Source organism: Erythrolamprus reginae, chromosome 5, assembly GCF_031021105.1.
Source record: "Erythrolamprus reginae isolate rEryReg1 chromosome 5, rEryReg1.hap1, whole genome shotgun sequence".
In the NCBI taxonomy this organism is placed as follows: Eukaryota; Metazoa; Chordata; class Lepidosauria; order Squamata; family Dipsadidae; genus Erythrolamprus; species Erythrolamprus reginae.
In genome coordinates this window covers 114,340,584-114,412,428 of record NC_091954.1, presented here as the reverse complement: position 1 = coordinate 114,412,428, position 71,845 = coordinate 114,340,584, and the positions used below count along the sequence as shown (strand labels likewise).

Sequence of the window (71,845 nt, the reverse complement as noted above, 5' to 3'; positions counted from 1 at the left end):
CTGTGGCTGCCCTTGGTTCTATGGAACCAAGTCCCACTGTACTTCCATTCCCCACCATCTGGTCAGAGGTGAAGCAGCTTTTTGGAAGAGAAGCAAAACGCCTTTAAAGAAAATCCAGAAAAGTCCTGAAAAAAGGAGCTTCGGGACTCCGAGTGACCTCAACAACTCTCTAAAAGGATGCAGAGAATATCAATCCTTCCATCCTCTGCCGCCCAGGCAGAACTGAAAAAGCTTCTTGGATGAGAAGCAAAACGTCTTCAAAAGACAAAAACAAGAAAGTCCAGTTGCCTCCTGAAAAAAAACCCAGCACTTTTGGGACAGGTCAGCCCTGTGCTCAGATTGGCAGCCGTCTCCCGTTAACTCCTGGCGACTCACCTGGAAACGGACAGAGACGACAGCGCCGCATATTTCTTCCCCCACCATGAATTGTTCTCCCAACATGGCCAGAATGAGGTTCTCCCAGCACCGAGACGCGAGGCCCTTTCGCAGGCGGATGATCCACTTGCCCCCGTTCTTGTTGGCATCGTCCTGGGAAGAGGGCAGGGGAGGAAATTAAGGGTCAGCCTAACATATATAGCTACATGGCGTAAGACCAGGTTATTTACGGGACCGTCTTCTCCCTCACATGTCCCAGCGACCAGTTCGGTTGCACAGAGTCGGCTTCTCCGGGTCCCGTTGGCCAAACAATGCTGGTTGGCGGGACCACGGGGAAGAGCCTTCTCTGTTGCGGCCCCGGTCAACTCCCCGCAGAAACTGGTACAGCCCTCACGCTCCTGGCCTTCCGAAAAGCACTGAAAACAAACTTTTGCCAGCAGGCCTGGGGCCATTGAGCGATAGTTCTCCGCTCCAGCCCATAGTATGAATGAATGGTGACTGTATGACATTTATATCAGGTTTTAAATTTTTACTGTTTTATTCTATGTACTGGGGTATTTTAACTTTCTAATTGTTTTTATTGCTGTAAGCCGCCCTGAATCCGCTAGCAGAACAGTGGCCTATAAATTCGAAAATAAAATAAATAAAATAAAATAAAATAAAATAATAAAATAATAAATAAATAAACAAACAAACTTGGGGTTAAGGCTGCAGCGAGGGGTATCTGTGACAAAACAAGACATTTCTTCTGACAGAGGCCAGGAAGACAAGAAAGAATGGATGGAAACTAATCAAAAGAGAGGAAACAACCTGGAATTAAGGAGAAACTTCCTAACAGTTAGGACAACCAACCAGTGGAACAGCTTGCCACTAGAAATTGTGGGTGCTTCATCGCTGGAGGTATTTAAGAAGAGACTGGACCTCCACTTGTCTGGGGTGGTATACGGTCTCTGGACTAGAAGACCTCCAAGGTCCCTTCAAACTCATTCGCTACTGCCCCAAGGACTGTGGATGTGGGGGGAGACATCCACATGCTGCAGGCCTGTTTTGCCCCTGGTGGAATCTGCTGATGAAGGCTCCTCTGACCAAGAAGACATGAGTGACAGGAAGGAGGAGAGTGGGGCAGACAGCTCAGAAGGAGATCAATTCTCTAGCTCCTCCTTGAATTCGGAACAAGAGTTAATGATACAGCCACACATGCAGAGAGCGATGCATAGGCAGCAACAACTGAGAGATTATTATCAAAGAAAAGGAGGCCACCTGTGGTTGGGTGGGGCTGTGGTCATTAGTGAGGCTGCTATAAAGAGCAGCCTGTGGGTTTGGCCATTGTGGAGGATTATCTGATCATTGTGTTTCCTGACTGCTTTACTGACTTTGACCTTTTGTGTGCTGATTTTTCCCCGCTTTGAAACTAAACCAGAGCAAAGTGTGTTTCACTTTGTGAAAGAAGGACTGTGAATTGCCTCACAGCTGCAAGCTAAGTATCACAGAACTGATAAGGGACTTGTACAAATTACCAGTTTGTTTGGAGACCAATGCTCTTTGCTATACCAAAAGAGGGCTTGGTTTAAGTGAATTTTCATTCTAAAGAACATTGTTTTGAATTTTCAAACGTGTGTGTGTCTGAAATTTGTACCTGTGAATTTTTGGGAGGATTCTACCAGAGAGCCCGACAGATCACCCGCCAAAGAAAATGGGTGAAAAAGGGATGAACAGCGGAGGACAGTGTGAGCACCCCGACAGACTACAGAATATTAAAACCTGAGTTTGAGCCCGGCTTACTTCCACAGTAGAAACGTTTGGAATGCCAGGGAGGCCTTTCGAAGCAAACCTGACCCCAGACTCACCTCCCACATGGGCTTAATCCCTTCTTTGAAAAGATGGAAGTCGCTGTGGCCTGTCAGGTCCCCAGGACGGACCATGTGGCTGTAAAACCGCCAGAACTGTTCCACCTGGAAGACATTCATTTATATATTTATTATTTAGCCTACGGAATATCGTACACACAGACTTGCAAGAGATACGGGGAGTCCTCGACATGCGGCCATAATTGAGCACCAGGTTTTTTGCTGCTAAGGGAGACAGCTGTTGAGGGGGTTTTACCCCTTTTTACGACCTTTTCTGACCAGTTGTTAAGTCAATCACTGCAGTTGGTAAGTTAACACCTAGACTTACAACAGTTCATTAAGTGACCATTCAAAGTTACAATGGCACTGAAAAATGGCGACTTACTATCATGATTCACACTTACGACCGTCGCAGCATCCTGAAGCCACTGGTCCAAATTCACATGCTTGGCAAGTGACTCATATTTCTGACCGTTACATTGTCCTGGAGTCCAATGATCTGCTTTTATGACTTTCTGACAAGCGAAGTCCATGGGGAAGCCAAATCCACATAACAACTGAGTTACTAACGGCAACGATTCACTTGACAACGATGGCTGGAAAGGTCGTAAAATGGGGCAAAAGCCACTTCACAAGGGTTTCACTTAGCAACAGAAACATAGAAGACCGACGGCAGAAAAAGACCTCATGATCCATCTAGTCTGCCCTTATACTATTTCCTGTATTTTATCTTAGGATGGATATGTTTATCCAGGGGAGGTTTAAATTCAGTTCTTGTGGATTTATCTACAACGTCTGCTGGAAGTTTGTTCCAAGGATCTACTACTCTTTCAGTAAAATAATATTTTCTCATGTTGCTTTTGATCTTTCCCCCAACTAACTTCAGATTGTGTCCCCTTGTTCTTGTGTTCACTTTCCTATTAAAAACACTTCCCTCCTGAACCTTATTTAACCCTTTGACATATTTAAATGTTTCGAACTGCAAACAGAAATTTGTAGTTCAATTGTGGGTCGTTAAGTCGAGGACTACCTGTATTGGGTTCACTGTAGGGACAAATGATGCTTCTCTTCACTGTTGTCTTCAGCTAATGTGATGATTTAAAATAAATAAATCTAATCAGTTTAGATGGTCAGCAACAGAAAGAGAGAGAGAGAAAGAGAGACTTAGAGATGAAGCCAATGTACACAAGTCATATCATGAATAAAAGTTGCATACAAATCTAATAAGTTATTATTATTATTATTATAGACAAGATAATCAAAGAGGAAGTTTAATTATTATTTTATTTATCTTATTCTCTTCTATTCATTTTCTCTCTTCTCTTCTTTTCTACTTTCTATTCTATTCTATTCTAGTTCTAGTCTAATCTAGTCTATTTTCTATTCTATTCCATTCCACTCCACTCTATTCTATTCTATTCTACTTTGTTCTATTCTATTCTATTTTTCTTTTACTGGGTTTAAAGATTACATCAATTATGAAGGAACAGTGCAATCTCCTCCATAATTTGGGCTAGAAACAGTCCAAGGAAAAGAAACAAATCAACATCATAATTATCATCATTATACAATGCACATAAAACACTGGAAATTAATCAGCTGATAATTGCAGTCCCATTTTACAAGCTATCACAGAAAATCTGGCCGCATTAAACAACAATCTCAGTCAGACCAAAAGATAACAGATGCAGAATTCATCTGGTTTGGTAAGCATCGCCATCAATCTATAGTTAAGAATCTCCATAAAAAAAAAATCACAATATGGCTGAATCACAGAGCAAGTGGCTGAATAGTTTAGCTCCACAAAATTCTGGGTTTTGTAAGCATTTTCACAAGCTTCCTGGATGTGCCCTCTGGAATTGTCCATTGTTAATAAGTCAAAATTAAGGAAGGACTTCATGGACTCAATCTGTATAGTCTGGAGGACAGAAGGGAAAGGGGGAACATAATCGAAACATTTAAATATGTTAAAGGGTTAAATAAGGTTCAGGAGGGAAGTGTTTTTAATAGGAAAGTGAACACAAGAACAAGGGGACACAATCTGAGGTCAGTTGGAGGAAAGATCAGAAGCAACTTGAGAAAATATTATTTGACTGAAAGAGTAGTAGATGCTTAGAACAAACTTCCAGCAGACATGGTTGGTAAATCCACAGCAACTGAATTGGAACATGCCTGGAATAAACATAGATCCATCCTAAGATAAAATACAGGAAATAGTATAGGCAGACTAGATGGACCGTGAGGTCTTTTTTTCCTGTCAATCTTCTATGTTTCTAAAATATGGTACATGTAGTCCTTGACATCCAACCATTCACATAGCCACTTTTCCAAATTACAACTGCAGTGGGGAAAAAAGAGTGACTGATGACCATTCCTCGCACTTACAACAGCTGCAGCACGTATTTATGAAAAGTTCCCAGGATCACATGATCACCACTTGCAAACTTCCGTTGGCTGGCTTCCAACAAGCAAAGTCAATGGGGAGAAGCTGGGTTTGCTTAATGACCAATTCAATTCAATTTACTATTATGACAGTCATAGACCAAAACAAATAAAAACACTTAGTGAATGCACAATCAAAGGGTGTAGGATAAAATGATAAATAACAGATAAAATCCATTAAAAAATCCAGTCTGTCAATTATGCATTGTCAATACTACTAAAATTACAATCCATAAGCTGTGAGGACTATAGTCAGTTTGATACTATTAGGGAAAGGAATAAACAAGGTTGCCACATTTGTTGTATAAATTAGCTAAGGTGTATTAGGCACTTAAAAGCTGGCCACAAATGGACCAAATGATTCACTTAATGACTGCAGTGATTTGTTTAACAGTGGCAAAAAAAGGTTGCATAAATCAGGCACAATGGACTTCCTTGCTTGGTAACACAAATTTGTCTGAAGTGGTACGGAGTTTCCAACTCTGTTATTCCATTGTTTTGAATCCCAAACAATTCCCCAAAGAAGGAAAAATGGGAGAAATCTAAAGAGTCCAGCAGGTATATACACTGAGCTTTCTAAAATGAAGAGAAAAATGAAACGTTACTAGGATAGGGAAGGGACGTCATTCAAAACAAAACAAAACCCTATAAGATAAATCTCCAGAAATTGCAGAAACCCTCGTAAGGAAAGGTAATGCTCTAAAAAAAGGCTGAGGTTTGCAAGGGATCCCAAACCAATATAAAGGATTACTTTGGATACGCTCAGAATAAAAGACAGCATAGATCCACTACAAGGATAAAAAGGACAGAACTGCTTAAATCTTATCTTATGTCTGTCTTCTGTCAGAAAGGAAATGTGGTCCTTGTCCCTAGGGAAGAAGAGGTGAGCAGAAGTTATGGGGGTCTCCAACCTTGGCAACTTTAAAGACTTGTGAACATAGGGCAATGTCTCACATGCCCTCCCATATGACTCTGTGTGCCACCTGTGGCACGTGTGCAATAGGTTCACTATCACAGATATATCCTCTCCTCTCTCCTTTCCTCTCCTCACTAATAGCCTCTCCTCTCCTCTATACTCTCCTCTCCTCTATCCATCCTTTCCTCTCCTACATCCTCTCCTTGACTGTACACTCTCCCCTCCTATCTCCTCTCCTCTCCAATATCCTCTCCTGTACACTCTCTTCTCCTCTATCCATCCTTTCCTCTCCTACATCCTCTCATTGTCTGTATACTCTCCTCTACTGTCTCCTTTCCTCTCCTCTATCCTACCTCCTTTCCTCTCCAATATCCACTCCTGTATACTCTCCTCTCCTCTATCCTTTCCTCTCCTCTATCCTATCTCCTCTCCTCTCCAATATCTGCTCCTGTATACTCTCCTCTATCCTTTCCTCTTCTCTCCAATATCCTCTCCTGTATACTCTCCTCTATCCTTTCCTCTTCTCTCCAATATCCTCTCCTGTATACTCTCCTCTCCTCTATCCTTTCCTCTCCTCTATCCTATCTCCTCTCCTCTCCAATATCTGCTCCTGTATACTCTCCTCTATCCTTTCCTCTTCTCTCCAATATCCTCTCCTGTATACTCTCCTCTATCCTTTCCTCTTCTCTCCAATATCCTCTCCTGTATACTCTCCTCTATCCTTTCCTCTTCTCTCCAATATCCTCTCCTGTATACTCTCCTCTATCCTTTCCTCTTCTCTCCAATATCCTCTCCTGTATACACTCTTCTATCCTTTCCTCTCCTACATCCTCTCATTGCCTGTATACTCTCCTCTCCTGTCTCCTTTCCTCTCCTCTATCCTATCTCCTCTCCTCTCCAATATCTGCTCCTGTATACTCTCCTCTATCCTTTCCTCTTCTCTCCAATATCCTCTCCTGTATACTCTCCTCTATCCTTTCCTCTTCTCTCCAATATCCTCTCCTGTATACTCTCCTCTATCCTTTCCTCTTCTCTCCAATATCCTCTCCTGTATGCTCTCCTCTATCCTTTCCTCTTCTCTCCAATATCCTCTCCTGTATACTCTCCTCTATCCTTTCCTCTTCTCTCCAATATCCTCTCCTGTATACTCTCCTCTATCCTTTCCTCTTCTCTCCAATATCCTCTCCTGTATACTCTCCTCTATCCTTTCCTCTTCTCTCCAATATCCTCTCCTGTATACTCTCCTCTATCCTTTCCTCTTCTCTCCAATATCCTCTCCTGTATGCTCTCCTCTATCCTTTCCTCTTCTCTCCAATATCCTCTCCTGTATACTCTCCTCTATCCTTTCCTCTCCTACATCCTCTCATTGCCTGTATACTCTCCTCTCCTATCTCCTTTCCTCTCCTCTATCCTATCTCCTCTCCCATCCAATATCCGCTCCTGTATACTCTCCTCTCCTCTATCCTCTCCTCTCCAATATCCTCTCTACCTCTCCTCTCCTCTATCATCTCCTCTCTTATATCCTATCTCATATCCTCTCCTATCTCCTCTCCTATATCCTATCCCCGTGATGGCGAACCTATGGTACGCGTGCCACAGGTGGCATGCAAGCCATTGCCCTAGCTCAGCTCCAGCTGATTTTTGCTTGCACCGAGGCTCTGGGAGGTCGTTTTTGGCCTCCGGAGGACCTCCAGGGGGGACAGGGGGGGGGGCGTTTTCACCTTCTCCAGGAGCAAGAAAGCCTCTAGCACCTGGGGAAGGTGAAAAACAGGCCTACTGGGCCCATTGGAAGTTGGGAAATAGGGGAACAGGGGGGTGTCACACATGGGGGAGCAGGGCAATGTGTGGAGGATACGCATGTATGCGTAGGGGGGGAGCAGAAGCATTGGATTATGAGTGTGCCATACTCATACACATGGGCTATTGTATATATTTTCCTTCATTTGTGATTAAAAAGAGTGCTGCCAGGGTCTTCAGCAGATGTTGCAAGCATCTGCCGGCTTTTCCAGAGAGTCCTGCTGCCCTCTAGGGACCAAATCTTATTTCTGATTAAACCTTAGAAGGTTGCCAGAAAAAACTCCCAAACAGTAGTATTTAGGTAACCTTCTACTTATCTACCATCTAATATGACATTTCAGTGAACCAAACTGAGTTGGCAAGATTTGTTTCCCCCTCATCTTGCCTATTCAAACTCTCATCTCGCCTATAATACAAACTACAAACCTTTAATTACACCTCCGTTTAATCCGCAAGGCAAAGGGCTGCCTATAAATTAATTAAAGGAGTGGTACCGACAGGGCATACACGCCCTTGTGTCTCGCTGGAGGAAGGACATAGAACACGACAGAGATTACGTGGAAAAATAGGGAGCATAGAAGAAACATCTTTCTTTCTTGTGTGTAAATTTCATTGTGTTCAATAAACAATTGTTGAAGAAAAAAATGTGGTGCATTACTTTCTGGGCAACCCTCGCATCTATGGCTGGTATAGCATAACAGAGTTGGAGGGGACCTTGGAGGTCTTCTAGTCCAACCCTCTGCCTAGGCAGGAAACCCTGCACCACTTCAGACAAATGATTATCCAACATCTTCTTAAAAACTTCCACGGTTGGAGCATTCGCAACTTCTGGTGGCATGCCGTCCCACTGATCAACCATTCTAACCATCATGAAACTTCTCCTTAGTTCTAAGTTGCTTTGCTCCTTGTTTAGTTTCCACCCATTGCTTCTTGTTCTACCCTCAGGTGCTTTGGAGAATAGGTTTTTTTACTGTTTTTTTGTGGAAACTCCTCAAATACTGGAACACTGCTATCATGTCTCCCCTAGTCCTTCTCTTCATTAAACCAGATACAATGGTCCCTTGACTTTCGCGGGTCCAACTTTCGCGAAAAGACTATACCATGGGTTTTCAAAAAATATGAATAAAAAAATATTTGAACATTTGAAAGTCCAGCCGCCCGATGTACAATACTGTGCGTTTTAACTCTCCTCCCCCGCCCACCCCAGCCGCCCTGCTCCTTTAAATAAAAGCTCCGCTTCCGCCCCAGCCTCCCGATCCCTCCCCTTTAATTCTTGGAGCGTTGGCACACTCCACGTGAAGCCGAGCCTTACTGTTGCCCCCCGCCGCCGCCTCTTCTTCTCACTTGCCACCCGGTTGCGGGTTCTGGGGGTAAGTAGAACCAGGAATGGAGGATGGAGGGGGAGGAAGGAAGGAAGGAATGGAGGAAGGAGGGGGAGGAAGGAAGGAAGGGAGGAAGGAAGGAAGGGAGGGAAAGGAAGGGAGGAAGGAAGGAAGGAAGTAATGGGGGAAGGAAGGAAGGAATGGAGGAAGGAGGGGGAGGAAGGAAGGAAGGGAGGAAGGAAGAGAGGGAAAGGAAGGGAGGAAGGAAGGGAGGAAGGAAGGAATGGAGGAAGGAGGGGGAGGAAGGAAGGAAGGAATGGAGGAAGGAGGGGGAGGAAGGAAGGAATGGAGGAAGGAGGGGGAGGTAGGAAGAAAGGAAGGGAGGAAGGAATGGGGGAAGGAAGGGAGGAAGGAATGGGGGAAGGAAGGAATGGAGGAAGGAGGGGGAGGAAGGAAGGAAGGGAATGGAGGAAGGAAGGAAGGAATGGAGGAAAGAGGGGGAGGAAGGAAGGGAAGGAAGGAAGGGTCTCTACTTCGCGGAAATTTGACTTTTAGGGGCGGTCTTGGAACGTATCCCCCGCGAAAGTCAAGGGACCACTGTATACCCAATTCCACCACCACCCTTCTTCATATCCTCTTTGTTGCTCTTCTTTGCACCCTTTCTAGTGTCTCGACATCTTTTTTTACACTGTGGCAGCCAAAACAATCACAGTATCCCTTAATTTGTTTTTTTCTTAGTACAGCTCTCCCACCCATTCAAAGCTTCGTTGGAACCACGCGACCGAGATGCACTCACAGAGGCAAAGGTGCCGATTTGCTTGATGTTCTGTTCGTAACTCTGAGAGCTGGTGGGTCTCCCCGGTGTCCGCCTGGAGTACCAGAAGGTGTAGTTATACTGCAGAGGGTGCTCAGCCGGTCCTGGAACCGCAGCCTGCGGGTGAAATTCAAACACTCATTATTAATCCTGACGCCTTTCTCTAAAGAGACATTTGCACCATTAGCAACCTGCCTTATTTCCTGCTGGTTTAGCACAGTTTTAGCTTCATTTTCTTCCTGAAATTCCATCTCTCTTAATAGCTCGAAACAGACCATTTAGCCTGCCAGAAATTGACTGTGCTTCAAGCCGGAGATTAGCGACACCCGCTGCTTTGCTAGAGCTTCCCCAAATTGGCAGAGGGCCAGGAGGCTCCTGAGAGGTATTTGCCATTCCTTAAAAGCGGCTGGTTGCACATAGGCCAGTTCACGAACTTTGCTTACACGCCTTTATGTGCCTCTGGTCGCAGGAGAACAGCTCTTTAAATGAAAACAGCCTTGCAAGGCCATGAGGAATTTGTTTCCCCATCTTGGCATAAGGAAGCAGATGGAATTGAGTTAGAAACATAGAAGACTGACGGCAGAAAAGGACCTCATGGTCCATCTCGTTTGCCCTTATACTATTTCCTGTATTTTATCTTAGGATGGATAGATGTTTACGCCAGGCATGTTTAAATTCAGTTCCTGTGGATTTACCAACCATGTCTGCTGATAAAATAATATTTTCTCATGTTGCTTCTGATCTTTCCCCCAACTGACCTCAGATTGTGGCCCCTTGTTCTTGTGTTCACTTTCCTATTGAAAACACTTCCCTCCTGAACCTTATTTAACACTTTCACATATTTAAGAGTTGATCTGACAAATACCACAGAAGGTTTTTAAAGCAAACCACAGTTAGCAACTTGGCTTGGTTGTTTAGATTTCCTGAACGGGCAAAGCCAGAAGTGCAACTAATAAAGGAGGAATCAAAAATAGCAATACAGTGTTCCCTCGATTTTCGCGGGTTCAAACTTCGCGGAAAGTCTATACCACGGTTTTTCAAAAATATTAATTAAAAAAGACTTTGCGGGGGTTTTCCCTATACCACGGTTTTTCCCACCGGATGACGTCATATGTCATCACCAAACTTTCGTCTGCCTTTAATAAATATTTTTTTTAATAAACTTTAATAAATAAACATGGTGAGTAATAATCTGAATGGTTGCTAAGGGAATGGAAAATTACAATTTAGGGGTTTAAAGTGTTAAGGGAAGGCTTGTGATACTGTTCATAGCCAAAAATAGTATATTTACTTCCGCATCGCTACTTTGCGAAAATTCAACTTTCGCGGGCAGTCTCGGAACGCATTCCCCGCGAAAAACGAGGGAACACTGTAATACTAGGACTTAAAATGTATATATTGCTCCATGGTGCATTACAGTCAGTAATGGGTTGCAGCAAAATCTCACAAGGGGACAGTCTTGCGTGCGAGATTTTGGCGATTTTGTGCATGCGTGGAAACAAAGAAATCGCCGAAAACAAGTGAAATCTCATGCACAAGAGCATCCTTGCATGAGATTTCACTTGCTGCGCATGCGCAGAAACTGAATCTTGCGCTGCCGGGTGCACGTCCACAACAGTCCAGAAGAGTGGACTGGCAGCGGCCAGAAGGGGAACCCCTGCCTGTTTACAGCCCTCTCTAAGTGGTTTACAGAACCAGCCCCCAACAATCTGGATCCTCCTTTTACCCACTTTGGAAGGATGGAAGGCTGAGTTAACCTTGAGCTGGTCAGGACTGAACTTAGAAGACAGAGACTAGAAGAACAGAGCAGGAGAGGCCAACCCGCTGTTTAGGCAGGAAACCCTACACCACTTGTGGCAGTGAACAGAGTTAGTTTGCAATAGCAACAGCACTTAGACTTATACAGTGTTCCCTCGATTTTCATGGGTTCGAACTTCGCGAAAAGTCTATACCATGGTTTTTCAAAAGAAATTAATTTAATTTAAAGTTTTCCCCCCTATACCATGGTTTTTCCCGCCCGATGACGTCATATGTCATCGCCAAACTTTTGTCCGCCTTTAATAAATATTTTTTTTAATAAACTTTAATAAATAAACATGGTGAGTAATAATCTAAATGGTTGCATTAGAGCCTCGGTGGTGCAGTGGTTAGAGTGCAGTACTGCAAGTTACTTCTGCTGATCACCGGCTGCCAGCAGTTTGGCAGATCGAATCTCAGCAGGCTCTAGGTTGACTCAGCCTTCCACCCTTCCAAAGTCAGTAAAATGAGGACCCAGATTGTTGGGGTCAATAGGCTTACTCTCTGTAAACCGCTTAGAGAGGGCTGTAAGGCACTGTGAAGCAGTATACAGTAGTACCTCTAGATACGAGCTGCTCCACATGCGAGTATTCCAAGTTACGAGCCACGAGGGGAGAGAAATTTCTTTTCGAGACCCAAGCTCAAATTCGGGATACGAGCCGAGCGTCCACTAGGTGGCGCTAGAATCCTTGCTTCTGGTTATCTCGGAGGGGAAAAACAAAGTCTAAAGCCATTTGTTCCAGATACGAGTTGTTCGACATACGAGCTCCGTTCTGGAACGAATTAAACTCGTATCTAGAGGTACTACTGTATAAGTCTAAATGCTATTGCTATTGCTATCACATGTGTGTCCTTTGGGCACCTGAGCAAAAAAAGAATTCACCATCACTGTGCTAGTCATTCCCAACTCTAGGGGGCGGTGCTCATCTCAGTTTCTAAGCCGAAGAGGCAGCACTATCTAATGACGACTCCGTGGTCATGTGGCTGGCATGACTAAACACCAAAGGCGCATAGAATGCTGTTACTTTCCCACCAAAGGGGATCCTTATTTTTCTACTTGCATTTTCTACATGCTTTCAAGCCGCTAGAAGCTGGCACAAGTCACAGGAGCTCACTCCGTGTCGCAGCACTAGGGATTCGAACAGCTGAACTGTCGACCTTTCTGATCAACAAGCTCAGTCATCTTAGCCACTGACCACCGTGTGTAAGAAGGGACCATCTTCTGAGTATTTCACTCTGAGAACCGCTCGAGCGGGGTACCTTGATCTAGTCTCCAGAGAAAAGACAGGAACGTACCTTCCTCTTAGTGCTGTTTTGGGGTTTGTCTTTATCGTTTTTTTCCTTCTCACCATCTTTCTGTGTGCTGTTCTCTTCATTCTGCTCATGATCGCCACTGTCGTCATCCTTCAAACTAGCAAAAAAGAAAAGAAAGGGAGAAAAAAAAAAGATAGCTTCTCCTTTGAGATTGAAAAAAAAAAAAAAGCCTGCGTGATTGAGTTCAGAGTAGGGATGGTTGGATAAGTTACAGGAAGTATAATACCCAGTGTCACTTGTTTGGCTAAAAAAAATGTGTTCCGCCAAAAAATAATAAATAAATAAAATAAATAAAAAAGACCTGGCTTTTCCAGCAGGCCTGGGGCTGTTGATCTGATGATGATAATAACCATCGAGATCTGGCCATATATGATATGCATGAGTTTTATTGTTCTATTTTAATTGTTTTTAAACTGTTTTTATAGGTTTTCTTAGTATTTTGGATGTTTTTTTAAGTTATGAATCACCCAGAGTCCCTTGGGCGTGGGTGACATAAAAATTGAATGAATGAATGAATGAATGAATGAAGGCAGGAAGGAAGGAAGGAAGGAAGGAAGGAAGGAAGGAAGGAACCAACCAACCAACCAACCAACCAACCAACCAACCAACCAACCAACCAACCAACCAACCAACCAACCAACCAACCAACATACAAACTTTACCTAATGGCCTTACATATTAAAAAAAACCCAACAGGATTCCTGAGTTGCTTTAGAGCAGGGGTCTCCAGCCTGCAACAGGAGATCTCTAACAGTTACTAGGTTGGCATTTTGTTCAAAGCATCTAGTGTTTGCACATTGTTTTTCCGCAAACTAACCAAGTGCTAATCCTTTGGTTGTGACAGGGATTGTCTGACCGGTTTGTCACTCAAGTCTCACCTCACACGCTGAGGAAAAAGGACTGGCCCAAAGCCACCCAGGAGGCTTTCATGCCTAAGGCAAGGTTAGAACTCGCAGCTTTGTGGTTTCTAGTCTGGTGACTTAATCCCTGGGACAAACTGGCTCTCAAATATAAAGCTCTACAAAACCTTATTGTATATGTTCTACCTACTTAGCTTGCCTAATTTATGAAGAAAAAGAAGAAGAAAAGATTATTTTAAGATGGGTCAAAGGGTTAAATAAGGTTCATAGAAACATAGAAGACTGACGGCAGAAAAAGACCTCATGGTCCATCTAGTCTGCCCTTATACTATTTTCTGTATTTTATCTTAGGATGGATATATGTTTATCCCAGGCATGTTTAAATTCAGTTACTGTGGATTTACCAACCACGTCTGCTGGAAGTTTGTTCCAAGGATCTACTACTCTTTCAGTAAAATAATATTTTCTCATGTTGCTTTTGATCTTTTCCCCAACTAACTTCAGATTGTGTCCCCTTGTTCTTGTGTTCACTTTCCTATTAAAAACACTTCCCTCCTGAACCTTATTTAACCCTTTAACATATTTAAATGTTTAGATCATGTCCCCCCTTTTCCTTGTGTCCTCCAGACTAGACAGATTGAGTTTTATTTTATTTTTATTTATTATTAGAGTTGAAAGGGACCTTACAGGTCATCGAGTCCAACCCCCTGCCGGAGCAGGAAATCCTACATCACCCCAGCCAAATGGCAGTCCAATCTCCTCTTTAAAGTGTCCAAAGTTGGGGAGTCCACAGCCTCCGCTGGCAGGCCGTTGCTGAATTGCTTGACTGACCACCTGAAGCAGAGTGTGGTTTCTGTAAAAAGTGTGGCACTGTGGACATGATCTCCGCAGCCCGACAACTCCAAGAGAAGTGTCAAGAGCAGAATCGTGAATTGTACGACACCTTCGCAGATGTCACTAAGGCATTTGACACCGTCAGTCGTGAAGGCCTGTGGCGCATCCTGTCAAAATTTAGGTGCCCTGATAAATTCACCCTGATCAATCTCATGACGGTAGGATGGCCCGTGTGCTGAACAATGGAGAAGCTTCAGAGGGCTTTTCCGTCACAAACGGCGTCAAGCAAGGGTGCATGTTAGCACCGACCTTGTTCAGCATAATGTTTTCAGCCATGCTGTCAGATGCCTTCTGGAACAATTCCTCGGGAGTTAGCCTGAGATACAGGATTTATGAGAAACCGATCAAACTGTGAAGACTCCAGGCTGTCACCAAGATAAAGGAGACTGGGCTACCTGACCTCCTCTTTGCTGACGGCTGTGCCCTGTATGCTGGATCAGAGCAGGAAATGCAAACCAGTGTGGATAATTTTGCAGCAACATGCGACAACTTTGGTCTCCTTATCAACATAAAGAAGACCGAAGTGATGCACCAGCCAGCAATGAAAGCCAAATACCCACCATCATATTAAAGAGTTCATGAAGTCTTTCCTGATACGTTTTACGCTTAAGACCTTCCACCATTCTTGTAGCCCGTCTTTGGACCCCTTCAATTTTGTCAATATCTTTTTGTAGGTGAGGTCTCCAGAACTGAACACAGTACTCCAAATGTGGTCTCACCAGCGCTCTATATAAGGGGATCACAATCTCCCTCTTCCTGCTTGTTATACCTCTAGCTATGCAGCCAAGCATCCTACTTGCTTTTCCTACCGCCCGACCACACTGCTCACCCATTTTGAGACTGTCAGAAATCACCACCCCTAAATCCTTCTCTTCTGAAGTTTTTGCTAACACAGAACTGCCAATGCAATACTGATTGAGGATTCCTTTTCCCCAAGTGCATTATTTTACATTTGGAAACATTAAACTGCAGTTTCCATTGCTTTGACCATTTATCTAGTAAAGCTAAATCATTTACCATATTACAGGCCCCCTCCAGGAATATCAACCCTATTGCACACTTTAGAGTCATCGGCAAATAGGCAAACCTTCCCTACCAAACCTTCCCCTATGTCACTCACACTTCAGGAGGGAAGTGTTTTTAATAAGAGAGTGAACACAAGAACAAGGGGACACAATCTGAAGTTAGTTGGGGGAAAGATCAAAAGCAACATGAGAAAATATTATTTTACTGAAAGAGTAGTAGATACTTGGAACAAACTTCCAGCAGACGTGGTTGGTAAATCCACAGTAACTGAATTTAAAGATGCCTGGGATAAACATATATCCATCCTAAGATAAAATACAAAAAATAGTATAAGGGCAAACTAGATGGATCATGAGGTCTTTTTCTGTCGTCAGTCTTCTATGTTTCTATGAGTTTTACATTCCTTTGTCTGTCTTCTTTGGGGATATTTTATGTTAAAAATGACAGAACTGTCTGTATATTATAAAAACAAAAACTAAAGAGCATCATCAACAGCTCCAAGTCCCCAATATAATCAGCTAAATATGAATCAACAATGTGCAGCGGCAGCCAAAACAGCCAATGCAATCCTAAAATGCATTAATAGAGGGATACAATCTAGGACTAGGGAGGTACTATTACCACCCTATGAAGCCTTAGTTATACCATACCTGGAGTACTGCATCCAGTTTTGGTCACACTACAAAAACGAGAGACTCCAGAGAAAGTGCAGAGGAGAGCAAACAGGATGATTAGGGGACTGGAGACTAAAACATAGGAAGAGCGGTTGCAGGAACTGGGCATGGCTAGTCTAGTGAAGAAAAGGACCAGGGGAGACCTGAGAGCAGTCTTCCAATATTTGAAGGGCTGCCACAGAGAGGAGGGGGCCAGGCTATTTTCCAAGGCATCAGAAAGTCAGAGAAAGAATAATGGCTGGAAAGTGATCAAGGAGAGATTCAACTTGGAAATAAGGAGAAACTTTCTGACGGTGAGAACGATCAACCAGCTTGCCTGCCGAGGTTGTGAGAGCTCCAACACTTGAGACCTTCAAGAGGAAACCGGACTGCCATGTGTCTGAAATGGTGTAGGGACTCCAGCTTGAGCAAAGGGTTGGACTAGATGACCTGCAAGGTCCCTTCCAACTCTATCAATCTGTAATATTTAAGACCATGCTTGATTCCATCTCATTCCCATCAGCAAGTCCGCAGAGACAATAGGCACACTAGTCCAACACAGCCGGAGGAGGTCAAAATGGGAAATTTAACATTAAAGAAATATCTACTTTAAAGCAGAGGTCTCCAACTTTGACCGCTTTAAACCTGGTGGACCTTAACTCCCAGAATTCCACAGCCAAAAAATAGGATACTTTGCCAGGCAGAAAAAAACCTTCCCTCAGTCTTAAGTCAATTATTAGTAATCTAAAGGACTATATAAAGTAGTAGAACAACACCTGCAAAGAATAGTTGGCTTCATTATTAGGTAGAAGTAGTAGTTTCAATAGGCATAGCTATAAAAATCTCTCCTTGATGCACAATAGTTATTAAGAAGAAAAGGTTTCTTGGCCTCTGTTATGCTTTAAGGAAGAAAGGAGCTGTGTTATTACATAAATACAGTAAATTGTCTGACCATTTCTCACTTTAAAGCAGTGGTTCTCAACCTGGGGGTCGGGACCCCTTTGGGGGTCGGACGACCATTTCACAGGGGTCGCCTAAGAAGACCGTGGGGAAAGACAATTTTCCCACAGTGTTAGGAACGAAAGCTTCTATTCTGGCGTCTTTGCAATCGGACCAATCAGGTGTTTAGAGTGGGGGTGTCCCTCTGACCTTCCTGCCAATCAGCTTAAAGCTCTGTTGGGAGAATTGACACTAGACTTATGGTTGGGGGTCACCACGACACGAGGAACTCTATTAAGGGGTCACAGCATTAGAAAGGTTGAGAACCACTGCTTTAAAGCCTTGAGATCTTTTGCATCCCCTGACACAGGTGGTCCTTGACTTACAACTGTTCACTTAGTGACCATGTGAAGTTACAACAGCACCCAAGAAAGTGACTTATGGCCATTTTTTCCCACACTTACGACCATTGTAGCATCCACGGGGTCATGCAATCTACATTTGGATGCTCAACAACTGATTCACATTTATGACAGTTGCAGTCTCCTGGGGTCACGTGATCCCCTTTTACAACCTTCTGACAAGCAAAGTCAATGGGAAGCCAGAATAACCAGGTTACTAATTTAAAAACTACAGTGATTTGTTCAGCAAATGGGGCAAGAGAAGTTGTAAAAGCACTTAAGATGCCCACTTAACAAATTTCTCACTTAGCAACATAAATTTTGGGCTTTATTTATTTATTTATTTATTCATTCATTCATTCATTCATTCTATTTTTTTTATGCTGTCCTTCTCCTTAGACTCAGGGCGGCTTACAACATGTTTGCAATAGCACTTTTTAACAGAGCCAGCCTATTGCCCCCATAATCCGGGTTCTCATTTTACCCACCTCGGAAGGATGGAAGGCTGAGTCAACCTTGAGCCGGTGATGAGATTTGAACCACTGACTTGCAGATCTAGCAGTCAGCTTTAGTGGCCTGCAGTTCTGCACTCTACCCACTGCGCCACCTCGGCTCATTTGTGGTTGTAAGTTGAGGACTACCTGTACTTGGTCCTCAACTGACCTCTAAAAGGCCAGGACTTTTCGTTTGCTTAGAAAGGCGACCACCAGGAAACAGCAGAGCTGTCCCAAAAGTATTTTTTCAAAAGGCAACTGGACTATGTTTTTCCTCCAGGAAGTACAGTAGTAGTAAACTTTTCCAGTGACCAACACTGGATCGTCTGTTAAGCAGAACAGGATATTTGTGGACTTGCTGATGGGAATGAGATGAAATCAAGCAGGGCCTTAAATATTACAAATTACAGATTACTGGACCTGGAAGGGACCTTGTAAGTCATCTATTCCAACCCCCTGGGGGCTCAAGCAGGAGACCCTACACCTTTTCAAACAGATGCCAGTTTCTTCTTGAAGATCTCAAGTGTTGGAGCTCTGCAACATCTGCAGGCAACTTCTGTTCCACTGGTTGATCGCTCTCACCGTCAGAAAGTTCTTCCTTATTTCCAGGTTGAATCTCTCCTTGGTCAGCTTCCACCCGTTATTCCTTGTCTGGCATTCTGGTGCCTTGGAAAATATCCTGACCCCTCCTCTCTGTGATAGCCCCTCAAGTATTGGAAGATTGCTCTCGTGTCTCCCTGGTCCTTCTCTTTGCCAGACTAGCCATGCCCAATTCCTGCAACCACTCTTTGTATGTTATAGTTTCCAGTCTCCTCATCATCCTGGTTGCTCTCTTCTGCACTTTCTCTATAGTTTCAATGTCTTTCTTGTAGTGTGGTGACCAATTTCCTGGTGCTCTCCCTTCTGAGGATTCATTGTCATTGGTTTAGAGAATTCGACGAAACAATGTCGTCTAGCGGGGCCCAGGGGAAGAGCCTTCTCTATGGTGGCCCCAACCCTCTGGAACCAACTCCCTCCGGAGATCAGAACTGCCTCCACCCTCCTTGCCTTTCGCAAACTTCTCAAAACCCATCTCTGCCGTCAGGCATGAGGAAATTGATTCCCCCGGACCGTTTCATTTTATGTATGGTTTGTTTGGGATGCATGGCTGTTTTTATAATAAGGGTTTTAAACTGTCCTTTTTTAACCATTAGATTTGTACTATGTATTGTTGTCATAAGCCGCTCTGAGTCTCCGGAGAGGGGCGGCATACAAATCTAATAAATAATAATAATAATAATAATAATAATAATAATAATAATAATAATAATTATTATTATTATTATTATTATTATTATTATTCACTCCCAGAAGAGGTCGTGACAGCTATCAGCCTGGATAGCTTCAAAGCATGATTAGACAGATTCAGGGATGCCAAGTGTATCGGTGGTTATTGAAACAGATGTCCAAGTGCCACCTCTATGTTGGTTGAGGCAGGCAGGATTCCCTTGGGTACCATTTGTTGGGGGTCAAAGAAAAGGGAGAGTTTTGCATTTCCGCTCAAGATCCCCATGAACAATTGGTGGGCCACTGTATGACACAGAACGGTGGACTTGATGGGTTTTGGCCCGATTCAGCATGGCTCTTCTTATGTTCTTATGGTTCCTGGGGAGGAGGGGCTATGATTTGACCTCAGTACAGATTAAGTCCTCAACTAACATCAGTTTGCCTTATGACCAACATGACCACGACACTGGGGATAAAAAGGTGACTTATGACCATTTCTCTACAGTTATAATCTTTGCAGCATCCCCGTGGTCATGTGATCAGAATCTAGGCACTCAGCGACTGGTTTGTGCTTTTCACCCGTGGTTGTTTATTTATTTATTTATTTATTTTATTTATTTATTCAACTTGTATGCCGGAGTCTGGCTCACAACCAAAAGAAAAAAGAAAAGGAAGAAATATACAGTGTAATATTGTAGTCAGGCGATTGGAAAAGCAAGTAGAATGCTTGGCTGCATAGCTAGAGGTATAACAAGCAGGAAGAGGGCGATTGTGATCCCGCTGGATAGAGCGCTGGTGAGACCACATTTGGAATACTGTGTCCTGTTCTGGAGACCTCCCCCTCAAAAAGATATTGATCAAATTGAACAGGTCCAAAGATGGGCTACAAAAATGGTGGAAGGTCTTAAGCATAAAACTTATCAGGAAAGACTTAATGAACTCAATCTGTCTAGTCTGGAGGACAGAAGGGAAAGGGGGGACATGATCGAAACATTTAAATATGTTAAAGGGTTAAATAAGGTTCAGGAGGGAAGTGTTTTTAATAGTGAACACAAGAACAAGTGAACACAAGAACAAGGGGACACAATCTGAGGCTAGTTGGGGGAAAGATCAGAAGCAACTTGAGAAAATATTATTTGACTGAAAGAGTAGTAGATTCTTGGAACAAACTTCCAGCAGAGGTGGTTGATAAATCCACAGTAACTGAATTTAAACATGCCTGGGATAAACATACTGTATATCCATCCTAAGATAAAATACAGGAAGTAGTACAAGGGCAGACTAGATGGACCAGGAGGTCTTTTTCTGCCGTCAATCTTCTATGTTTCTATGTTTCTAAATTAAAATCTCTATCAGAACAATTTAAAAACGATTTAAAACCAACAGTTAAAAACCATGCATGCCATTTGTGGCCATATTGATGACCCATGTTTCGTGTGACCTGCTGATAAGCCAAGTCAAAGGAGAAGTGAGATCCCCTTCACAACCCGGATTGCTATCTTATCAACTTGCGGTGATTTGCTTAACGACCGTGTCAAGAAAGGAAGGTCGTAACATGAGGCAAGGCTCACTTGGCAAATGACTCCTTTCCCCACAGAAATGTGGGGCTCTGTGGTGGACGTAAGTCGAGTACTACCTGTATCTTCCCCCCCCCCCTCCTTCACACACATACACACACACATTTCGGAAATAGCTACTTTGACATTCCTGCCGGCTTTAGGCAATGAGGACTAGCCTGTCAGGGGCTCCACCGGTGGTGAAGCGAAACCTTCAATTTTCCCTCCCCTCTCACCCGCTTTGGGAACCAACTGCGCACGCGCCGCGGTGGTCGTCCGCCCCCACCCACCGCCCGATCGGGAGGCCGACGCGAAGCTCTCCCCCGCGGCCCTGTCTCGCAACGCCGCGGGGTCCCGACTCACTCACGCGTCAAATTTGTTGTTCATCCTCCTCGCTCCGTCACTCGAAGCCGCTTCGTTTCCCCTCAGCCGCACGATTTCCGTTCAGCGGCCTGAGCTCTCTTCCGTTCGCCAGTCTTTCCCCCGCCTCACTTCCGGCCGCGGCGGAACCTTTGTCCTATAGGCGGCGGGTTCTGGCCGGCCTTGAAGAAGTGGTAGCACACACGGCCGCTGGCAAGAGACTTTCTTGATGGCGGCACTCTATGGTGGTCTCGTCATCCCTGTGGCTGTGAAGTCTCATAGAGCAAGAGAAAGGTGTCGTCTCCGTTGAGCAGATAGGCTGTTTCCGGGGCCGCGTGTTTTTAAAAAGCTGCCGCCCCCGGTAGAAATCATGCGAAAAATGCGCAACTCTCTAATAGCAGTTTTTGCGTTACGTGGGAAGGGCTGCGTGCGAACCTAAAGGCTAAGTATGCCTTGAGAAGTTGCGGATAACGCTGCAGGCTTCCCCCAAAAGAGACTGGACCAGGGGTAGGCAATGTTGGCTCTTCTATGAATTGTGGACTTCAACTCCCAGAATTCCTGAGCCAATCATGCTAGCTCAGGAATTCTGGGAGTTGAAGTCCACATGTCATAGAAGAGCCAACTTTGCCTACCCATGGACTGGATGGTCAAGTTGTCTGAAATGGTACGATAGGATCTCCTGTTCGAGCAGGGGGTTAGACTAGATGACCTCCGAGATCCCATCGAATGCTGTGATTCTTTCTGTGCCAACTCAGGAAGCTCAAACTGCCCAAGGAGCTGCTGATACAGTTCTACAGAGGAATCATTGAGTCCATCATCTGCACCTCCATCACTGTCTGGTTCGGTTCTGAAACCCAACAAGACCAACACAGATTTCAGAGGAGACTCAGAACTGCAGAAGAAAAAACAATTGCTGCCAACCTGCCTTCTATTGAGGACCTGTAGACTGAACCAGTCAAAAAGAGGGCAGGGAAAATATTTACGGACCCCTCGCATCTTGGACATAAACTGTTTCCATTCCGACCCTCAAAACGTCACTAGAGAGCACTGCACACTAAGACAACTAAACACAAGGACAGTTTTTTCCAATCACTCTGCTAAAGAAATTATTCCCTCAACACTGTCAAACTATTTACTCAGTCTGCACTACTATTACTACGTACTAGCTTTTTCCCATCATTCCTATCACCCATTTCCTCCCACTTACGACTGTATGACTGTAACTTGTTGCTTGTATCCTTAAGATTTTTATTAATATTGATTTTTCCTCATTGCTTATTTGACCCCTATGATAATCATTAAGTGTTGTACCTCATGATTCTGTATATTTTCTTTTATGTACACCGAGAGCATCTGCACAAAAGACAAATTCCTTGTGTGTCCAATCACACTTGGCCAATAAAGAATTCTATTCTATTCTATATTCTATTCTATTCTACTCTATTCTAAGTTAGGTTAGGATGCCTGGCCTCTCCTCGCCTCAAAGAGATACAATTTCTCTATCTATTTACTATTACTGAATATCCAACATGCCTGGGATAAACATGTATCCATCCTAAGATAAAATACAGGAAATAGTATAAGACCAGACTAGATGGATCATGAGGTCTTTTTCTGCCGTCAGTCTTCTATGTTTCTATACCCAGAGCCCAGAAGGGGGAAAAAAGAAAAAAAAACCAGTACTGCGCACCTGACCAAAATGTTTCTACCGGTTCTGTATACCTGACCGTACCCATAGGAGTCCATCACTGCTCCTAATACAGTGGTCCCTCTACTTAAGAACTTAATTCGTTCCGTGACCAGGTTCTTAAGTACAAAATTTTGTAAGTAGAAGCAATTTTTCCCCTAGGAATCAATGTAAAAGCAAATAATGGGTGCAAATCCATTAGGAAAGAAATAAAAGATTAGAATTTGGGCAGGAGGAGGAGGAAGAAGAAGAGGAGGACAGTCGCTGCCCAGAGCAAAGGGAGTGTTTCTTTTCTCTGGGTGCTGGCAGAGGTTTATTCCCTCTCCAAGCGCCCAGATAAAATGTTTTGTTCACTCTGCCAAAGCCTCCTTTAGTACCACCAAAGGACTGGGATTTGATCCAGCAGCTTCTGCCTTGTTTTTTTATGTCGGATCACCCTGGTATATTGAAGGAACGTCACAGCTCCTCATCAGCTAGCCCCTCCCTGGTACAGAGCTGAAGGGATCAGGTCTGGTGGCCTAGAGGTTAATTCTCTGCCTTACAAGGCAGAAGCTGCTGGATCAAATCCCAGTAAGGGTGTGGCTAGCTGATGAGGTCAGAACAAGGCCGAAATGGTGCCATCCTAGTCTCCCTTAATTTTAAAATGTCAGCAAAAAACATGTGATACATACAGAATATAGTTGTCAGCTATGAATAAATTAACTGCCTTGAAATGGCCCTGGGTTGGGCCTTGAGGCAAAAAGGAGCTGTGACGTTCCTTCAATATACCAGGGTGATCCGACATAAAAAAACATATAGCCCCTCCCTGGTACAGAGCTGAAGGGATCAGGTCTGGTGGCCTAGAGGTTATTTCTCTGCCTTACAAGGCAGAAGCTGCCGGGTCAAATCCCAGTAAGGATGTAGGTAGCTGATGAGGCCAGAACAAGGCCGAAATGGTGCCATCCTAGTCTGGTGACTCCTAGTGCAGTCAGGCGGTAGGGAAAGCAAGTAGGATGCTTGGCTGCATAGCTAGAGGTATAACAAGCAGGAAGAGGGAGATTATGCTCCCACTATATAGAATGCTGGTGAGACCACATTTGGAATACTGTGTTCAGTTCTGGAGACCTCACCTACAAAAAGATATTGACAAAATTGAACGGGTCCAAAGACGGGCTACAAGAATGGTGGAAGGTCTTAAGCATAAAACGTATCAGGAAAGACTTAATGAACTCAATCTGTATAGTCTGGAGGACAGAAGGAAAAGGGGGGACATGATCTAAACATTTAAATATATTAAAGGTTTAAATAAGGTCCAGGAGGGAAGTGTTTTTAATAGGAAAGTGAACACAAGAACAAGGGGACACAATCTGAAGTTAGTTGGGGGAAAGATCAAAAGCAACATGAGAAAATATTATTTTACTGAAAGAGTAGTAGATCCTTGGAACAAACTTCCAGCAGATGTGGTAGATAAATCCACAGTAACTGAATTTAAACATGCCTGGGATAAACATATATCCATCCTAAGATAAAATACAGAAAATAGTATAAGGGCAGACTAGATGGACCATGAGGTCTTTTTCTGCCGTCAGACTTCTATGTTTCTATGTTTCTATGTTTCCCTTAATTTTAAAATCTCATCAAAAACATGTGGTACATACATATATATGTCTCCTATATATACCCACTAAAACCCTCATTGTGTATTGGACAAAATAAATAAAATAAATAAATAAATAAATAAATAAAAAGAAAAATACAATACAAATCCTAAATCCAATTAATATAAAACCCAGTTATCTAATCTAAAATCCCCATTTATATTAAAATAAATCATTCCCACTCAACAATAGCATACATATCATTTGTCGACCAGGCGGCTAGAGTATAATGGCCCCAAGCCTGGCGGCATAGATGAGTGTTCAGACTCTAACGAAAGGTGAGGAGTGTGGGAGCAGTACGAAACTCTTGGGAGAGCTGATTTCAGAGGGCTGGGGCCCCCACAGAGAAGGCTCTTTCTCTAGGTCCCTCCAAGCGACATTGTCTAGTTGACAGGACCTGGAGAAGGCCGAATCTGTGGGACCTGACCGGTTTCTGAGATTCATATGGTAGAAAGCAGTCCCCCAAGTAATCTAGTCTGATGCCATGTAGGGCTTTATAGGTCATTACCAACACTTTGAATTCAGTCCGGAAACCAATAGGCAGCCAATGCAGATTGCGGAGTGCTGGAGAAATATGGACATACCTGAGAAGGTCCATGACCGCTTGTGTGGCTGCATTTTGCACAATTTATAGTTTCCAAGTACTCTTCAAAGGTATCCCCATGTAGAGAGAACATGTTAGGAAAGCCCTTCATGGCACTGGACCAGAATATCTCAGAGACCGCTTTCTGCCGCACGAATCCCAGCGACTGATTAGGTCCCACAGAGTGGGCCTTCTGCGGGTCCCGTCAACTAAACAATGTCGGTTGGCGGGCCCCAGGGGAAGAGCCTTCTCTGTGGCGGCCCCAACTCTCTGGAACCAACTCCCCCCAGAGATTAGAACTGCCCCTACTCTCCTTGCCTTTCGTAAGCTCCTTAAAACCCACCTTTGTCATCAGGCATGGGGGAACTGAGACATCTCCCCCGGGCTTATACAATTTATGCATGGTATGTTTGTATGTATGTTTGTTTAGTAAATGGGGTTTTTTAAATCAAATCGGTTTTTTTAAAATATCTTAAATTATATTTGGATTTGTTATAAATTGTTTTTATTCTGTTGTGAGCTGCCCCGAGTCTGCGGAGAGGGGCGGCATACAAATCTAAATAATAAATAAATAAATAAATAAATAAATAAAAACATATTTGATAAAACACGTTCCACTTGAACAGACAACGTGCCTGCCATCTACTCATACTTTGCAGAACTGCCAAGACCTGAGGCAACCTTGGCTTTCTAATACGAAGAGAGGGGTACTCAGAATCTGACAACGCTCCAATAGTTTTAGATTAAAATCTACCCGTACGAAGAGGAGGATCTTAAACCGGTTACGCAGCATCAGCAAAATCGCTTATTACTTTATTATTCGACTCTTATAACTCAACTCTTGGCAAGATTGAGCAGAAGAGAAGGAGGTAATCCCTTGCGGGTGAAGTTTGGAAAGGGACGTGGAAGGAGAAAAACCCACCAAGATGTCAGTCTTGCTTGGTCTGCTCATTGCCCTGGCGCTGGTGCTTGCGATTACACAGTACCTGAAAATACTACGGGTGGCCCGAAGGCTTCCTCCTGGACCGACGCCTCTCCCCGTTATTGGAACCTTGTGGCAGATGAGATTTGACTTTTCTAATGAGACTCTTATTACGGTATTTATAAGCTCTGTGCTCAACTTTTTTTGTTTATTTGTTTTGTCAAATGATGATATGATAATATTTATTTGTTTATTTGTTTGTTTATTTGTTTGTTTATTTGTTCATTTGTTCATTTGTTCATTTAATTATTTACTTATTTATTTACTTATTTATTTACTTATTTACTTACTTATTTACTTACTTATTTATTTACTTATTTATTTACTTATTTACTTACTTATTTACTTTCTTATTTACTTACTTATTTACTGATTGATTGATTGATTGATTGATTGATTGATTGATTGATTGATTGGATTTGTATGCCGCCCCTCTCCGTAGACTCGGGGTGGCTAACAACAGTAATAAAAACAGCATGTAACAATCCAATACTAAAACAACTAAAAAACCCTTATTATAAAACCAAACATACATACAGACATACCATGCATAAAATTGTAAAGGCGTAGGGGGAAAGAGTATCTCAGTTCCCCCATGCCTGGCGGCAGAGATGGGTTTTAAGAAGCTTCCGAAAGGCAAGGAGGGTGGGGGCAATTCTAATCTCCGGGGGGAGTTGGTTCCAGAGGGCCGGGGCTGCCACAGAGAAGGCTCTTCCCCTGGGTCTGGCCAAATGACATTGTTTAGTTGACGGGACCCGGAGAAGGGCCACTCTGTGGGACCTAACTGGTCGCTGGGATTCGTGCAGCAGAAGGCGGTCCCTGAGATAATCTGGTCCGGTGCCATGAAGGGCTTTATAGGTCATAACCAACACTTTGAATTGTGACCGGAAACTGATCGGCAGCCAGTGCAGACCACGGAGTTTTTGTTTACCATAGTATTGGCATAAGATTTTCTTTAGTAAATAATAATTGTTTAAAAAATTTATTCACAAATAAAACAATGGTACAATTCAAACAGAACAATGAACATCAATTAAAACATACAAATAGAAAAGAAAAGAAGAAAGAAGGGAGAAAAAAAGAAGAAAACCAAAAGGAAGAAAGAGAGGAAAAAGAAAAGAGAAAAACCGGTTACATAACACACTTATTTTCTTATTTACATCTGTGGTGAATCAAAAAGCAAACTCTATGTGCATCTCATTATTACTTTATCCAGTCCGTATATCAATTATTTATACTGTATTGTCAGTATGTTATTTGAAATTATAGAAACATACAAGAGTGACGGCAGAAAAAGACCTCAGGGTCCATCTAGTCTGCCCTTATACTATTTTCTGTATTTTATCTTAGGATGGATATATGTTTATCCCAGGCATGTTTAAATTCAGTGACTGTGGATTTATCAACCACGTCTGCTGGAAGTTTGTTCCAAGGATCTACTACTCTTTCTGTAAAATAATATTTTCTCATGTTGCTTTTGATCTTTCCCCCAACTGACTTCAGATTGTGTCCCCTTGTTCTTGTGTTCACTTTCCTATTAAAAACACTTCCCTCCTGGACCTTATTTAACCCTTGAACATATTTAAATGTTTCGATCATGTCCCCCATTTTCCTTCTGTCCTCCAGACTCTACAGATTGAGTTCATTAAGTCTTTCCTGATACGTTTTATGCTTAAGACCTTCCACCATTCTTGTAGCCCGTCTTTGGACCCGTTCAATTTTGTCAATATCTTTTTGTAGGTGAGGTCTCCAGAACTACAAAAAAATATTGATTTTATAATTGAAATATATATAAATTATCAATTATGTCAATGTATTTGTATTACTTATTTATATATTACTTATTGATTGATTATTTTTTCTGTTTTCAAGCCATTTGTAAAAGTTTTCATAATATTTCTTGCAGCCCTATTAAAAATAGTTTTGAACTAACCTACGCCATAATTAATGAAATTGTTCTAACCGTTGGCAAGAATCACAAGGAGAGGCTTCAGAGAAGATTGTGTTGTTGTTGTTTCTTTTAAAAAAGTTGACTTAATGAGTAAAGTAGATTTAATCTGTTGCTAAAGCATGTTGAAGGCTTGTTTAGTTGAAAATAATCCAGATACTTTGAGAAATCTTGCACTGACCCTCCTTAGAAATATTGGGAGCAGTATGATAAAAACCATCGTACTGTTTTCAACATAATTTTTTCTCTTGAGAAACTTTTTTTTGTTATTTTTATCATTAAACATCATAACATTTTTTTCCACAAGTCTACCTCCAAATTTCATGCAATTTACAATACAGTGTTCCCTCGATTTTCACGGGTTCGGACTTCGCGAATAGCCTATTCCACGTTTTTTCAAAAAATATTAATTAAAAAATACTTTGCAGTTTTTTCCCTATACCACGGTTTTTCCCATCCGATGACGTCATACTTCATCACAAAACTAATAATTTTTGGAAATAAGTAACAAAAAAAATAATTATTGTTAATAAATAATTATGTTTATAAATATCAGGATCACTAAGTGCCTTATTCAATGGTGAGTACCAGTAATAATGGTGAATAAATGGTTGTTAAGGGAATGGGAAGTGGTAATTTAGGGGTTTAAAGTGTTAAGGGATGGCTTGTGATACTGTCCATAGCCAAAAATGGTGTATTTACTTCCGCATCTCTACTTCGCGGAAATTTGACTTTCGCGGGTGGTCTCGGAACGCATCCCCCACGGAAATCGAGGGAACACTGTATTTCATATCTTTTCATTGTCCCGATTCTTAGTCTTTTCCACACCGTCATGATGTTTTTGTCTTATTTTTTCCATCTACTTGTACCATTTCGCTTAGCGGGAGTTCGACCTCCTCGTCGCCACTGTTAAATCACTGCACCGGAGACTTCTGTTTGTTCAAAAGTATTATTTATTTCCAGAATATAACAATCAACCATTCCTCTCAATAACAACTCCCAACAAGGGCAGCGGCTAATCCGTTGCCTTATTTATACCTTGCTTAAGCGCGGGCTTTTTACTGACAACCGTTTGTTTTTTGGCGGCAACCTAAACTTAGCCACGTCTTAACCAATCAGCGATTTTCTGTATTTCTTTAAATGAACACAACAATTTCATCCAAACTTTATAATAATCTGACTCATTTTGTCCATTTAATTCTATTGTCAAGTTGTCCATTTCTTCACTCCTGCATATTTTATCAATCAATACATTTTCCACTGGAGGATTGTCGTCCTTTCAATATTGGGCATAAGCAATTCTTGCTGCAGTAATAATGTGCAGTGATAAATATTTTATATCCTTTGGTTGTTGCTTTCTTATTACCCCTGTTAAAAAAAATTCCAGAGTGTATTCCATTTGTCTTTCTGTAATCTGTTTTAACAAGTCATGAATCTTTTCCCAGTACTTCTTTGCTTTAGGGCACAACCACCACATATGAAAGAAGGTACCTACAACTCTTTTAGAAACATAGAAACATAGAAGACTGACAGCAGAAAAAGACCTCATGGTCCATCTAGTCTGCCCTTATACTATTTTCTGTATTTTATCTTAGGATGGATATATGTTTATCCCGGGCATGTTTAAATTCAGTTACTGTGGATTTACCAACCACGTCTGCTGGAAGTTTGTTCCAAGGATCTACTACTCTTTCAGTAAAATAATATTTTCTCACATTGCTTTTGATCTTTCCCCCAACTAACTTCAGATTGTGTCCCCTTGTTCTTGTGTTCACTTTCCTATTAAAAACACTTCCCTCCTGGACCTTATTTAACCCTTTAACATATTGAAATGTTTAGATCATGTCCCCCTTTTCCTTCTGTCCTCCAGGCTATACAGATTGAGTTCATTAAGTCTTTCCTGATACGTTTTATGCTTAAGACCTTCCACCATTCTTGAAACCCGTCTTTGGACCCGTTCAATTTTGTCAATATCTTTTTGTAGGTGACTTATACTTCCAACAAGCCGAATTTGTGTTTGGATATATTTTGGGCAATTTTGATGGTGTTAGATGCCACCTATAAAACATTTTATAATAATTTTCTTTAAATGCCACTGATTTTGTTATAAATTTATAGATCATTACCAACATTTTGAACTGTGACCGGAAACCAATCAGCAGCCAATGCAGTCCGCAGAGTGTTGGAGAAACATGGGCATGCCTAGGAAGGCCCATGACCACTCACACCACTGCAATTTTGCATGGTTCGAAGTTTCCAAACACTCGTGAAAGGTAGCTCCATGTAGAGAGCATTGCAGTAATCAAATAATTTACATATTGTTGTGGTTAGCTCTGGCCCAGCTCCTGCCCCAAGGACTGTGGATGTGGGGGAGACATCCACATGCTGCAGGCCTGTTTTGCCCCCGGTGGAATCTGCTGATGATGGCTCCTCTGACCAAGAAGACATGAGTGACAGGGAGGAGGAGAGTGGGGCAGACAGCTCAGAAGGAGATCAATTATCTAGCTCCTCTTTGGATTCAGAACAAGAGTTAATGATACAGCCACGCATGCGTAGAGCGATGCATAGGCAACAACAACTGAGAGATTATTATCAAAGAAAATGAGGCCACCTGTGGTTGGGTGGGGCTGTGGTCATTAGTGAGGCTGCTATAAAGAGCAGCCTGTGGGTTTGGCCATTGTGGAGGATTATCTGACCGTTGTGTTTCGTGACTGCCTTGCTGACTTCGACCTTTGTGTGCTGATTTTTCCCCGCTTTGAAACTAACCCAGAGCAAAGTGTGTTTCACTTTGTGAAAGAAGAAGGACTGTGAATTGCCTCACAGCTGCAAGCTAAGTATCTCAGAACTGATAAGGGACTTGTACAAATTACCAGTTTGTTTGGGGACCAGTGCTCTTTGCCATACCAAAAGAGGGCTCAGGTTAAGTGAATTTTCATTATAAAGAACATTGTTTTGAATTTTCAAACGTGTGTGTGTCTGAAATTTGTACCTGTGAATTTTTGGGAGGAGTCTACCAGAGAGCCCGACAGAACACATATTAGTTTAGTTTAGTTTATTAGATTTGTTTGCCGCCCCTCTCCGAAGACTCGGCACAGCTCACAACATAACAGTGATACAATACATTACAAATCCAATATTAGAAAATTAAATCAAATTAAAAAAACATTAATAATAACATAGTAAAATCCCTAACTATACAGCTATACGCATTCAACTTAATCCATCATACAGTAAGGCCGAAAGCATAATAAAAAAAGAGGGGGAGAAGGTGGTAATTATCCCAACGCCTGGCGACAAAGGTGGGTCTTCAACATTTTATGGAAGGCGAGGAGGGTGGGGGCTGTTTGAATCTCTGGAGGGAGTTGATTCCAGAGGGCCGGGGCCGCCATAGAAAAGGCTCTTCCCCTGGGTCCTGCCAGACGATATTGTTTGGTCGACAGGACCCGGAGAAGGCCAACTCTGTGGGACCTAATCGGCCACTGGGATTTGTGCGGCAGAAGGCGGTCTCGGAGATATTCTGGTCCGATGCCATGAAGGGCTTTATAGGTCATAACCAACACTTTGAATTGTGACCGGAAACTGATCGGTAACCAATGCAAACTGCGGAGTGTTGGTGTAACATGGGCATTTTTAGGGAAGCCCATGATTGCTCTCGCAGCTGCATTCTGCACGATCTGAAGTTTCCGAATACTTTTCAAAGGTAGCCCCATGTTGAGAGCGATATTAGCAATGGCTTCAACTGAGCTGGGCTTAAGGTTGATTTTTTTTACTCTTTCATGTACCTGCAGCTAGCAAAGCGTCATGGGAACGTCTTCACCTTGTGGTTGGGTCAGATACCAATAATTATACTCAACGGATTTGAGGCCGTGAAGGAAGGTCTGACCGCCCATCCAGAAAATATGAGTGGGCGACCCACAAGTCCTTTTTTTGAAAAACTCGGCAAGAGAAAAGGTGAGTTTAATGCACTTATGCTGGAATCAGGCCACCAGAGGAGCGTGTGAAGAAGGCTTTTGCAGTAGAACTGTAAGAAAGCAAAATGTTGTATTTACAAAGAAGCAAAGAGAACAGGACAGTCAGAAAGATGAAATCTTAAGAATCTGAACAACAATTTTTCCATGGCATTTAGCTCTGTGTTGAGACCTCAGTAGCCGGTCAGGTGCCAATAGGCAACAGGCTTACACCAGAATGGAATACCCAATAGGATATGATTGAATAGATTTTAGGGAATTCATAGAATGATATAGAAATCTATCTGCTTTTGTTGTCTAAGAATTTATTTGTTTGTTTGTTTGTTTGTTTGTTTGTTTGTTTACTTACTTACTTACTTACTTACTTACTTACTTACTTACTTACTTACTTACTTACTTACTTATCAGATTTGTATGCCGCCCCTCTCCATAGACCCGGGGCAGCTAACAGCAATAATAATACAATGTAAACAAATCTAATATTTAAGTTAATTTAAAAAAACCCAATTTAAGAAACCAATCATACATACTGACATACCATGCATGGTGCCAAACAGAAGCCTTAAAGCCTACACCCCAGTTTTGTCCTTCTCTGTCATAGCCACAGTGAGATGGGAAGCATTTAGCTTTAATAATAAATAAATAAAAATAGCCCATGGACGTGCTTTTTTTCAATCAAATCTCAAAACCAGTACATCTTGAAATTGCAAACTACAGTCATGCTCTGGTTGAGTATGGAATCCCTAGTTCACATCAGTTCATAGATGCCTCAGGCAGATGCTTAATGTACATAACTATTCAGAAGATGATTTCATTACAAGCCAATTTCCTCACTTGCCCGATCAAGATCAGACTTGATCTCGACTTCAGATCAAACTGTGACTTCAGATCAGAACTGTGACTTCAGATCAGAACTGTGACTTCAGGTCAGAACTGTGACTTCAGGTCAGAACTGTGACTTCAGGTCAAACATTGAGCTCTGTTGACGAAGAAACATGAAACATTAAGATATTCATGAACTGGGAGAGCCATGTTAATAAGGTCAGCCAATGAATAGGCATAGCAACTATGTCAGCCAATGAGAGCTAAAACACGTCTGTGCAGAGAATCGAAACTGGAAACTTAAGCTTAAGGCTGGGCGTGGCTCAGTCCACTCTGTCTGCTCTGTACTCTCAGCCCACTCTATGCTTGTCTGCTCTGCTGAAATGAAACTAATTCTCCTCCTTTTGTTTACTTGAAGAAATAATCTGTGGTACTTTGTATGTGTATGATATGTCTAGCCGACAAGGCCATAATAAGGTTGAAATAGATCTATACTAGGCTCCCTTCCATATATATATAAATATATATATATGAAACTTACAAAATCTACAAACACACACACACATATACATATACATACATACATACGTACGTATGTACATACATTTGTGTGTGTGTGTTTGCGAGTCAAAAAGGAAGCTGTGATGATCCTTCAATATACCAGGGTGATTTGACGCAAAAAACATGTAACCCTTCCCTGGTACAGAGCTGAAGGGATTGGATACTGTAGCCTAGAGGTTAATTCTCTGCCTTACAAGGCAGAGGCTGCAAGTTCAAGTCCCAGTTTGGCTAGCTGATAAGGCCAGAACAAGGCCGAAATAGATCTATCCTAGTCTCTCTTAATTTTCAAATTTAGCAAAAACATGTGACACATACAGAATATAGTTTGTCGGCTATGGAAATGGCCCTGGGTTGGGCCGAGAGGCAAAAAGGAAGCTGTGATGCTCCTTCAATATACCAGGGTGATTCGACACAAAAACCACGTAACCCTTCCCTGGTACAGAGCTGAAGGGATTGGTACTGTAGCCTAGAGGTTAATTCTCTGCCTTACAAGGCAAAGTCTGCAAGTTCAAGTCTCAGTGAGGGTATGGCTAGTTGATGAAACCAGAACAAGTTCGAAATAGATCTATCCTAGTCTAACTTCTAGGTAACAGGCTCTACTCCCTTTTGTCAGTTGAGCCCAAGGAAATTTAAATGTTTTTCTGTCAAGTCACCCAGCAGATCCAATCAGTTCATCTGTGTGTGCTTCTGGAAATTAATTATCTTCAACAAACTCTGATAAAACCTGAATGGAAAATAATCACCCAGTGGGTTTTTTTCAGGCATCATTTTTGCCAGTGGAAATGTATGGAAGCAACATCGGAGAATTGGGATGCTGGGTCTCAGGTTTCTGAGCCAAGGAAAGTCACATCTGGAGCATCAGATCCAAGAAGAAGCTCTGCATTTGATCGAGATCTTTGACAGTACTAAAGGTACGACTGATAAGCCATTTTAAAAATAGGAATAATGGAAGAACTTGGAGAAGGCAAGACTGCTCCTTTTCCCACTGAATCGTGTTCTCCTAATTTTAGGAGTAGAGTTTCTTTAATTTGATACTGCATATAAACCAAGCAAAACAATTACGTATACTTCTATTGCACATGAACATACAGTCGTACCTCTACCTAAGAACGCCTCTACTTACGAACTTTTCTAGATAAGAATCAGGTGTTCAAGATTGTTTTGCCTCTTCTCGAGAACCATTTTCCATTTACAAACCCGAGCCTCTGAAACTGTAACCGGAAAAGGCAGGGAGAAGCCTCCGTGGGGCCTCTCTAGGAATCTCCTGGGAGGAAACAGGGCCGGAAAGGGTGGGGAGAAGCCTCCGTGGGGCCTCTCTAGGAATCTCCTGGGAGAAAACAGGGCTTTCACCCTCCCTGTGGTTTCCTCAATTGCACACATTATTTGCTTTTACATTGATTCCTATGGGGAAAATTGCTTATTCTTACAAACTTTTCTATTTAAGAACCTGGTCACAGAACGAATTAAGTTTGTAAGTAGAGGTACCACAGTACTATATTTTAATGGGTTGAACGCAAAGCAAAATATGTGAATTGGAATTACAGTGATACCTCATCTTACAAACCCCTCGTCATACAAACTTTTCAAGATACAAACCTGGGGTTTAAGATTTTTTTGCCTCTTCTTCCAAACTATTTTCACCTTTCAAACCCAAGCCGCCACCACTGGGATGCCCTGCCTCTGGACTTCTGTTGCCAGCAAAGTGCCTGTTTTTGCGCTGCTGGGATTCCCCTGAGGCTCCCCTCCATGGGAAACACCACCTTCGGACTTCCATGTTTTTGCAATGCTGCAGGGGAATCCCAGCAGTGCAAAAACGGGCACTTCGCTTGCAATGGAAGTCCGGAGGTGGGGTTTCCCAGCGAGGGGAGCCTCAGCGAAATCGCAGCATCACAAAAACACGGAAGTCCCGAGGTGGGTTTTCGAGGACTTCCGTGTTTTTGCGATGCTGCAATTTCGCTGAGGCTCCCCTCACTGGGAAACCCCACCTCCGGACTTCCATTGCCAGCGAAGTGCCCATTTTTGCACTGCTTGGATTCCCATGCTGGGATTCCCCTGCAACATCACAAAAACATGGAAGTCCGGAGGTGGGGTTTCCCATGGAGGGGAGCCTCTGGGGAATCCCAGCAGTGCAAAAACGGGCGCTTCAGCTGGCAAAAGGGGTGAGTTTTGGGCTTGCACGCATTAATCGCTTTTCCATTGATTCCTATGGGAAACATTGTTTCGTCTTACAAACTTTTCACCTTACAAACCTCGTCCCGGAACCAATTAATTTCGTAAGACGAGGTATCACTGTATAAGGAAATAGTTTTTTATTTTGTTTTTTAAAAAGTGTCTCGTAATATTTATGGCTGATGAACGAAATTTCCATGAACAATACAGGGCAGCCCATGGAACCTTCTTTCCACATCGTTTGTGCTGTTTCCAATGTGATCTGTGCTCTCCTGTTTGGCTATCGATTCTCCAAAGAGAACGAAACTTTCCGCCAGCTGATCAAATGTGCTGAATTTATACTTCAAATTGGAGGAAGCATCTGGCAGATTGTAAGTACGGTCAACTCTTTTTTTAAAAAAATATTTATTTATTTTTGTCAATCAAGTGTACGATAGTAGTTTATATAAACATAACATAGAAAGTAATGATAAAAAAAGACAAAAGGACAGTGCGCTTATGCACGCCCCTTACAGACCTCTTAGAAATGGGAAGAGGTCAACTGTAGACAGTCTACCAGACTCTGTAGTGTCATCTCCAAAACTTTACCCTTAGATTGTCCACTGTTTTTGTTGTTGTTGTTATTATTATTATTATTATTATTATTATTATTATTATTATTATTATTATTATTATTTATTAGATTTGTATGCAGCCCCTCTCTGTAGACTCGGGGCGGCTTACAGCAATGATAAAAACAATATATACAGTAATGACAAATCTAATAGTTAGAATCTAAAATAACAATAATACATTTAAAAAGTCTAAAAAACAAGAAACCCCAATATATAAAAATATACATACAGTCATATCATACACAAAAAACTACATAGGCAGGGGGAGATGTTTCAGTTCCCCCACGCCTGACGGCAGAGGTGGGTTTTAAGGAGTTTACGAAAGGCAAGGAGGGTGGGGGCAGTTCTAATCTCTGGAGGGAGCTGATTCCAGAGGGTCAGAGCCGCCACAGAGAAGGCTCTTCCTCTGGGTCCCGCCAAACGACATTGTTTAGTTGACGGGACCTGGAGGAGACCAACTCTGTGGGACCTAACCGGTCGCTGGGATTTGTGTTGACTTTTCCAGATTCCTAAGAGCTCAGTAAGGGGTGTGCATAAGTGCACCAACTTGCCTCCCGTTCCCTGTCCTAATGTCTCTTTATGTCTTACTATCATCATACATATGAATATTATTATCTCTAATGTTCTTCTAATCTTTTATTCAGGTATATCAATATGTTTATTTCTTCACATTCCTGCATTATGTACTTGACAAAACAAACAAACAAACAAATAAATAAAATTAAATCTAAGGTTGAAGATTTTGGGGTTGGGGAGGAAACTACAGTCAGGTAGTGCATTCAGATGTTGATCATGTGTGTGTTCATTTCGTGTTTACTTCTAACGGAAATACGAAATTATTTCTTTCCCAGTGAATATTATAGCTGCATAATCGTACTTACCGTAAAATTCCATATGAAGGGTATTTCTTGCTCCAAAATTTCCAACATATTGTTAGAAAATGATATATTGACAAAAAATATTCATTCAATGGAAAAATACTCATTTAATTAAATAATTAAAAGGGATGTAATATAATTAGTGTATTTTGGTTTGAATTAATAAATTGTTGCATTTATTTACGTTGTACTTTTTTCTTAATTTTTTTCGTCCTCCTTTTCATTGTAAAAAAATTGCTCACCATACATAACACTTTCTCTCTTTCTAATCTCCTCCGATAAGGAAAAGAAAGAAATGGGCACAGAATTTGTGTGTTTGTTTGTTTAATCATTTAATCATTTAATCATTTAATCATTTAATCATTTAATCATTTAATCATTTAATCATTTAATCATTTAATCATTTAATCATTTAATCATTTAATCATTTAATCATTTAATCATTTAATCATTTAACCATTTCATCATTTAACCATTTAACCATTTAACCATTTAACCATTTAACCATTTAACCATTTAACCATTTAACCATTTAACCATTTAACCATTTAACCATTTAACCATTTAACCATTTAACCATTTAACCATTTAACCATTTAACCATTTAACCATTTAACCATTTAACCATTTAACCATTTAACCATTTAATCATTTAATCATTTAATCATTTAATCTACGGAAAGGAGCGGCATACAAATCTAATAAATAAATAAATAAATTTAATCATTCGATTTCTATGCCGCCCTTCTCCTGAGACTCAGGGCGGCTCACAGCAAAATTTAATGCAAAAAACATGTAAGAAATCTAGATTAAAATACAATCTTAAAATCTTAAAATCCCAATACTTAAAATTAATCAATCATCTTCATCCGATCAGGCACCATACATTCAATCGCTGAATGCTGAGACGGCAACATAACCCTTTTGGTTTGGAAGATTAGCAAATGTAGTGATAATGTATGTTGAGGACAGGAAGATAAATCTAACTCAGCATCTATTGTTGTCCTATTGTGTGCTGAATTTTTTACAAAAGAATCCAGACAAGATGTTTGGGCAAAGAGAACAGAAAAGTTTTATTCTCTTTGTGTATTCAAACAAATGTTGGTTAATATACCCTAATTACAAAAATACCCTCCCATTCCTTCATCAGCTATTCTGACAAGGTGGGTTACAAACTACAAAAACATTCCTTTCTATAGTGTTTACATTTTTATCTAAAACTATGATTTTCTACTGAGTTTTTAAAAAAACCAGGAGTTATCTTCAAAAGGAGATAGCATTCAAACATTGTTCAGCTATATTTCTACTTGTAACTGGCTTATGCCAGAGTTGTTGCAGCTCGATTTTTAGATCTTTGTATTTCACTAATTTCTCTAGCTGCCTCTCCTCAATTCTGCTGTCTCCTGGGATTGTGATGTCGATGATCCATACTTTCTTTTTCTCCATGATCACAATGTCTGGTGTGTTATGCTTCAGAATTCATTCAGACATCCTGATTGTGGAAAAAAAGAAAGTATGGACCATCGACATCGCAATCCCAGGGGACAGCAGATTATTATTATTATTATTATTATTATTATTATTATTATTATTATTATTATTATTATTTATATTTCCATGCCGCCCAACTCACAACAAAAACAAACATGAATCAGTATAAAAACATTTCAACTTGAAATAAATTTCTTACAGTAAGTCTATGTTTTCTTACTGCCAAACATGGTGTTTTCAATTGGTTTTCTCCCTTATGCAGGTCTATGATACCTTCCCATGGATAATGAGCCATCTCCCAGGCCGCCACCAAAGGGCCTTTGCTTGTTACGACTTTTCTATTTCTTTTGCAATGAAGGAGATCAGAAGTCGCGAGAAGAGACGGACGCTGGACGATCCACAGAATTTCATTGATTTCTACTTGGGGCACATGGCAAAAGTAGGAAATGAATCAAGTCTGATTAACGGTGGAATTAAAGGAAGTGGCAATCACTCACAGCCCCCAGGACAGACGGCAAAGTCAGGTTTTCAAATGTTTCCGGAAAGCCAGTAGGGTGGCAGTAGTATGGACTTCGGGGGGCAGTTGATTCCAGAGAGCTGGGGCCACCACAGAGAAGGCCTTCCCCCGTGGCCCCGCCAGTCGGCCCTGCTTAGTATTCTATTCTATTCTATTCTATTCTATTCTATTCTACTCTACTCTACTCTACTCTACTCTACTCTATTCTACACTACACTACTAGACCAAATTGGTTCTCATCATGCCAAGCTCTTTTGCATTACAGTAGTCCCTCGCTATACCGCGCTTCACCTACTGCGGCTTCACTTCATCGCGGGTTTCTGAGGAAGTCGATCGGCAGATTTAAACAGCCCGCCGAACTCGATCGGCAGGTTTTTAAAAATATATATATATCTAAAATTGTAAATACTGTATTTAAATACTGTATCTAAAATAAATACTGTGTGGGAAGGGTTTATAAACACTTAAAACAATGAAAACTTACCAAACAATTACAATATAAATACTTAAATAAGTACTATCAGTCGATAAATTCCGCATCGCGGATTTCACCTATCGCGGCCAGGTCTGGAACGTAACACCAGCGATAGGTGAGGGACTACTGTATTCCTCTCCTTTCACCTGAGCTTTAATATTCTGCATTAACAGAATAAAGATGACACGAGACTTTTTAATTAATAGCAAAAGCATGTAGACTTATATACTGCTTCATAGTGCTTTTACAGCCCTCTCTAAGCAATTTACAGAGTCGGCCTATTGCCCCCAACAATCTGGGTCCTCATTTTACCCACCTTGGAAGGATGGAAGGCTGAGTCCACCTTGAGCCGGTGGTGAGATTTCAATGCTGAACGACAGCGAGCAGCTAATTAAGCTAATTAAGAAATCCAGAATTCCTCTTGTCTATTAACTAATCAATGTTCTATTGAAAAGACTTGATTGTTAAGCATGTTCCTTATTAAGTAAATTTTCATGTCTCTCAAGACCTCTTCTACTTTTCCTCTCTTCTTACCTAAGTTTCCCGATTTGCATCCGCAGAGTAAAGATGACCCCACATCTACTCTGGATGAAAGCAATCTGGCCTACAGTATCTTCGATTTTTTCATAGCAGGGTCAGAGACCACAAGCACTACATTGCATTGGGCATTCCTCTACATGGTGGCCTATCCAGATATCCAAGGTGAGAGAGGGAGGGAGGTAGAAAGGCAGGGGTCAATCACTGTTCTGTCGGGCTCCCTGGTAGACTCCTCCCAAAAATTCACAGGTACAAATTTTGTTTATTCAGTTTATATATGAGGTTCAGATTCTTTTTCCCGATGTACAGTGATCCCTCGAGTTGCGCGATCTCGATCTTCGCGAAACGCTATATCGCGATTTTAAAAAAAATATTAATTAAGAAAAAAACCACTTCCACGTTTGGCTTCAGGACTCAGCTGGGAAGCGGCGCGGCTGTTTTAAAGGGTCGCAGCCGGCCTGGGGGGCTTCCCAGCACCCCCCGAACCCCCAACCTGGGTCTTCCCGGCCGCCCACGCAAAGGGGAAACCCCGGCTCCTCGCTGATGCCCGCCGCTTGCCCGCCCGCCAGCAAGAGGGGGAAGACCCAGGAAAGGTTCCTTCAGCCGCCCAGCAGCTGATCTGCTCGGTAGCGCAGCAGCAGCGAGGAGCCGAATGGGGTTTCCCCTTTGCGTGGGCGGCGGGGAACGCAAACTCCACCATCTACGCATGCGCGTCCATAGAAAAAAAGGACGCGCATGCGCAGATGGTGTTTTTACTTCCACAACCCTACATCCCGAAAAATCGATTATCGCGAGGGGTCTTGGAACGGAACCCTCGCGATAATAGAGGGATCACTGTACTGTATATTCTCTGAAACCGATCTATTTTTTCCAGCCAAAGTCCAAAAAGAACTTGATGATATCCTGGGTTCTTCCTCCCGGCTGATCTCCTGCAGCGATCGGAGGAACCTGCCTTACACCAACGCTGTTATTCATGAGATCCAGCGTTATGCCAACATTGTTTTGATTGGTGGCCCCAGGCAATGTATGAAAGACACAACAGTCCTTGGTTTTCCTATTCAAAAGGTAGGCATTCCTCATTGCCTTATATATTTCACTGTAATGGAGGTTCATCAAAATTCACCAATTCATCAAAATATGCCAACTGCATTTGATAATAATGATAACCATTATGACAACAATTATGAGTGATTTCAAGTGTTTATAAGCATGATGGATGATCTCTGGTGGGCCCGGGACAGGGGTTTATCCTCTGTCCTGGTGCTTCTTGACCTCTCTGCGGCTTTCGATACCATCGACCATGGTATCCTTCTGCACCAGCTGTAAGAGCTGGGAGTGGGAGGCACTGTTCTCCAGTGGTTCTCCTCCTACCTCTCCGGTCGGTCACAGTCGGTGTTAGTGGGGGGTCAGAGGTCGACCTCTAGTCTCTCCCTTGTGGGATGCCTTAGGGGTCGGTCCTCTCCCCCCTACTATTTAATATCTACATGAAATCGCTGGGTGAGATCATCTAGGGGCATGGGGGGAGGTATCATCAGTATGCTGATGATACCCAGCTGTACATCTCCACCCCATGTCCAGTCAACGAAGCAGTGGAAGTGATGTGCTGGTGCCTGGAGGCTGTTAGGGTCTGGATGGGTGTCAACAGACTCAAACTCAACTCGGATAAGATGGAGTGGCTGTGGGTTGTGCCTCCCAGGGACAATTCCATCTATCCGTCTATAACCCTGGGGGGGGGATTATTGACCCCCTCTGAGAAGGTCCCCAACTTGGGCGTCCTCCTCGATCCACAGCTCACATTAGAGAATCATCTTTCAGCTGTGGTGAGGGGGGCATTTGCCCAGGTTTGCCTGGTGCACCAGTTGCGGCCCTATCTGGACCGGGACTCACTGCTCACAGTCACTCATGCCCTCATCACCTCAAGGTTTGACTACTGTAATGCTCTCTACATGGGGCTACCTTTGAAAAGTGTTCGGAAACTTCAGATCGTGCAGAATGCAGCTGCGAGAGCTATCATGGGCTTCTCTAAGTATGCCCATATTACTCCAACACTCCGCAGTCTGCATTGGTTGCCGATCAGTTTCCGGTCACAATTCGGAAAAAGGTACTTCTTGTTTGCTGTTGTGCTGTTTTTTGCACTCCGGAGAGTTCATGGAAGCTTCCTGAAACCCCAGAGTACAAAAAACCCCTCTGTCAACACAAACGTGGCCCTCGTGAGCTCCGTATTCGCTGGCAGAGGATTGCAGGAGGCCGTCACAGCTGGAAATGGAGCTTAGGAGCCTGTTTTCACTGGTAGAGCACTTGGGCTGCCACAAGCGCCTCTGACATGAGTGACACCAAGGAGGCCACGCCCCTTCTGGCCACACCCCGCCACCCTGAGGTCAAAAACAACCCTGATCCAGCCCTCAATGAAATTGAGTTTGGGTGAATTTTTTTTAAAAAAATTCTTCTCCAATCACGTGTACAGAAAAAAAAGATACCATTAATTTCAAATTAATTAAGCATATATGAAAATTGAAATGGAGGAGATTTTGGAGAAAATTGAAACATTTTGATCGAATTAATTTGATGTGATTAAGAATAGTAACAGCCTAAAATGTATACAGTTTTTTTAAAAAAACAACCCCTTTTTTTTAATCATATAAGGAATTGGAATAATTATTTTTTTGGTCCAGATGTTAAATCGTAAGGAGGTTGCATTGGTTAATCTGTGTATACCGAAATTGTAAAAATGATATATTGTAAATTAATGAAATTGAGTTTGACACCCCTGCCATAGATCATAAATTATACTTCCAATCATTAAGCATAAGATACAAACAACAAATGATAAATGATAAATAGAAGACAGTAGGAAAGATGAGAAGATGATAAGGACAATAGCAATACAATGTTCCCTCGATTTTCGCGGGTTCGAACTTCGCGAAAAGTCTATACCACGGTTTTTCAAAAATATTAATTAAAAATGCTTTGCGGGTTTTTGCGGGTTTTTTCCCTATACTACGATTTTTCCTGCCCAATGACGTCATATGTCATCGCCAAACTTTCATCTGCCTTTAATAAATATTTTTTTTTAATAAACTTTAATAAATAAACATGGTGAGTAATGATCTAAATGGTTGCTAAGGGAATGGGAAATTGCACTTTAGGGGTTTAAAGTGTTAAGGGAAGGCTTGTGATACTGTTCATAGCCAAAAATAGTGTATTTACTTCCGCATCTCTACTTCGCGGAAATTCAACTTTCACGGGCGGTCTCGAAACGCATCCCCCAAGAAAATCGAGGGAACACTGTACTACATCTTTATGCTATTTCTGTAGGCTTCCTGGTGTCCCACTATATTTTAAAAAAGTTGTCTGGCTATTAATGTTTGTCTTGAGAGCGTGGTGATTTGATTTGACTTGATTTAATTTAATTACCTTACTGTAGAATTATCCTGCTTGTATAGTTTATTGTGGCATATGGATAGGCAGAAATTTTGTATGGAGCAAACATTTTTTGGAATCTGATGTTTTCTAAAACTGGTCTTGAGGTTGATGCAACTGAACAGTTTAAACTTTTATGCCTTTTCTAGGGGATTATAGTTATACCAAATATATCCTCGGCCCTCTTGGATCCTAAGGAATGGGAGACGCCTGAATGTTACAATCCTGGTCATTTTTTGGATCAAAAAGGAAATTTTATCAACAGAGAAGCCTTCATACCATTTTCCATGGGTAGGTTCTGTTCTGCTTTGGGCCTACTGGATCGGAATAAAGAAGCTCCCACAAACAAAGGATTCAATTCAAACACTTTTTATATAGTTAAAGATGCTTTGTACAGACAGGAGCAGATTTATCAGTTCATGTTGGCAGGGCCCCCACTCAAATTGGCCAAGAGATAACAAAATGATAAATGTAAAAAGCCAATTAGCATTCTTCCTTAAGGTCCGTAAATCACAACCATACCCTCACAGATCTCCAGGTTTCTTTTCTTTCTCATTCATCGGCATCTCTGCATGACTCTTAAAGGAGCCACAGCAGTTTCTCAGCACAGCATTTCTGGAACTCCAGATCTGATTCCTCCACCATGACAAACGTTGAAACTCCACACCTCTTTACCCAGAAACCCTCCCTTATATACAGACTGTCAATTGTTTCCTAGAGCTATACTGAGAAGACTTTCTTTCATAGACTCGCTTTCTGAACTTTTTCCCATAAAGATATCCCTGTCTGCTTCTTGACCTTCGGACAGGGACATCTAATAGGGGTTCCTGGTCTCCCAGGGTTGGGCCAAGAGGCAAATAAAGGAGCTGTGATGTTCCTTCAATACACCAGGGTGATTTGACACAAAAATATGTAACCCTTCCCTGGTGCAGAGCTGAAAGGATTGGATACTGTAGCCTAGAGGATAATTCTCTGCCTTACAAGGCAAAGGTTGCAGGTTCAAGTCCCAGTGAGGGTATGGCTTACTGATGAGGCCAAAATAAGGCTGAAATAGATTTATCCTAGTCTCCCTTAATTTTCAAATTCAGCAAAAAAAACATGTGACATATATATATATAAAGAGAGAGAGAGTTCTCCAGTGTTCAGATTTCTCATGCACAAGGAAATAGCATTTAGACTTATATACCACTTCATAGTGCTTTGACAGCCCTCTCTAAGCAGTTTACAGAATCAGCCTGTTGCCCCCAACAATCTGGCTCCTCATTTGACCCACCTCGGAAGGATGGAAGGCTGAGTCAACCTTGAGCGGGTGGAGAGATTTGAACTGCTGAACTACAAGTAGCAGTTAGCTGAAGTAGCCTGCAATGCTGCACTCTAACCACTGCGCCACCCCGGTTCTTTCCAAGGTTCCTTCCAACTCTATAGTAGTAGTAGTAGTAGTAGTAGTAGTAGTAGTAGTTGATGATGTTGTTGTTGTTGTTGTTATTATTATTATTATTTCAGAATGTCTGAATTCTAACATCGTTTTTTTTCATTGTCGACTTGCACTAAAAATGGCATTTGGAAACTAAACAAATATTAATATCTGGCCACTAAAATCCTTTAAGAAACCACCGAGAGGCCTATCCTTATTATATGACAACAACTTTCCCAACCAAGTTGTGTTTAGATACCTTGGGCTTCAACTCCCTGGGAATGGGAGTTGAAGTTTATTTTATTTTTTTAAATATTTATTTATTTATTTATTTATTTATTTATTCCGATACACAATGAGGGTTTTAGTGGGTATATATCTATATACACATAGTAAAATACATGATGAAAGTTGTAGAGGAGATACTCATAGTAAAATATATCTAAGAATGAATAGAAAAGAAGATATAGTAATAGAACATATCAATGAAAGAATAGAAGAAGAGATATAGGAATAGAAGAAAGATATAGGAGATATAGGAGAGCAATAGGACAGAGGACGGAAGGCACTCTAGTGCACTTGTCCTCGCCCCTTACTGACCTCTTACTGACCTCTTACTGACCTCCAACACTTGAGACTTTCAAAGGGAGATTGTACTGCCATTTGTCTGAAATGGTGTAGGAACTCCTGCTAGACCAGGGAGGTTAGACTAGATGACCTCCAAGATCTCTTCCAAGTTAATAATCTGAAAGTCCTCTCCATCTCAAGGACTCCGGATGGAGAAGACTTATTTGCGTTCAGAGACAAAGCAAATTGGAGATGAAACCATCCTTAAATGCTCTTCCTGTTGCCTTTCTCCCTGCCACTTTGGTGTAGGTCAGCGAGCCTGTTTGGGAGAAAACTTGGCCAGAATGGAACTTTTTCTCCTCTTCGCCAACCTGGTGAGAAGGTTCCGCTTCCAGCTGCCCGAAGGAGTGTCCGAAGTGAACACAAAATACGTTAAAGGCTTGACATTGCAACCACCCCCACAACTGCTCTGCGCTCTTCCTCGCTAGCTGGACTTTGCCTTGGGAGTGACTGAAAAACCCACTGCGGTCATCACTTATATCCGGTGGTGGGCAGCAGGCAGGACAGGGTGGAATGCAGTTCCACCAGTGGAAATTTATTTATTTATTGGATCTGTATGCCGCCCTCCTGCAAGGACTCAGGATGGCTCACAACATAAAAGAAGCTGTGTGCCCAACTCCAGCTGACCATCGGCTCGGCAATGCGTAATAGTCCAAGGAAAAGAAATCAAACACACACGTGCTCTGCTAATCAGCAAACTTGTATTAGATAAACAAAAATAGCTTATTCAAAAAACAGTTCTTAGTGTCCGAAAACAATGCAAGGCTTACTTCAGCCGCATACAAAAAACACAGGGAAAAACAAACAGAGACAACCTGGAGTGAGCAAAGGCGTTTCAGGAGTCCTTTTGAATCTTTGAAGCAAACAGCAAGTCCCAGAGTTTTCACCTCCCACTTGCCTGAAAAAGCTGGGTTGAAAACTCCAACGCCACAGAAACTTCGAAGCAGGAACCACAAAACAACACAGATAAACAGCCACAGTTTGCCTTGGCCTTTGTTCCCTTTTATCCCTTTAGCCCTCATTAAGGGAACCACACCCAGCCCAGGTGCTCCTATAATGATTTGTAATACTCCTTAAAGTGATCCCTTCTTTGCACAGCTCTTCGGCTACATAGATCAATATATTGATCTGCAGAAGAACTCAGGGAGGAAAGACTGTCTGAGGGACTGCAGGCCAAATCCCCTGGGCTGTCTGCTGAATCCTGTGTCCCAGTGTCCTCGTCCTCCTGGCTGTCTGCCACATCTTCCTGGCTGTCAGCAAGGCTTTCACATTCACTTTGTGCCGCGTCTCTCGCATCTGTGGGAGCAACGGCTGGCCCGGGCCCAAACACAACAGAAAGCGGCAGAGGAACCAGTACCACCAGGAGTTGCAGGGGCCCTTTACCTCCCCCCTCTTTTCTCAACAGCTGATTGGCACCCATTCGCCTAGCTATCCAGCCTGAGGGAGGGAGGGACCCAGGAAGGAGAGCGCGGGAAACACGAAGCTAATTGTCACACCAGAGAGCAACACTAGTAAGGTTGTAAGTTGAGGACTTAACAGTTCACTTGAACGATGATGATTAACTCACAGTTAAATACAACCCAAGGAAAGAAGTACAAAGAGACAAAAACAAAGTAATTTAAAAAGATTAGATTATCCCTGGATAATTTTAGTGGTATTATAATCCCTGGAGAGGATTATATACCCCATGGAAGAGCAAGAAAGCTACTTAACTTCCATATAAAGATATATAAACAGTGGAGCATAGAATACGTAGTAAAGAAGCAGAAAAATATTTTTTTTTAATTTAACAACTTCTAGATTAGGTTTGTATTGTTAAACCTTAAAAAGAAGCAACACCAAGTCTAGCAATGTTATGCACACAAAGTTACTAGAGCTGTAGATGTATCATGTGAATATAGTGAATATAGAATGTTCTTTCTGCGCCAGCTCAGGAAGCTCAAACTGTCCAAGGAGCTGCTGATCCAGTTCTACAGAGGAATCATTGAGTCTGACATCTGCACCTCTATAAATGTCTGGTTTGGTTCTGCAACCCAACAGGACCGACACAGACTTCAGAGGAGGATAGAACTGCAGAAAAAACAATTGCTGCCAACCTGCCTTCCATTGAGGACCTGTAGACTGCACGAGTCAAAAAGAGGGCGGGGAAAATATTTACTGACCCCTCACATCCTGGACATATACTGTTTCAACTGCTACCCTCAAAACGTCGCTACAGAGCACTGCACACCAAGACAACTAGACACAAGAACAGTTTTTTTCCGAACGCCATCACTCTACTAAACAAATAATTCCCTCAACACTGTCAGACTTTCTACTAAATCTGCACTTCTATTCTACTAGTTTTTCTCATCATTCCTATCACCCATTTCCTCCCATGTTGACTGTATGACTGTAACTTGTTGCTTATATCCTAAGGTTTTTATTAATATTGCTTCTTCATTGCTTATTTGACCCCTATGACAATCATTAAGTGTCGTATCACATGATTCTTGACAAATGTATATTTTATTTTATGTATGTTGAGAGCATATGCACCAAGACAAATTCCTTGGGTGTCCAATTACACTTGGCCAATAAATAAAAAAATCTATTCTAGTCAACAATAGCCATTTATCATTTATCCAAGAAACAATTAAAAAGGCTAGGAAAGAAACAAAAAAGGTTAAAACACATCTCCAGCAGCTGTTATTATTATTATTAATTAGATTTGTATGCCATCCCTCTCCGTAGACTCGTATTTGGCTAGTATTTGGATAAACCGGAATCAGCACCAGACAAACAATTAGATGGAAAATAATGCACCAATCAAGGAAAGAAACCACACCCCTGCCCAAATTGCCAGGGGAAGCAGTGATAGGCTGCCAAAATTTCTAGTGCCACACTGTGGGCTTGGCTTACTATGTGGGTGTGGCTTGCCAGCCATGTGACCTGTTGGGAGTAGTTTGACCATCATGTGGCCAGGGGTGGCTTAAAGGTTATGTGACTGGGTGGGAATGGCTTACCGACCAAGATAGTTTGAAGTTTTCAAATAAGTCCCAGTTTTGGGATTTAGTGAGTTAGAGGTCGAGAGGGAATAAGAGGAAGAGGATCCCCTGTTAGATGCAAGGGTCAGGAGAAGGTGGCCGAGACATGAATATCTAAAAAGAAAGGGCTCTTGGTGTTAATAGATCTATGGTACACTTGGCCACACCTTGCCAGTATATAAGAGGTAGCTTTAGGGAAAGGCGATGTGGCAAACAACGTTCGTGATCAAGAATGGGTGAGATCTGGAGAAAAGTGAGTACTTCTGCTTTACTTAAGGGACTGTCTTCTGCCTCAGCGGCCAGTCAGGTCCCACAGAGTTGGCCTTCTCCAGGTCCCGTCAGCTAGAAAATGTCGTCTGGCAGAACCTAGGGGAAGAGCCTTCTCTGTGGTGGCCCCAGCCCCCTGGAATAAACTCCCTTCAGAGATTCGCATTGCCCCTCCCTTCCTTCTTTGCGCAAGACCTATCTCTGCCAGCAGGCTTGGGGCCATTAATTCCATCATCTTGCCCCAGCTGGTGAATGAATATATAGATTGATTGATTGATTGATTTAATGTGACCAATTGTTTTTTAAGAAATTGGGGTTTTAGTACGTTTTAATTTTAGATTTCTATTTGATATGTATTCACTTTTGTTGTGAGCAGCCCTGAGTCTGAGGAATAGAGAGGCATAGAAATCGAATGAATGAATGAGTAAATATGTAAATAAATACATAATTTACTTATTAAATAAAATCAGCTTTGAACCAATGTAATCAGCATCTCAGCAAAGTAAATGTTGTTTGAATACCAGAAAACACTTAGAAACATAGAAACATAGAAGTCTGACGGCAGAAAAAGACCTCATGGTCCATCTAGTCTGCCCTTATACTATTTTCTGTATTTTATCTTAGGATGGATCTATGTTTATCCCAAGCATGTTTAAATTCAGTTACTGTGGATTTATCTACCACGTCTGCTGGAAGTTTGTTCCAAGGATCTACTACTTCAAAGGGAAATTAAATGAGGTTGTGGAATGCAGCTATGCTCAACCTTATCTGCCAGAATGGACTCAAAAATGCATATAGCTTTTTATAATGGGACTTTTTGTACATAATATAGATCTTAGAGTTTGTACATAATAGAGATCTACTACTTTGTTGTGTGTGGCTTTTTATTCACCACTCCCAAGCCCAGACAAGACAGAGACCAGATTGCATACATTGTTCTCCCAAAATAAGGAGGGCTGGAGACTTGTTTTAAATTCAGACAAAAATTGGAGGAGGCAAACCCAGCTGCTTGGAGTCCCAGTATCCACAGCTGCCATTAAGACCTGACATAGGGGTCTATCGAGGAATTGCGCAGATGTTGAAGGAATGAGGCTTCAGAGTGCCTCCCCAGACCGGGTCAAGTTTTATATCTTTTGATCCATCGGCCAAGAGGAAATTGAACCTTTGCAGAAGGTTGCTAAGGAACAGGAAGATCTCGGTCTTGGCCAAATTTTCTCCCAAACATGCTCGATGACCTAGGAATGGAGAGGAAAACAACAAATCAGTGCTGGCAGTGATTGATTAGAGAAGAAGTGAGGACCAAGGCCCCCTTATGACTTGTGGGCTTCAACTCCCAGAATTCCTTAGTCCCCCAAGGCTATCTCATGAATTCTGGGAGTTGAAGTCCCTCAGGTCTACGTTAGGAATTCTGGAGCTACGTCACTCACATCTGCCTTAGGAATTCTGGGAGCTGAAGTCCCTCAGAAATTCTGGGAGTTGAAGTTTTATTTATTTATTTATTTATTCTTTGTCCAATATACAATACATATGGAAGAGAATAGACATTAAGTAATATATATAACGATAGAAAGTAAAAAGAAGAGAGGTAGATGGGAGGGAGAGAATATATATGATATAAGAGATAAGGAGAGAATATATATGATATATATATATAGATAAGGAGAGAATATATATGATATATGAGATAAGGAAAGACAATTGGACAGGGGACGATAGGCACATCAGTGCACTTATGTACGCCCCTTACTGGCCTCTTAGGAACCTGGAGAGGTCAATCGTGGATAGTCTAAGGGAGAAGTGTTGGGGGTTGGGAGTTGACACTATTGAGTTCGGTAATGAGTTCCACGCTTCGACAACTCGATTGTTAAAGTCATATTTTTTACAGTCAGGTTTGGAGCGGTTAATATTAAGTTTGAATCTGTTGTGTGCTCTTGTGTTGTTGCGGTTGAAGCTGAAGTAGTCATTGACCGGAAGGATGTTGCAGCATATGATCTTGTGGGCAATACCTAAATCGTGTTTTAGGCGCCGCAGTAATGAGCTTTCAAGACCCAGGATAGTCTATTTTTGTAGGGTATTCTGTTTCGAGTGGAGGAGTGAAGGGCTCCCTATCTTTCGTAAACTACTCAAGACTCATTTATACCGCCAGGCATGGGGGAGTTGAGATATTCCTTCCCCCTAGGCCATTACAAGTCATGCATGGTATGTTTGGTTTTATAATAGGGGTTTTAGTTGTTTTATTATTGGATTGTCACATGCTGCTTTTATCATTGTTGTTAGCCGCCCCGAGTCTACGGAGAGGGGCGGCATACAAATCTAATAAATAAATAAATAAATAAAATAAAACTCGCAGAATTCCACAGCCAGCATATGCTGGCTGGGGAATTCTGGGAGTTGAAGTCCAAATATCTTCAAGTTGCCAAGGTTGGGAAACACTGCTCTAGAGGGCCTCCGGGCAGTTTTCACCCTCCCCGTGCATTGAATTATGGGTGTGGGCACTCGTGCAATCGAGGTCTTTCGGCAAACAAGGAAAAAAAGGTTCGACATCACTGCTCTAGTGCATCTCATTAAAGAATCAATGAAAATGTTGACAAGTTGAACGAGTACCCATAGAAAATGGGATGAAAGCTTCTCGGCAGGTGAAATTCCCATCCTTGTCAAGGAAATGGTTTGGGTTGAAGGTGAGGGGTGTCTCCCATTCGTTGGGATCATACAAGGCCGACGCCATGTTCGGTAAAAAGATGGAGTCCTGCCAAAAAAGAGAAGGAGGATTTAACTTTTGCCTTTCACCCTGAGGGAAGGGGGAAAAAATGATTATATCTGCTGGCAATGGAGGCCGAAGTGAGAAATCCCTAGGATATTTCCTCATCAATACATGACTTTAAAGAACGCTCTTCTAAAAAAAAAATACAAATAAGTTAAACAAGAGTCATATCAATAAGATAATTGATCCGTCAGACAGCACAGTAGTTAGAATCAGTGGAATGACTACTCGTGATTCATGTGTTTGGCAAATGGCGAGACATTTCCAAACTTTACAGCTGGGTTCTGACAAGCAAAGTCAGTAGGAAAGTTGACAGGAAATCCCAAATGTCAATCATGTTATATTGCACCTAATGACTGCATGGAATTCACCTACTGAGCGTAACAGAAATTTCGAGAACCGCCACTGTAAGAGTCCTCAGTCCAATTACCATCATTAATGTCCGGATATACAGTGATCCCCCGATTATCGCGAGGGTTCCGTTCCAAGACCCCTCGCGATAATCGATTTTTCGGGATGTAGTGGTGCGGAAGTAAAAACACCATCTGCGCATGTGCGCCCTTTTTTCCATGGCCGCACATGCGCAGATGGTGGAGTTTGCGTGTGGGCAGCGGGGAAGACCCAGGGAAGGTTCCTTCGGCCGCCCAACAGCTGATCTGCTCCGCAGCGCGGCAGCAGCGAAGAGCCGAAGATGGGGTTTCCCCGTTGCCCAGGCAAGGGGGAAACCCCATCTTCGGCTCCTCACTGCTGCCGCGCTGCGGAGCAGATCAGCTGTTGGGCGGCCGAAGGAACCTTCCCTGGGTCTTCCCGCCGCCCAGGCAAAGGGGAAACCCGAAGATCGCTTGCCGCTTGCCCGTTCACCTGCCCGCCCGGCTGCTCGCTTGCCCGTTCACCCGCCCGCCCGGCCGCTCCACTTGCCCGTTCACCCGCCCGCCCGGCCGCTTCGCTTGCCCGTTCGCCCGCCCGCCCGGCCGCTCCGCTTGCCTGTTCGCCCGCCCGCCCGGCCGCTCGCCCATTCGCCCGCCTGCCCGGCCGCTCCGCTTGCCCGTTCACCCGCCCGCCGGCTGCTCGCTTGCCGCTCGAGAGCAAGAGGGGAAGAGATAGAGAAAGAGAGAGAAGGAAAGAAAGAGATGAGAGAGGGAGGAAGAGAGTTTGAGAGAGGAAGAAGCAAGATAGAGAAAGAGAGAGAGAAAGAAAGATGAGAAAGGAAGGGAGTGACGTCATCGGGTGGAAAAATCGCGATATAGCGTTTCGTAAAGATCAAGATCGCGAAACTCGGGAGATCACTGTATATATATACAGAGTAACAGAGGACTTGATAAGATATCATAATATATTGTGACAATTTAATGAACCAGATAAATGATGATGTTTATATAAAATCCCAGGGACCGATTAGGTCCCACAGAGTTGGCCTTCTCCGGGTCCCGTCGACTAAACAATGTCGTCTGGCGGGTCCCAGGGGAAGAGCCTTCTCTGTGGTGGCCCCGACTCTCTGGAACCAGCTCCCCCCGGAGACTAGAACTGCCCCCACCCTCCTTGCCTTCCGTAAACTCCTTAAAACTCACATCTGCCATCAGGCATGGGGGAATTGAGGCATTACCCCCCCCCTTCCACTGGGCCTATACAATTTATGTATGGTATGTCTGTGTGTATGTCTGGTTTAATAATGGGGTTTTTAAATGTTTTTTAAATTTATTAGATTTGTTGTGAATTGTTCTATTGTATGTTGTGAGACGCCCCGAGTCTACGGAGAGGGGCGGCATACAAATCTAATAAAAAATAAAAAATAAAAAACATTATTTAAATGTTTATATAAAACAGTTGTTTACTCTTCAGTGAAAAATACCTTCAGTCTTCTACATACAGGAACTTTACATCAGCTACATTCAGTTTACTTACAAGTATATATTCAACCAATCCAGGTTACAAGGAGATGCTAAACCAATCTAGGTTTTAGTAGATACTAAACCAATTCAGGTTTCTTCGTATCCCTATCTCAGTTCTACTTAATATCTAACTCACCCTCAAACTGCTCCAGCCAGCCAACTAACAACCACCATCAACAGCAAATGACCACAACGACCACAAGGGAACGGTGAAGTTGATTTGCATCTTATAGTACCTTGGCCCAATCAGGTTGCAGTTCAAACACAGCATTAGCATCCTTACATTCTACCTTTTACCTTATATGGTAATACATTCTACTTTTCGCCTTATATGGTACTAAAATGAAATATGACTCAGGATTGTTAAGCCTGACAGTTAACTGATGACTCCCTGTATTGCATGTGCTTCCTTCTAGAATTAAGGGGAGGAGAAGAAAAGAATGCTCTAGATCAGAGGTATGTATGTATGTATGTATGTATGTATGTATGTATGTATTTATTTATTTATTTATTTATTTATTTATAGAAACATAGAAGTCTGACGGCAGAAAAAGACCTCATGGTCCATCTAGTCTGCCCTTATACTATTTTCTGTATTTTATCTTAGGGTGGATATATGTTTATCCCAGGCATGTTTAAATTCAGTTACTGTGGATTTATCTACCACGTCTGCTGGAAGTTTGTTCCAAGGATCTACTACTCTTGTTTTGTTTTGTTTTGTTTTGTTTTATTATTTTATTTTATTTTATTTTATTTTTATTTTTATTTTATTTTATTTTATTTTATTTTATTTTATTTTATTTTATTTTATTTTATTTTATTTTATTTTATTTTATTTTATTTTATTTTATTTTATTTTATTTTATTATTTTATTTTATTTTATTTTATTTTATTTTATTTTATTTTATTTTATTTTATTTTATTTTATTTTATTTTATTTTATTTTATTTTATTTTATTTTATTTTATTTTATTTTATTTTATTTTATTTTATTTTATTTTATTTTATTTTATTTTATTTTATTTTATTTTATTTTATTTTATTTTATTTTATTTTATTTTATTTTATTTTATTTTATTTTATTTGTTTGTATGCCACCCCTCTCCGTAGACCAATTCATAACAAATCTAATAATTTAAAAATATTTTAAAACCCCCATTATTAATCAGACATACATACAAACAAGCCATACATAAATTGTATAGGCCTGGGGAAGATATCTCAATTCCCCCATGCCTGGCGGCAAAGGTGGGTTTTAAGGAGTTTACGAAAGGCAAGGAGGGTGGGGGGCAGTTCTAAACTCCGGGGGGAGCTGGTTCCAGAGAGTCGGGGCCGCCACAGAGAAGGCTCTTCCCCTGGGACCCACCAAACGACATTGTTTAGTCAATGGGACCCAGAGAAGGCCAACTCTGTGGGACCTAACCGGTCGCTGGGATTCGTGCGGCAGAAGGCAGTCCCGGAGATATTCTGGTCCGATGCCATGAAGGGCTTTATAGGTCATAACCAACACTTTGAATTGTGACCGGAAACTGATCAGCAACCAATGCAGACTGCGGAGTATTGGTGTGATATGGGTAGATCAAGGGAAGCCCATGATTGCTCTTGCAGCTGTATTCTACACGATCTGAAGATTCCGAACATTTTTCAAAGGTCGCCCCATGTAATTTACCTTTCTAATGTGAAAGTTCTGGATCTTTGTGTCTCTGATGCAGTATCTGGGCATCCCAATCGAAATGATGTTGCTAAAGCGCTGGATTTCATGCACCACGGCATTTGTGTACGGAAGATCCTTGCGATCCTCATAGCAGATCGACTGGCTCAGTGGTAGAAGTGTGTCTATTTCCTTTTGAACTTTGGCTGGGGAGAAACAAAGATTTTGCACATTAACTAAAGCTAGAGATGAATAAGCATCCAAGTGTGGTCCCAGCTGCCCATGGTATATTAATGGCAGAAAGCTCAGCCCAGCAGGAGGAGGTTATGTAACTATACCAGGGGTGACCAACTTTAAGTGATGGGACTTCAACTCCCAGAATTCTCCCATCTGCCATGCTGGCTGAGGAATTCTGGGAATTGAAGTCCACCAGTCTTAAAGTTGCCAAGGCTGTACTCCCCTAGTCTGGATGACATACCTGAGGGAGTGCATTTCTACCTATCCTACTCAGGATGGCTTATACCCACCCTGAGCCTAGGGCACTGAAAGCGCCAAGGGTCTCATTTCCTGGTTTTATTGCTATAATTACTATAAGAATGTTCTTTCTGCACCAACTCAGGAAGCTCAAACTGCCCAAGAGCTGTTGATACAACTCTACAGAAGAATTATTGAGTCTGTCATCTGCACCTCTATAACTGTCTGGTTTGGTTCTGCAACCCAACAAGACCGACACAGACTTCAACGGATAATCAGAATTGCAGAAGAAACAATTGCTGCCAACCTGCCTTCCATTGAGGATCTATAATACTGCACAAGTCAAAAAGAGGGCAGGGAAAATATTTACTGACCCCTCCCATCCTGGACATAAACTGTTTCAACTCTTACCCTCAAAACCTCGCTACAGAGCACTGCACACTAAATTAATTAGACACAAGAACAGTTTTTCCCCAAATGCCATCACTCTGCTAAACAAATAATTCCCTCAATACTGTCAAACTATTTACTAAGTCTGCACTACTATTACTACTAATTTTTTCTCATCATTCCTCCCACTTATGATTGTATGACTGTAACTTGTATCCTTAAGATTATTAATATTATTTCCTCATTGCTTATTTGACCCATATGATAATCATTAAGTGTTGTACCTCATGATTGTTGACAAATGTATCTTTTTCTTTTATGTACACTGAGAGTATATGCACCAAAGACAAATTCCTTGTGTGTGCAATCGCACTTGCCCCCCCCCAAAATCTATTTTATTCTATTCTACTCTACTCTACTCTACTCTACTCTACTCTATTCTATAAGCTACCATGTCCACTCCGAGTCTCGGCGGCATACAAATCAAATCAAATCAATCAGTAAATAAGTAAATAAGTAGATAGATAAGTAAGTAAGTAAGTAAGTAAGTAAGTAAGTAAGTAAGTAAGTAAGTAAGTAAATAAATAAATAAATAAATAAATAAATAAATGTCCCCCATCAGGGCTGGGCGGCATAGAAGTTAAATCAGTCACTCAATCAATCACCAAATATCTTGCTCTTGAGTCTCTGGAGATTCTCAATAATTCAGATCATGGTTGTCCCAAAGAACCCTGCTCCAAAACACGACAAAAGACTCTTTCTCTTTGACCGCAGGCTAACAAGTCTGTCTGTCAGAGTGACCAATAGTTGCCTGCCACACCTCATCGCTTCTATCTCATCCATCCTACGATGCTTCTCTCACCTTGAATGTCAGGATAAAACACCATATATAACAATCCCCAGCAGAGGGTGGTGCCTGATGTATCGGTTCCTCCCAGGAAGAGATCAAATATGCTCTGAACCATGTTCTTTTCATCATAGAGTGATTTGGGTTGGTTTTTCGTCTGCGGAAGGAAAATAGAGAAACAAATACCCAAGAAACCTTGAAGGCCACCTCTTCTGTTCAGTCCTTTCCTGTTAGGAAATATTTTGTATGGAGATAATTACAGAATCAGACAGCTAGGAGATGGCAGGCAACTATTGGCCACCTGTGGTTGGGTGGGGCTGTGGTCATTAGTGAGGCTGCTATAAATAGCAGCCTGTGGGTTTGGCCATTGTGGAGGATTATCTGATCGTTGTGTTTCGTGACTGCTTTGCTGACTTTGACCTTTTGTGTGCTGATTTTTCCCCGCTTTGAAACTAAACCAGAGCAAGGTGTGTTTCACTTTGTGAAAGAAGAAGGACTGTGAATTGCCTCACAGCTGCAAGCTAAGTATCACAGAACTGATAAGGGACTTGTACAAATTACCAGTTTGTTTGGAGACGAGTGCTCTTTGCTATACCAAAAGAGGGCTTAGTTTAGGTGAATTTTCTTTATAAAGAACATTGTTTTGAATTTTCAAACGTGTGTGTGTCTGAAATTTGTACCTGTGAATTTTTGGGAGGAGTCTACCAGAGAGCCCGACAGAACACTCTTACTGTAGTATTTTTCTGAATTTTCCTAAGAGGAAGAGTTCTGGTGATTTCCTGCATCCATTTGCGTATCTTAATCCAAAATCTTTTTGTTTCAGGCCCCCAAAATATTATAAGCTATTTAACAGTCACACAAAAGAGTATCTGCTTACTTCCTCTATTTTATCCAGGTAAGAATGAATGAAGTCTTGGTCATTTTCTTGATGGCCTGCTTCTTGGTGCTTCTTGATCTCCTCTCTTATGAATGACTGAACTAAGTCGCATGAGGAAAATGCCTTATGGTGAGGTCCTGGGATAAGCTGCATAATCCCGGGAAAAATATTGTACAGCTGGTGGAAGAGAAGAAACATCATCTGAGTTAGGCAGCCATATTGATAAAATAAAGAGGTAAGGATTAAACAGAAGTAAAAGGAATTAAGAGTCACAGTAGCGCAGTGGTTAGGATGCAGTAATGCAGGCTACTTCTGCTGCCCGCCGGCCAGCGTTCCCTGTAAGCTGCCCGCGTGCACGCCCCAAAATACCCCCCGTGCACCCTTTTTCATGGGCGCATGCTCCCCATCCCCCTGCCATCCTGTGGGGGGCGGGGACGGGGAGGCACCGGCAGTAGAAGGGGAGCCGCGACTGCCCCTGCCTCCCCACGGTGCCTCCAGCCCCCTCGGTCTTTCGGCGCTGCTCCCTACCCACCCGATCTGCCCCCTCTGCTACTCCGCCGCCTCCTGCCTTGGGGTGCGGCTCCTCCTGCACCAGGAATGCATGCCCTACCCGTCTCACAGTCCCTTTGCCGAGAGCACTTTCCTCCCGGGCTCTCAGCAAGGGGGTTGCAGGAGAGGCAGGGCAGGCGTTCTCACAGCAGAGGCCGGCGAAGGTGATATTGCGCGCGCTCCCTATCCCCTGCCAGCCCACCCGGAACATTCAAAATAAGAAAAACCTTCGCCAGCGAAGGCTTTTCTTATTTTGAATGTTCCGGGTGGGCTGGCAGGGGGATGGGGAGCGCGCACAACCGCCCGCGCGCCCCCGACATTGAATATCACCTTCGCCAGCTTCCGCTGTGAGAACAACGGAGAGAGAACGAGAGAGAGTGAGAGCAACAGACAGCAAGATAGAGAGAAAGTGAGAAAGAGAGAGAGAAAGGGGGGAGAGAAAGAGATAGCAAGAGAGAGAGAACAAGAGAGAGAAAGAGTGTGAGAAAGAAAACAAGAAAGATTGAGAGAGAGAGAAAGCAAGAGAGAGAGAAAGAAAACAAGAGAGAGAAAGTGAGAAAAAGAGAGAGAGAACAAGAGGGGGAGAGAGAGAGAGAGAAAGAGAGAGATGAGAGAGGAAGGAAGAGAGTGAGAGAGAGGAAGAAAGCAAGAGAGAGAGAGAGAGAGAAAGCAAGAGAGAGAGAGGAGTGGAAGGAACAGATAGAGAGAAATGATAGAAAAAAGGGGAGAAAAGAGAAATGAGAAAATGATTGAGGCAGAGAATAACAGGAAAGAGAGAGAAACAGAGAGAGAAGTGACTCTTGATTTAAAGCAAATGGTAAAAGCACTTAAATAATAACAGAGAAAAAAAACCCAGCCCTCACCTGTTTTTATTAATAGTTATGTTTTTGGTTTTGCTTGTTGATTTAGTTTTAATAGTAATTGATTTTGGGGTTTTTTTTTTATTAATTTCTTTTAATTAAAAAATAAGGGATTTTTATTTATTTATTTATTTATTTATTTATTTATTTATTTATTTATTTATTTATTTATTTATTTATTTATTTATTTATTTATTTATTTATTTATTTATTTATTTATTTATTTATTTATTTATTTATTTATTTATTTATTTATTTATTTATATGCCACCCAGTCCCAAGGGGACTGCCACTCAGACACTATACTTTTCCGCCCACACTGAAAAAAAATTACAGGGAACATTGCCACCGGCTCCCTGCAGTTCGGTAGTTCAAACCCCAGCAGGGTCAAGGTTGACTCGGCCTCCATTCTTCTGAGGTTGGTAAAATTGTTAGGGGCTGTTGTGGTTGGCTCTGGGCCAGCTCCTGCTCCAAGGGAGAATCCTCACATTATCAGAGGCCAGTTTTACTGCCAACAGCTTCAGACAGTGAAGATTCTGTGTCAGGGGAGGATTCTGGGAGTGAAGCAGGATCGGATGAGGAGGTAATTACAGGCAGCCCGTTAGCTAATTGCCCCATTAATGAGCCATCATCATCATCCTCGTTAGATTCAGAAGAGGAGGGAATCATAAATGCTCGCAGACGCAGGTTTATGACAAGGAAGGAACAACTGTGCAAGTATTATAGGAAATAAGGTAGAACACCTGTGGCTGGGGCAATTAGTATAATCAGGCTGCTGATAAATTGCCAGCATGGGAGATTATCTGTTTTGTGAGAGAGAGACTTGTGGCTTGCTTCAGAATTTACAAAGGCATTTGTGAACTGCTTCAGGATTTTTCAAGGACTTTGTGGAACAATTCACAGTTAAGTACAGCGTGAGGACTCTTGAAGGGGGGGGTGGCTGTGACATCTTCACAACTGCCTTTTATCTGCTTTGCTTTTGTTCTATGTTTTTCACAGCATTCAAGGCTTGTGGGTTGCGGGAGAGCACTTTGACTGATTAAAAGTGCAATATTTTTGCACTTTGCACTGTGATTAAAAGACAATATTTTCCTTTTGATAAACCAACTTTGTTTACTTTACAACCAGTCCTTGTTCTAGGGTGAACACAGTGAGACCTGAGCTGCCTTCCCTCTATAAATACTGCTGGGTGGGTGTGGTTTGATGACTCAGCATGCAGCTGCTGAGCCATCAAACCACACCTACCCTAGTGTTCACCCTAGAACAGGGGTCCCCAAACTTTTTACACAGGGAGCCAGTTCATTCTCCCTCAGACTGTTGGAGGGCTGGACTATTAAAAAACCCTTGTTGTCGCAGTGGCTGCCCTGTGCCGGCCAGCAAAGCTGCTTTCCCCGGAAGCCGCCGCAACAACAACAACAACAACAACAACGGCCCTCTCCAGCTTCAACGCCAGGCTTCGGGTGAGCAGAGCGCGCCGGCGGCAGGAGCTGTTGGGAAGGGCTATCAAAGAGGCCCTGAAGGGGGGCAGGGCTGTCCCCACCGTCTGTGTCAGCAGCGAGTTGGCCGCGCCGGCCGGGGCGGGAGAAGGCTGGAGTTGCGTGGAAAGCGGCACTCGCTGGTGGGCCCTGGTCCAAGAGGAGCCGCCGCTGTCGCTGCACCAATGGCAGCTGCTGTGAGGGCAGAGCGAAGGGGAGGGTGTGGAGGCGGTGTTCACCGGAGAAGCGGAAAGAAAGAGAAGTGGAGGTGTGCTTGCCTTGTGCTGCGGGGGGAAGGCAGTGGAGGTCAGGGGTTTGCAAGCAGCCACCTCCCTCCACGCACACACTTAGCCATGCCGCACTTAGCTGTGACTTTCAGTGGAGTTTTTGAATCGCCAATTTCCTGAATCTCCCATCCACACACCACGGAGGAGGAGGTGGAGAGGTAAGAGGTGGGGAGGAAAGTGGGCCTGCAATTGGCCCCTTTCTTTCTCGCCTTTAGGGAGAGGAACTGTTGCTGCTCTGCCATAGGGCAGCAGCAGTTTCTCTCCCTAAAAGCGGCAAAGAAAGGGGCCAATTACAGGCCCACTTTCCTCCCCGCCTCTTGCCTCTCCACCTCCTCCTTGCTCAGCAGCCGAAGCGCGGTGAGTGGACAGGAGATTCGGGAGCTTATTATATCGATCGGTAAAATCTCGTGTGCTGCCGCGGGCCGGTTAAAAGACCTCAGCGGGCCGCATCCGGCCCACGGGCCGTAGTTTAGGGACGCTGCCCTAGAACAAGGACAAAAGCGTCAGCCTGAAGATGACGATTGGGACCTCGTCGAAATGTCACCAGAAATCTCTGAATCCTACACGGGAAGAAACACGAATATGCCAAGACCACCATACATTCAATCACAATTGAGCCACCACAATTCAATCAAACATCTTTTCAGTTCTGTGCCATCTGTGTGACTCCTGGAGTAGGTTTTCAATTGCGCCATCACGGTCATCTTCCTGGCTAAGCCTCTAGTCCCCATTGCAAATGATTTGGCCCACATCCTCTGGGCCTGTTAATTTTCGTTTTATTTAGAAAAGGGAAAGAAGGGATCAGCTCACATTACTGGCGACACTGTCAGAAACACTGAAAATGTTCTCCATAGCTTCCAGCAGGTGATGAAAAGTCTCGTCTTCTATGGAGAAACGGTGACCAAAGACCAGCGCACAAGTCACGTTGGAAACGGCGAGGTTCAGGGCGTAACAAGGATTCATTGGTTTTCCTGCAAAGAGAAAGAGGGACTCGGTGACTGGCAAAGATTGCATGGGGCAGTGATAGCAAACAGTGAAGGGCTGCAAAATTTGTTACTACCACACTGTGGGCGAGGCTTATTTTGTGGGTGTGGCTTGCTGGCTATGTAATCAGATAGGAGTGGCTTGACGACCATGTGACTGGTGGCTTAAAGGTCATGTGACTGGCTTAAAGGTGGCCAACTTGACATCACTCACATCAAGGGTTTGGGTTAGGGTGCCTGGCCTCTCCTCTCCTCAAAGAGATACAATTTCCCTATCTATTTACTATTACTGAATGTCCAAAATATACTCTTTAATTCTATGTATATATGCCATATGTGTAACCTAGAACTCAGGACAAAATTTCTTGATGATGAAAATAATTAGCCAGTGGAACAACCTGCCTCCAGAAGAGGTTGTGAGTGTTCCATTACTGGAGGTTTTTAAGAAGATATCTATCTATCTACAGTATCTATCTATCTATCTATCTATCTATCTATCTATCTATCTATCTATCTATCTATCTATTTCTCTCTCTCTCTCTCTCTTTCTCTCTCTCTATCTATCTATCTATAGGTATCTATCTATCTCTTTCTATCTATCTATCTATCTATCTATCTATCTATTTCTCTCTCTCTCTCTCTCTTTCTCTCTCTCTATCTATCTATCTATCTATAGGTATCTATCTATCTATCTCTTTCTATCTATCTATCTATCTATCTATCTATCTATCTATCTATCTATCTATCTATCTATCTATCTATCTATCTACCGGTATCTATCTACCGGTATCTATCTACCGGTATCTATCTACCGGTATCTATCTATCTATCTATCTATCTATCTATCTATCTATCTATCTATCTATCTATCTATCATCTATCAGTCATCTAATCTATTTATTATCTATTCATTTATAAAATGTATTGGCTCATCTTACATTTTCCCTCCCCCCTAGGCTTATAGAATTTATACATGGTATTTTTGTATGTATGATTGGTTCTTTAAATTGGGGTTTTTTAGATTATTTTTAATATTAGATTTGTTTACATTGTCTTTTTATTGTTGTTAGCCGCCCCAAGTCTATGGAAAGGGGAGGCATACAAATCTGATTAATAAAATAAATAAATAAATAAATTTCTTTGCACAAAACATGAAAAAAAAGACCAATGCTTTGTTTGGGTGAGTCTCCATCTTGATCTCTCTCTATTTTTGACACTTTGGCTTCCCTTACAGAGATCAAATAAATCTTTTTTTCTTAGCTTGTACATTTGGAAAATTAAAACAAATAAGAAAATATAGATTTCCAGCCAAAAGATAAAGGCATTCGCATTGTAGTACCTTCGCTTTTCCTGAACACTTCCACCAAGCTCTCTGCTTCCTCTTGGATCTGATACTGCAGAGTGGTCTTCCCTAAGCCCAAGTTCTTCAGAGACGCCATTGTAAATCGTCTTTGATGCTTCCAGGTTCGGCCCGTGGCAAGCATAATGCCTGATGACACAGAACCGCCGAAAAAACAGATTATTGGCCTTATTTATTCAGATATTCATAGAACAGGAAGAGCCATTGGTAACCTGGTCAGTCAATGAACCTCCACAGTGTTGTGGTTGGCTCTGGCCCAGCTCCTGCCCCAGGGAATGGGGAGGTGGATGCAGGGGAAACTTCAACATGTCACAGGCCTGTGTTATTGCCGACAGAGTCAGTTCAGAGTTTAGTTTCCCTGGATGAAGAAGAAGGTGGGAGTGACTCAGCAGAGGAGGGCTTGGCACACAGCCAAGGCAGTCAATCTTCCTTATCTTCTATTGCTTCAGATGATGACAATTTGGATCCACATAAGCGCAGAATTATGCGTAGAAGAGACCAAGTAAGAACATATTACAGGAGATAAGGGAGGCCACCTGTGTTTGGATGGGGCTCCAGTAATTAGGGCTGCTGCTATAAATAGTAGCATGTGGGTTTGGCCATTGTGGAAGAATATCTGTTCGCAGCTTCGTCAGGAATCTTGTGTGCTGGACTTTGTTGCTTTTTCACGCCTTTGAAACCAAAGCAGAGCAGCATGTGTGTCTCACTTAGTTGGAAGAAGAAGGGGTGTGAAGTTTCTCCACAGTTGCTGGCTAAGTACTTAATGGCTGCTTAAGGGAAACTGTACAGACTACCCGGTTGTTTTGGGACGAGTGCTCTTTGCAATACAAAAAGAGTGCTTAGTTTATTTTGACTTTTGTGATAAAGAACATTGTTTTGAATTTTCAAACGTGTGTGTCTGAAATTTGTATCCTTGAATTTTCGGGATGCTCCTATCAGAGAGCCCGGCAGAACACACAGTAACTCAGCCAGTCAATAGGAGTTAAGCGCTGGCTGAGCATGTGCAAAGAATTAAGGAAGAAGAAGGGTGTGGTTCCCTCTCTCTGTTTTTATCCTCCATTAAGTGTGCTTGTATCCACGAGGTCTGTGGATACAGACCTGTCCTATTGTCTCTCCTATATCTCCTATATCTTCTCTTCTATACCTATATCTTTTTCTGCTATTCTCTCAAAGTTATATTTTACTCCTTTATTTTGTCCTCTATTCCCCCTTTAATACATTCTACCTGATTATATCCTCTATAACCCTCATTGTGTATTACAGTGATCCCTCGATTTTCGCGATCTCAATCTTCGCGAAACGCTATATCGCGATTTTTCCACCCGATGACGTCACTCCTTTCCTTTCTCATCTTTCTTTCTCTCTCTTTCTCTATCTTGCTTCTTCCTCTCTCACACTCTCTTCCTCCCTCTCTCATCTCTTTCTTTCCTTCTCTCTCTTTCTCTATCTCTCCCCCTCTTGCTCTCGAGCAGCAAGCGAGCAGCCGGGTGGGCGGGTGAACGGGCAAGTGGCAAGCGAGCGGCTGGGTGGGCGGGTGACGGGCAAGCGGCAAGCGGCAAGCGAGCAGCCGGGCGGGCGGGTGAACCGGCAAGCGGCAAGCGGCAAGCGAGCAGCCGGGCGGGCGGGTGAACGGGCAAGCGGCAAGCGAGCGAGCGGCCGGCCGGCCGGGTGACAGGCAAGCGGCAAGCGGCAAGCGATCTTGGGGTTTCCCCTTTGCCTGGGCGGTGGGAAGACCCAGGGAAGGTTCCTTCGGCCGCCCAGCAGCTGATCTGCTCCGCAGCGTGGCAGCAGCGAGGAACCGAAGATGGGGTTTCCCCTTTGCCTGGGCAACAGGAAAACCCCATCTTCGGCTCCTCGCTGCTGCCGCGCTGCGGAGCAGATCAGCTGCTGGGCGGCCGAAGGAACCTTCCCTGGGTGCCGCCCACCGCCCACGCAAACTCCACCATCTGCGCATGTGCGGCCATGAAAAAAAGGGTGCGCATGCGCAGATGGTGTTTTTACTTCCGCAACCCTACATCGCGAAAAATCGATTATCGCGAGGGGTCTTGGAACGGAACCCTCGCGATACTCGAGGGATCACTGTATTGTGTATTGGACAAAACAAACAAACAAACAAACAAACAAATAAATAAATATTTCTTATATATACTGTTTTGCCGGGCTCTCTGGTAGGAGCCTCCCGAAAATTCAAGGGTACAGATTTCAAACACACACACGTTTGAAAATTCAAAACAATGTTCTTTATCACAAAAGTCAAAATAAACTAAGCACTCTTTTTGTATTGCAAAGACCTGTCGTCCAAAACAACCGGGTAGTCTGTATAATTTCCCTTAAGCAGTCATTAATTACTTAGCTAGCAGCTGTGAAGAAACTTCACACCCCTTCTTCTTCCAATGAAGTGAGACACACACACACACACACACGTTGCTCTGCTTTGGTTTCAAAGGCGTGAAAAATCAACAAAGTCCAGAAAACAGAAACACAGGATTCCTGAAGAACTGCGATCAGATACTCTTTCACAACGGCCAAACCCACGCGCTACTATTTATAGCAGCAGCCCTAATTACTGGAGCCCCACCCAACCACAGGTGGCCTCATTTTCTCTTGTAATAATCCTTCAGTTGTTGTCTCCTATGCATCACTCTACGCATGCGTGGATGTGTCATTAATTCTTGTTCAGAATCCAAGGATGATACAGATGATTGATCTCCTCCTGGGCTGTCTGCCAAACTCCCCTCTTACCTGTCACTCATGCTTCATTGGTCAGAGGAGGCTTCATCGGCAGATTCCATCGGGAGCAAAACAGGCCTGCGGCATGTGGATGTCTCCCCTATGTCCACCTGCACATTCCTTGGGGCAGGAGCTGGGCCAGAGCTAACCACAACATATACCATTTTAACTCAAGAGCAATATATCTATTTACATATTATAAAGTGATTCCAATTTATTCGTTGTAGCTTGGTCTCGGATTCTACTAACCATATATCATCTTACCTTGTCCCATCGTCCCATCAGTTGTTGCAAATCAGTGTCATTAACTGAGTTCATCCTTTTGTCTAAATGTGATTGTAAGTAGAGGACTGGCTGAACCACGACAAAGGTGACACCGAAGAAATTGACATTGTCTTGCCTTCTGTGCCCACATCTGAAGAAAGTTGTTTGTTCTTACCTTTGTTATTTGCCAATGCTTTGAAAAAGGGGAACTGAGGCCGGCCAGAAACATCTTCAGGGTGGATGGTGAGACCGTCCTTCACAGCTTGGAAGCCATGTAACATGATCAAAGGGTAGGGCCCGAACCACAACGTGAAGATATTGCCGTAGATCTTGGACATCTGTCAGAGAAACGATCCCACACATGGTCTTTAAGATTCCTGGGCATGATTTTGGTGACTATATTACTGTTCTGTCGGGCTCTCTGGTAGACTCCTCCCAAAAATTCACAGGTACAAATTTCAGACACACACACGTTTGAAAATTCAAAACAATGTTCTTTATAATGAAAATTCACTTAAGCCCTCTTTTGGTATAGCAAAGAGCACTCGTCTCCAAACAACCTGGTAATTTATTATTTATTTATTTTATTTATTATTTAGATTTGTATGCCGCCCCTCTCCACAGACTCGGGGCGGCTCACAACAAGACACAACAATTCATAACAAATCCAAATAACTTTAAAATATTTTAAAAAGAACCCCATTTTTCTAACAAACACACACGCAAACATACCATGCATAAATTGTACATGCCCGGGGGAGGTGTTTCAGTTCTCCCATGCCTGACGACAAAGGTGGGTTTTAAGGAGTTTACGGAAGGCAGGGAGAGTAGGGGCAGTTCTAATCTCTGGGAGGAGTTGGTTCCAGAGAGTCGGGGCCGCCACAGAGAAGGCTCTTCCCCTGGGGCCTGCCAACCGATATTGTTTAGTTGACGGGACCCGGAGAAGGCCCACTCTGTGGGACCTAATCGGTCGCTGGGATTCGTGCGGCAGAAGGCGGTCTCGGAGATATCCTGGTCCAGTGCCATGAAGGGCTTTAAAGGTCATAACCAACACTTTGAATTATGACCGGAAATTGATCGGCAGCCAATGCAGACTGCGGAGTGATGGTGAAACATGGGCATACCTAGGTAAGCCCATGACTGCTCTCGCAGCTACATTCTGCACGATCTGAAGTTTCCGAACACTTTTCAAAGGTAGCCCCATGTAGAGAGCATTACAGTAATTTGTACAAGTCCCTTATCAGTTCTGTGATACTTAGCTTGCAGCTGTGAGGTAATTCACAGTCCTTCTTCTTTCACAAAGTGAAACACCCTTTGCTCTGGTTTAGTTTCAAAGTGGGGGAAAATCAGCACACAAAAGGTCAAAGTCAGCAAAGCAGTCACGAAACACAATGACCAGATAATCCTCCACAATGGTCAAACCCACAGGCTGCTATTTATAGCAGCCTCACTAATGACCACAGCCCCACCCAACCACAGGTGGCCTCATTTTCTTTGATAATAATCTCTCAGTTGTTGTTGCCTATGCATCGCTCTCCGCATGCGTGGCTGTATCATTAACTCTTGTTCCGAATCCAAGGAGGAGCTAGATAATTGATCTCCTTCTGAGCTGTCTGCCACACTCTCCTCCTCCCTGTCACTCATGTCTTCTTGGTCAGAGGAGCCTCCATCAGCAGATTCCACTGGGGGCAAAACAGGCCTGCAGCATGTGGATGTCTCCCCCACATCCACAGTCCTTGGGGCAGGAGCAGGGCCAGAGCTAACCACAAAAAATAGAAGCTTAAATTCATTAGATTTCATTACAGATGAATCTAAAAAACAAAGAGGATTAGGGGACTGGAGTCTAGTTTAATGAAAAGAAGGGCCAGGGGAGATATGATAGCAGTCTTCCAGTATCTCAGGGGTTGCCACAAAGAAGAAGGAGTCAGGCTATTCTTCAAAGCACCTGAGGGTAGAACAAGAAGCAAGGGGTGGAAACTAAACAAGGAGAGAAGCAACTTAGAACTAAGGAGAAATTTCCTGATAATCGGAACAATTAATCCGTGGAACAGCTTGCCTCCAGAAGTTGTGAATGCTCCAACACTGGATGTTTTTAAGAAGATGTTGGATAACCATCTGTCTGAAGTAGTGTAGGATTTCCTGCCTAAGCAGGGGGTTGGACTAGAAGACCTCCAAGGTCCCTTCCAATTCTGTTGTTATTATTGTTGTTGTTAGTGACATAGGGGAAGGTTTGGTAGGGAAGGTTTGCCTATTTGCCGATGACTCTAAAGTGTGCAATAGGGTTGATATTCCTGGAGGCGTCTGTAATATGGTAAATGATTTAGCTTTACTAGATAAATGGTCAAAGCAATGGAAACTGCAGTTTAATGTTTCCAAATGTAAAATAATGCACTTGGGGAAAAGGAATCCTCAATCTGAGTATTGTATTGGCAGTTCTGTGTTAGCAAATACTTCAAAAGAAAAGGATTTAGGGGTGAACACTGCAGTCAGGCGGTAGGGAAAGCAATTAGGATGCTTGGCTGCATAGCTAGAGGTATAACAAGCAGGAAGAGGGAGATTATGTTCCCGCTATATAGAGTGATGGTGAGACCACATTTGGAATACTGTGTTCAGTTCTGGAGACCTCACCTACAAAAACATATTGACAAAATTGAACGGGTCCAAAGACGGGCTACAAGAATGGTGGAAGGTCTTAAGCATAAAACGTATCAGGAAAGACTTCATGAACTCAATCTGTATAGTCTGGAGGACAGAAGGGAAAGGGGGGACATGATCGAAACATTTAAATATATTAAAGGGTTAAATAAGGTCCAGGAGGGAAGTGTTTTTAATAGGAAAGTGAACACAAGAACAAGGGGACACAATCTGAAGTGAGTTGGGGGAAAGATCAAAAGCAACATGAGAAAATATTATTTTACTGAAAGAGTAGTAGATCCTTGGAACAAACTTCCAGCAGACGTGGTAGATAAATCCACAGTAACTGAATTTAAACATGCCTGGGATAAACATATATCCATCCTAAGATAAAATACAGAAAATAGTACAAGGGCAGACTAGATGGACCATGGGGTCTTTTTCTGCCGTCAGACTTCTATGTTTCTATGTTTCTATGTTTCTAGATAGGAAAGGGTACATTTTCCTTTCTCTGGCCTAAGCAGGGGGTTGGATTTGATGACCTGCAGGATCACTTTCAACACAAACAAACAAACAAACAAAGTATTCATCTGGCTATTGTCCTTAGTCTGGTCAGCTTCATCACATCATTTGATCACTGGTTAGGGCTGAAAAAAACTTTTTGGGGAGGGAGTAGCAATGAAAACAAGCCTGCAAAGACTTAGAGCTGGAAAAAAACCTTCTTCGGAGGGAGTAGCAATGAAAAAATCCTGCAAGCCAGGAAGATTGTTAGCACCTTGTTAACTACCGGTGTCTACCTCTGGAGGGGCACCTTCCATGCCTTCATTTCTTCCCTTATATTTCATTTCATTTCATTTTATTGGATTCGTATGCCGCCCCTCTCCGTAGACTCAGGGCGGCTAACAACAGTAATAAAAACAACGTGCGACAATCCAATACTAAAGAAGCTAAAACCCCTTATTTTAAAACCAATCATACATACAAACGTACCATACATAAATTGTGGAAGCCTAGAGGGAAATAATATCTTAATTCCCCCATGCCTGACGACAGAGGTGGGTTTTAAGAAGCTTGCAAAAGGCAAGAAGGGTGGGGGCTATTCTAATCTCTGGGGGGAGTTGGTTCCAGAGGGCCGGGGCCGCCACAGAGAAGGCTCTTCCCCTGGGTCCCGCCATAAATATCTACCAGCGCCTCTTTCCCCTAACAACAACTTTTTAAAATCCATGTTAATCCGCTGGTGACAAGCGATAGAAAATTCTTACCTCCGTCAAGAGTTCCCGTCTTAACTGAAAAAATTTGGGGTTCCATAAGCAGCCAAGGAAAGGCAGAGGGGTCGGCCCAGGTGGGTAGAGTCTTCTCTGGAATTGGAGCTTCACCAGTTGGACAACCAGAAGGCATAGGACAAGAGGGAGGAAAATCGCGCTTAGAGCCAGCATTTTCGTGCAGCTTCTCCAAGGAGTCTGCTCTTTGGTCAGACTTAGTCTGCAAAATTGCTTTGCTCTTCTACTTTGGTTCCCACGGGCGGGATCCTACCCAGAGGGTTTAAATTTGCCCTCCCTCTTTGGCACGCCTGCTTCCCAGTCCACATCTCTGATCTGGAGGCATTTTCCACTCAGGATCCGGCTCAGAAAATTATGTTGGAAGGTTAAACGGGAGAAAGAACGGGTCTACCCTGCGTAACGTCTCTTACCGGAGTGTGGTTTATGTGGAAAATTAAGATGGCAGGAGATTAAACTGTCAGAAAATTTATCCTTATTTCTTATCTTGATTACTTTCCATCCATTGTTCTTTGTCTTGCCTTCAAGTTATTATTATTATTATTATTATTATTATTATTATTATTATTATTATTGATTAGATTTGTATGCCGCCCCCTCTCCGAAGACTCGGGGCGGCTAACAACAATAAAAAAGACAATGTAACAAATCTAAATATTAAAAGAATTAAAAATACAAGGATAAGAGAGATGAGAAGAAAAATTTTACATAAATGGTATTATACACCAGTACAACTAGCACGCTTTCAAATGACGATGAAAGGAAATTGTTGGCATGGATGTAAGGAAAAAGGAGTATTTATGCATATGTTTTGGGAATGCAGTAAAGTCCAAAAATTTTGGAAGCAAATACAAACGGAAGTGAAGAAAATTACGAACAGTGACTGGAAATTAACCAAGGAAGCAGCACTATTGATAAAAAATAGTGAGGTGAAAGAATATGAAGAAATTAAAATTACAGCAATAGAAAGTGCCCAAGCAACTATAGTGCTTGGGTGGAAAGATGCTAATAAATGGACGATAAAAAATTGATGCAGGTACATGGTGGATCACATTCACTACAAAATTATGGAAATTAGATGATTACATAATTATAATGAAGAAAAATTAGTAGCAACAATGAGGCGGTGGGAAAGGTTAAAAATCATATATTAATATTAGTAAGCAACGCAAATGTAAAAAATAAAATTCAATCACTCTATAAAGAATGAGCAATGAAGCCCGGACCTGAGATAAATGAAAGATATAAAATTGAATCTTCCCTGGTGGAGGGATATATGATTTTGTTTGGTGATGGTACACATTTATGTTTTGAATTTATGTTTTACTTTTTTGTTAAAATTTTAAAAAATCAATAAAATTTATTTAAAAGAAAATAACAAATCTAATATTAAAAAATAATCTAAAAAACCCCAATTTAAAGAACCACTCATACATACAAGCATACCATGTATAAATTCTATAAGCCTAGGGGGGAGGGAAAAATTTCAATTCCCCCATGCCTGACGACAGAGGTGGGTTTTAAGGAGCTTGCGAAAGGCAAGGAGGGTGGGGGCAATTCTGATATCTGGGGGGAGCTGGTTCCAGAGGGTCGGGGCCGCCACAGAGAAGGCTCTTCTCCTGGGTCCCGCCAAATGACATTGTTTAGTCGACGGGACCCGGAGAAGGCCCACTCTGTGGGACCTAACCGGTCACTGGGATTCGTGCGGCAGAAGGCGGTCCCGGAGATATCCTGGTCCGATGCCATGAAGGGCTTTATAGGTCATAACCAACACTTTGAATTGTGACCGGAAACTGATCGGCAGCCAATGCAAGCCACGGAGTGTTATAGAAACGTGGGC

General features: G+C 42.5%; 3 protein-coding genes across 6 annotated transcripts in view; 1 reads left to right on the top strand and 2 right to left on the bottom strand.

The window, feature by feature from the left end:
* EIF4E2 (eukaryotic translation initiation factor 4E family member 2) overlaps positions 1–21,561 on the bottom strand; it is a 48,165-nt gene extending 26,604 nt beyond the window's left edge. For 2 of the 4 annotated variants that reach the window (XM_070753786.1, XM_070753787.1), the window contains exons 1-5: positions 21,081–21,185; positions 12,607–12,721; positions 9,496–9,630; positions 2,223–2,327; positions 376–528 (exon numbers count right to left, since the gene is read on the bottom strand). In XM_070753786.1, the coding sequence (XP_070609887.1) occupies positions 376–528; positions 2,223–2,327; positions 9,496–9,630; positions 12,607–12,721; positions 21,081–21,100 (528 nt within the window). In that variant the 5' untranslated portion in view covers positions 21,101–21,185. Of the gene's footprint in view, positions 1–375; positions 529–2,222; positions 2,328–9,495; positions 9,631–12,606; positions 12,722–21,080 lie in introns of all 4 variants that reach the window. The other 2 variants (XM_070753789.1, XM_070753788.1) reach the window with 2 other exon arrangements.
* Positions 21,562–25,906: 4,345 nt separating this feature from the next.
* On the top strand, positions 25,907–45,831 carry LOC139168627 (cytochrome P450 2J6-like). Its single transcript, XM_070754250.1, has 9 exons — positions 25,907–26,077; positions 31,699–31,861; positions 34,023–34,172; positions 35,641–35,801; positions 38,676–38,852; positions 39,966–40,107; positions 40,817–41,007; positions 43,512–43,653; positions 45,653–45,831. Exons 1-9 carry the CDS (start codon positions 25,907–25,909, stop codon positions 45,829–45,831), a joined length of 1,476 nt encoding a protein of 491 aa, XP_070610351.1.
* Positions 45,832–49,545: 3,714 nt separating this feature from the next.
* Positions 49,546–70,164, bottom strand: LOC139168253 (cytochrome P450 2J2-like). The gene is made up of 9 exons (XM_070753778.1): positions 69,991–70,164; positions 66,270–66,432; positions 63,080–63,229; positions 61,568–61,728; positions 57,587–57,763; positions 56,725–56,866; positions 55,017–55,204; positions 51,301–51,442; positions 49,546–49,931 (listed from the first exon to the last, which is right to left on the bottom strand). The coding sequence occupies exons 1-9, from the start codon at positions 70,162–70,164 to the stop codon at positions 49,753–49,755; spliced, it is 1,476 nt and encodes a 491-aa protein (XP_070609879.1). The 3' UTR covers positions 49,546–49,752.
* Between the last annotated feature and the right edge of the window lie 1,681 nt (positions 70,165–71,845).

Bases quoted from the DNA above. Each gene is read 5' to 3' on its own strand.
- LOC139168627 (XM_070754250.1), top strand. From the start codon at position 25,907: ATGTCAGTCTTGCTTGGTCTGCTCATTGCCCTGGCGCTGGTGCTTGCG. The intron at 38,853-39,965 runs GTAGGAAATGAA...TTGCATCCGCAG, and splicing joins ACTTGGGGCACATGGCAAAA to AGTAAAGATGACCCCACATC. The intron at 43,654-45,652 runs GTAGGTTCTGTT...ACTTTGGTGTAG, and splicing joins CTTCATACCATTTTCCATGG to GTCAGCGAGCCTGTTTGGGA.
- LOC139168253 (XM_070753778.1), bottom strand. From the start codon at position 70,164: ATGCTGGCTCTAAGCGCGATTTTCCTCCCTCTTGTCCTATGCCTTCTG. The intron at 66,433-69,990 runs GTAAGAATTTTC...TTTCTCTGACAG, and splicing joins GACGGGAACTCTTGACGGAG to ATGTCCAAGATCTACGGCAA. The intron at 49,932-51,300 runs GTACTCGTTCAA...CTCCATTCCTAG, and splicing joins TTTCATCCCATTTTCTATGG to GTCATCGAGCATGTTTGGGA.